The following is a 68,916-nucleotide window of genomic DNA, read 5'->3' on the forward strand; positions in this document are numbered from 1 at the left end:
CTGCTGAGCTTGGAGCCACAAAGCATCCTGCCTTTAGCTGGACTGTCAGGTTCCCCTGTGGGGTTTTTCCCTTCCTCTATGGGATGAGCATTTGTGGCTTCCCCTGGGAGTTCACCTTCATGGCCTCATACAATCACAGCTCTGGGCCAGAAGGCTCCTCCAGTCCAACCCCCTGCACTCAGCAGGGACATCCTCCACTGGATCAGGTTGCCCAGAGCCCTGTCCAGCCTCACCTTGGATATCTCCAGGGATGGAGCCTCAACAACCCCCTGGGAAACCTGTTCCACTGCTCCAGCAGCCTCCTGCTGCAGAACTTGTTCCTCACATCCAATCTCAATCTGCTCTGCTCTGGTCTGAAGCCATTGCCCCTGGGCCTGTCCCTGCAGGCCTTTGCAAACAGTCTCTCTCCAGCCTCCCTGTAGCCCCCTTCAGGTACTGGCAGGCTGCTATTAGGTCTCCCTGGAGCCTTTTCTTCTCCAGGCTGAACACCCCCAGCTCCCTCAGCCTGGCCTCATAGCAGAGCTGCTCCAACCCCCTGAGCATATTTGTGGCCTCCTCTGGAGCTCTCCAGCAGGTGCAGGTCCTTCCTATATTGAGGGCTCCAGAGCTGGATGTCCTGTGGGCACAGGGAGAGCAGGCAGAGGTTTGGCTGCTTGCTCACTGGGGTCAGTGCAGTGGATGAGCCCCAGAGGCTGGTGTTGATCCCTTCTCTACATTGGTCTATAGAGAAATGAGGGTGGGACATGAGTAGCCTGTGGTGTCTCTCCTGCAGCTACTGGGGCCTTCTGCAGGACATGAGAGGGCTGGGGCTGTTCAGCCTGGAGAGGAGAAGGCTCCAGGGAGACCTCAGAGCAGCCTGCCAGGACCTGAAGGGCTCCAGGAGAGCTGGGGAGGGACTCTGGACAAGGGCTGGGAGTGCCAGGATGAGGAACAATGGCTTTGAGCTGGGAGAGAGGAGACTGAGAGTGGAGAGGAGGAAGAAATTGTTGGCAGTGAGGGTGGGGAGAGCCTGGCACAGGCTGCCCAGGGAGGCTGTGGCTGTGCCCTGCCTGGAGGGGTTCCAGGCCAGGTTCAAGGCAGGGGGATGATCTATGGTGTGTGTCCTTTCCTCAGCCCAGTGCTCAGCTGCTCACTACAGTGAGCACAGCTGCCATGGGACAGCTGAAGTGATCCACCCCAGGGTGCTCTCAAGCCTGGGACCACCATGCCTCCAGCCCTCCTTCCAAGCAAGCACCTGTGTCCCCTGCAGCACACTGCAAAGCCATGGGACAGCTCCTTTGGCTCCAGAGGGTTCCATTTGTACCAAGCTACAGAGGGGCTAAGCAGGGCTCCCTCCTTGCTAGTCCTGAGCTGGTTATGACCACCTGGCCTGGGCCTTTGGTCCATACAGCCCTGGGCAAGTCCAGTGGAAGACTGAAGAACATCCCAGACTTGGCTGGGAGCAGGGACATGAAGGGAGCTGGAAACATGCAGAGGGAGGAGTTGCAGCAGAGCCTTTTGCTGTAGGCTGTAGCCACTTGCAGCTTGTAGCAGCACCTCAGCCCCACTCTTGGCCTCCAGTTGTGGTGTCTGTGACCTGAAAGCTGCTGCAATGCAGTTTTCAGAGAATCAGATCACCCTGGAGGCCTCTGCAGGGCTCAGCACTGGTCCACAGTGGCAGCTGGGAGCATGACAGTGGAGATGGAACTCCCTCACAGCACAGCCCCAGTCCAGGCTGTGCTCTGCAGTCCCAGTCCAGCTCCCAGCACTGCTGAGCATGGCTGGCATCCAGTGCTGGGCTCCCCAGCTCCAGAGGGACAGGGAACTGCTGGAGAGAGTCCAGGGCAGGCTGCAGAGCTGCTGAGGGGCCTGGAGCAGCTCTGGGAGCAGCAAAGGCTGAGAGCCCTGGGGCTGAGAGCCTGCAGAAGAGCAGCCCCAGAGGGCAGCTGAGCAATGCTCAGCAAGAGCTAAAGGAGCTGTGGGGGGCAAGAGGCTGGGGCCAGGCTCTGCACAGTGGTGCCCAGGGCCAGCACAAGGGGCAGTGGGCACGGAGTGGCAGCCAGGAGGTTGGGTCTGAGCAGGAGGAGAAAGTTGTTTGTTGTGAGGCTGCTGGAGGCCTGGAGCAGGCTGCCCAGAGAGGTTGTGGAGTCTCCTGGAGTGGAGAGCTTCCAACCCCCCCTGGGCACTGTGCTGCTGGGCAAGCTGCTGTGGGTGCCCTGCTGGAGCAGGAGGTTGAGCTCCAGAGCTCCCTTCCAGCCCCACTGCAGTGGGATTGTGGGATTCCAGTGTCAGAGACACCAAGAGCTACTCTGTCCCACCCCTGAGCACAAAGGATGTCCATGTGTGGCACAGGGCCAGCCACAGTGTCTCTGAGACTCCTCATGGCTGTGGTGGAGAAAGTGATGGCTCCAGAGTGAGGAGGTGTGGAGCAGGTGTGGAGCAGGTGTGGAGCTAGAACAGAGAGCAGAGGAGCTCCCTTGCAGTCCTTCCCCCTCCCTCTGGCCTCCATGCACTGCAGGCACTTGCTGCAGCCTGTTCTCTGCCCTCCAGGGCACTTTGATGTCATCATGAAGCCTGTGGATGGTTATGATTAAAAGCTCCCACTGGCAGCTCTGGCAGCTGAAGCAGTGACAGTGCCCTGCACAGGATGCACTCTGAAGCTGAGATGGTGCAGGGGGAGACACCAGGGCATGGCTGATGTCTCTGCAGCAGGTGTGCAGTGCCAACTGTGCCAACAGTGAAGGGCAAGAGAGGGAGATGCCTGGGCAAACACTGCCCACGGTGCTGCTGGCTCCACAGCTGCTCTTCTGCCTCTCCTGGCTTTGTGGTTTCTCAGGCAGCCAAAGGTAGAGATGCTCCAGGTTGTCAAACCATAGAATCTCAGCATGGCTTGGGCTGGAAGGGACCCTAAAGACCATCCAGTCCCAACCCCCTGCCCTGGGCAGGGACACCTCCCACCAGCCCAGGCTGCTCAAGGCCTCATCCAGCCTGGCCCTGAACACCTCCAGGCAGGGCACAGCCACAGCCTCCCTGGGCAGCCTGTGCCAGGCTCTCCCCACCCTCACTGCCAACAATTTCTTCCTCCTCTCCACTCTCAGTCTCCTCTCTCCCAGCTCCAAGCCATTGTTCCTCATCCTGGCACTCCCAGCCCTTGTCCAGAGTCCCTCCCCAGCTCTCCTGGAGCCCTTCAGGTCCTGGAAGGCTGCTCTGAGGTCTCCCTGGAGCCTTCTCTTCTGCAGGCTGAACAGCCCTGACTGGGAGGCTGCTGCCCTGTCCCAGGGGATGGAGAGCTGCCAAACAGAGAGGAACCTGGGGGTGCTGATTGACAGCCACCTAAACATGAGCCAGCAATGTGCCCAGGGAGCCAAGAAGGCCAATGGCATCCTGGCCTGCATCAGGAACAGTGTGGCCAGCAGGAGCAGGGAAGTCATCCAGCCCTGTGGCCAGCACTGGTTAGGCCACACCTTGAGTCCTGTGTCCAGTTCTGGGCTCCTCAGCTCAAAAAGGACATTGAGAGACTTGAAGGTGTCCAGAGAAGGGCAACAAAGCTGGGGAGGGGTCTGGAGCACAGCCCTGTGAGGAGAGGCTGAGGGAGCTGGGGTTGCTTAGCCTGGAGAGGAGGAGGCTCAGGGGAGACCTTCTTGCTCTCTGCAGCTCCCTGCAGGGAGGTTGTAGCCAGGTGGGGGTTGGTCTCTTCTCCCAGGCAGCCAGCACCAGAACAAGAGGACACAGTCTCAAGCTGTGCCAGGGGAGGTTTAGGCTGGAGGTGAGGAGAAAGTTCTTCCCAGAGAGAGTTGTTGGCCATTGGAATGTGCTGCCCAGGGAGGTGGTGGAGTCCCCATCCCTGGAGGTGTTCAAGAGGAGATTGGATGTGGCACTTGGTGCCATGGTCTGGTCATGAGGTCTGTGGTGACAGCTTGGACTCCATGATCCTCGAGGTCTTTTCCAACCTTGGTGAGACTGTGAGACCGTGAGACCATGAGATGCAACCCAGTGAGCAGTCCCTAGGCCTCACCAGCTGCCAGTGCCTGGTGCAGTGGGCAGGAGGTGCAGTGAGTGTGCCAGCAGCACCCTGGGAGTACAGTGTGCAGCGAGGCACTCAGAGGGCAGAGCTGGCAGGGGCTGTGCTTGGGGTGGGCATGGCACCCTTCAGCCTCAATCTCCCTTCCTCAAGCTCAAAGCCATTGCCCTCTGTCCTGTCACCAGATGTGTCCTCATTCAGTGCTCAGCCACAGCTCCAGGGCTAGAGGGACAGCACAGGGCAGGGGTCAGCTCCACAGGCTGGCTCAGGTCAGTCCCTTGCTGCAGCAGGAACACAGCCCATGGGCACAAGTCTCCTGCCAGCAGTCTGGGACCTTTCCCAAAGTCCTGCTGGGTCATTCTGTGGCCTTTCCCACTCACTGAATGCTTCCTCTGCCAGCTCAAGCTGGCAAGGACACTGCCCTGGGCAGCAGGACTGTCCCAGGCCAGCAAGCTGGCCCTGCCTGCTGCTGCTCTCCTCTTGGAGAGCCTTCCCCACCCCGTCAGAGCCTTTGTCACCGCGGGGTTTGTTCCTTTCCCTGCCTCTGGCAGCCCGTGGAGAGGCACAGCTCCAGTGTGTGCTCATTTCCCATCTCAGACCCCTGCCATATTTCCCTTCCTCTGGAAGGTTTTGTTTATTGCCTTTCTCATTTGTACCAAAGATCAGCTGCAAGCACTGTGCCACCAGGGCAGGCTCCAGCAGCGCCCAGAGCCAAGCACAGCCAAGTCACCTTCTGCAAGGGAGGCCAACACTTGCTGCAGGACTGTGGGGAGCCAGCTGCTGGCAGGGGGTTCAGGTGGCCCCAGCAGAGCCTGTGGGGAGCAGCCCATGGCAGCCAGAGCTGCCTGCTGGCCACGGACCCACAGGGCAGGAGTCAGAGGGGGGCTTGAGGAGAGCTGCTGGGGAGGCAGTGACCCCAGAGGGAGGGCAGGCTGCAGGGAGGCAGAGAGCAGCCAGGCAGTGCAGAGCCATGGGAGCAGGGAGAGGAGAGCCAGGGCAGGCACAGAGGCTGCTCCAACCAGCACTGAGCCAGAAACTCTCTGAGCTGAGAGAGCTCAGCCAGGGCCTGGTTATGGAGCTGGAGAGCCTGGCAGGACACAGCACAGCCTCCCTGGGGGGACAGTGCAGAGGCTCAGGCACAGGGCTCAGGCACAGGTCTCAGGCACAGGGCTCAGGCACAGGGCTCAAGTCCAGGGCTCAAGCACAGGACTCAGGCACAGCTCTCAGGCACAGGGCTCAAGCAGAGGGCTCAGGCACAGCTCTCAGGCACAGGTCTCAAGCACAGGTCTCAGGCACAAGATTCAGGCACAGGTCTGAGGCACAGGGCTCAGGCACACAGCTCAGGCACAGGGCTCAAGGACAGGGCTCAAGCATAGGTCTCAGGCACAGGTCTGAGGCACAGGGTCTGAAGCACAGTTTCTCAGCCACACATTGCCAAGCAATCACCTGAATGGAGGCTGTTGCCAGGTGGGAGCTGGTCTCTTCTCCCAGGCAACCAGCACCACTGGTGTGCAGGCTGAAGCTTAGGCTCAAGGTGAGGAGAAATTTCTTCCCAGAAAGGGCAATTAGCCCCTGGAATGTGCTGCTCTGGGTGGTGGTGGAGTCCCTGTCCCTGGAGTTGTTCAGGAAAGGCTTGGATGTGGCACTTGGAGCCATGGTTTAGCTGTCTGGGGGTGCTAGGTGTTAGGTACTAGGTTGCACTTGATGATCTCTGAGGGCTTTCCCAATCTGGTTGGTTCTATGATGCTATGAATCACAGAATGTTATGTGTTAGAAAGGACCTCAAAGCTCATCCAGCTCCAGCCCCCTGCCATGGGCAGGGACACCTCCCACCAGCAGAGGCTGCTCAAGGCCTCATCCAGCCTGGGCTTGAACTCCTCCAGGCAGGGCACAGCCACAGCCTCCCTGGGCAGCCTGTGCCAGTCCCTCCCCAGCCTCACTGCCAAAAATCTCTTCCTCGTCTCCAGTCAGATTCAGTTCTGAGAAGAGAGCAAGCAGCAGGAAGCAAGGCTGGGGGCTGCCTTTTGAGCCTTTTCAGCATAGTTTATGCTGCCCTGCTTATTCTAAGACGTTTCAGTGTATTTTGAGCTGACTTTATACAGAAGGAGAGTGTCCCAGAGCCCCAGGGAGGTGTTTTCTCCAGCTCAGAACTGTTTGCCTGTGCTGTCCAGGGCAGCTCTAGTGGTGTTGTTAAGGGGCCGGGAAATAGCCCTGGCCAGAGGAGCAGGGCTCAGAGCTGGTGCCAGGCTGCACAGGAGCTGCACCCCTCGGTGCTGCTCATCCCAAGGCAGGTGCAGAAACAGCCACAGCTGACAAAGCTCAGACTGCTTGGAGCAGAGGGCAGGTTGTGTGGTGAGGGCTTGTGTCCCCTGTGCAGGGCTGCTGCATGCTGGTGTCCAAGGCTGTGGCTGACTGTGCAGCTTTGTGCTGTGCTTCAGCTTCTAACCCAACTTAGTGTGGCCAGCAGGAGCAGGGCAGGGATTGTCCCCCTGTGCTGGGCACTGACTGCACCTCGAGTCTGGGGTTCAGCTTTGGGCCTCTCACTCCAAGAAGGACATTGAGGGCTGGGGCAGCACCAGAGAAGAGCAACAGAGCTGGGGAAGGGTCTGGAGAAGAGGGCTGGGGAGGAGCAGCTGAGGGAGCTGGGGGTGTTGAGCCTGGAGCAGAGGAGGCTGAGGGAGACCTCCTTGCTCTCTGCAGCTCCCTGAGAGGAGGCTGGAGCCGGGGGGGGGGGGTTGGGCACTGCTCCCTAGGCTCAGGGGATAGAAGGAGAGGAACTGGCCTGAAATTGTGCCAGGGGAGGCTGAGGTTGGAGAGGAGGAAAAGTTTGTTTGCTACCAGAGTGGTCAGGGAGTGGCAGAGGCTGCCCAGGGAGGTGGTGGAGTCCCCATGCCTGGAGGTGTTCCAGCAAGCTGTGGCCATGGCTCCTGGGGCCATGGTTTGGTGCCCATGGTGGGGCTGGGTTGGTGTTGGACTGGCTGAGCTCAGAGGCCTGTCCAACAAAACAATTCTGTGATTCTCTGATTCTTCATCCACTTCACAGCCCGTTCTGTGGCTGCAGAGAGCAGGGTTACAGCTTCAGCATTCTTGGTGTTTGCATCTCTCTCAGCATGGAAGGAGGCTGTGGAGAGCAGAGCAGCCTGCCTTGAGAGGCAAGGGAGCAGCACAGGGCTCTGGGGAAGTGCTGTTCTGCACAGGGCTTCTGTCCTGTGGTTGTGGAGTCATAGAACAGTTGGAGTTGGAAAAGATCTCCAAAGCTCCCCCAGTCCACCCCCTGCAGCCAGCAGGGACAGCCCCAGCCAGAGCAGGCTGCTCACAGCCCCACACAACCTGCCCTGCACTGCTGCCAGCCATGGGGCAGCTCCCAGCTCTCTGGGCAGCCTGGGCCAGGCTCTCCCCACCCTCAGCACCAAACATTTCTCCTTCTCTCCACTCTCAAGCTCCCTCTCTGAATTCCAAACCATTCCCCCTTGTGCTGGCACCACAGGCCCTGCTCCAAAGTCTGTCCCCAGCTCTCTGCTCAGCCCTTGAAGCATCTCTGAGGTCTCCCTGGAGCCTTCTCTTCTCCAGGCTGAACAGCCCCAACTCTCCCAGCCTGTGCCCATAGGGAGGCTCTCCAGCCCTTTGCTTCCCCTGGCCCTGCTCCAGCAGGTCCTTGTCTGTCTGGGGTTGGGGGTCCCACAGCTGGACACAGCACTAGTCAGTGCTAGACCTCTCCACCTGAGTCCATCACACCAGGTCTGGTTTCCATCCTGGGTGCTTTAGGGAGCAGAGCATCTCACCTCTCTCCAGCTCACACACAGGCACAGAAATTCCTGCCTGGCCCTGGGGAATGCCAGGGGAGCCAAGAGCTCTGTGGCATTTGGTCAGATGGGTGCCAGCCCCTGGGAGAGCTCTAAGAGCTTCACAGGGTCACCAGCCTGAGACATGCTGTTCTCAGGGCCCTGGATGTTTCCTGGAGACTGTTGGTGCTCTGGGGCTGCTCAGGCAGCTGGCAGGGGGCACAGCCCTGGATTGTGCACAGCTGTCAGCTCAGGGATCCTGCACAGCACAGGCCCCCTCCAGCTGCCCCCAGGCTGGTTGTTTAGCAAAGGTTTGGAGCTGTTTCCTCTTGGAAGGGCAACACTGAGCTGCTGTTTCTGTGAGGATCACAAGGTCTTGCAGTAGCAGCAGGCAGGCAGGGAGCAGGCAGCTTTGCCTGTGCCAGAGAGTTCATCACTCAGAAAGGCCTCCACGGGCTCAGCCCAGCCCCCATCCCTGCTGCAGGCTCTGACAGCCATGTTCACACATCCCATAAGCATGGGCAGCCTGTTAGCAGTGGAAGGAGACAGCACTGGTGGCAGTTCCGCAGCACTGCACGCAGCAGAGGGGGTTGGCAGCCCCTGCTGGTTGTCAGAGCCCATCAGGTGAGTTGTCCTCCAGGGAAACAGCTCCTGCACAGAGAGAGACTCCTGCTGCATCACTGTGCCAACCCCCAGGATGGGATGGGACAGGATGGGATGGAATGGAATGGAGTAGACTAGACTAGACTAGACTAGACTAGACTAGACTAGACTACACTAGAATAGAATAGAATAGAATAGAATAGAATAGAATAGAATAGAATAGAATAGAATAGAATAGAATAGAATAGAATAGAATTAACCAGGTTGCAAAAGACCTCTGAGATCATCAACTGCAACCTCTCACCCAGCACCATCTGATCAACTCAACCATGGCACCAAGGGCCTCATCCAGGCTCTTCCTAAACACCTCCAGGGATGGGGACTCCACCACCTCCCTGGGCAGCACATCCCCAGGGCCAATCTCTCTTACTGGGAAGAACTTTCTCCTTACCTCCAGCCTAAACCTCCCCTGGCACAGCTTGAGACTGTGTCCTCTTGTTCTGGTACTGGCTGCCTGGGAGAAGAGACCAACCCCCACCTGGCTACAACCTCCCTGCAGGGAGTTGGAGAGAGCAAGAAGGTCTCCCCTGAGCCTCCTCTTCTCCAGGCTAAGCAACCCCAGCTCCCTCAGCCTCTCCTCACAGGGCTGTGCTCCAGACCCCTCCCCAGCTTTGTTGCCCTTCTCTGGACACCTTCCAGCATCTCAATGTCCTTCTCAAGCTGAGGAGCCCAGAACTGGACACAGGACTCAAGGTGAGGCCTAACCAGTGCTGGGCACAGGGCAGGATGACTTCCCTGCTCCTGCTGGCCACACTGTTCCTGATGCAGGCCAGGATGCCCTTGGCCTTCTTGGCCCCCTGGGCACACTGCTGGCTCATGTTTAGGTGGCTGTCAATCAGCACTCCCAGGTCCCTCTCTGCCTGGCTGCTCTCAGCCACTCTGACCCCAGCCTGTAGCACTGCCTGGGGTTGCTGTGGCCAATGTGCAGAACCTGGCACTTGGATGTGTTCAATCTCCTGCCCTTGGCCTCTGCCCATCTGCCCAGCCTGTCCAGGTCCCTCTGCAGAGCTCTCCTGACCTCTAACAGCTCAACTCCTGCCCCCAGCTTGCTGTCATCTGCAAACTTACTGCTGATGGACTCAATGCCCTCATCCAGATCATCAATAAAGATATTGAACAGGATGGGGCCCAGCACTGATCCCTGGGGCACACCACTGGTGCCTGGCTGCCAGCTGGCTGTGGCACCATTCACCACCACTCTCTGGGCTCAGCCTCCAGCCAGTTCCTCACCCAGCTCAGAGCTGCTGTCCAAGGCAGGGGCTGACAGCTTGGCCAGGAGTTTGCTGTGGGGGATGGTGGCAAAGGCCTTGCTGCAGTCCAGGCAGACTCCATCCACAGCCTGCCCCACATCCACCAGGCAGTCCCCTGGGCATGAAGGAGATCAGGTTGGTCAGGCAGGACCTGCCCTGCCTGAATCCCTGCTGGCTGGGCCTGAGCCCTTGGCCACGCTGTAAGTGCTGTGTGATTGCACTCAGGATGATCTGTTCCATCACCTTGCCTGGCACTGAGGTCAGGCTGCCAGGCCTGGAATTCCCTGGCTCCTCCAACCTGCTCTGCTTGTGGATGGGCATCACCTTGGCAGCTTCCAGTCCTCTGGGACCTCTCTGGTGAGCCAGGGCTGGTGGTGAATGATGGAGTGCAGCTTTTCAGCTCACCTGCCAGCTCTCTCAGCACCCTAGGATGGATCCCACCCGGTCCCATGGACTTGTGGGGATCCAAGCAGCTAAGGAGGTCTCTAACTACCTCCTCCTGGATCACAGGGGACCTATCCTCCTCCCTGCCTCCATCTGCCAGCTCTGGAGGCCACTTGTCCTGCAGACAACCTGTCCTGCTATGGAAAATTGTGGCAAAGAAGGTGTTAAGCACCTCTGCCTTTTCCTCACCTTTAGTTACCAGGTTCCCCTCCATGGCCACCAAGGAGTGGAGGTTGTCCTTGCCCTCCTCTTGCCATTCACAGATTTGCAGCAGGATTGTTTGCTGTCCTTCCCAGCAGAGCCAGGCTGAGTTCTCAATGTGCTTTTGCCTCTCTAGTGTTTTTCCTGCATGACCTAGCAACATCCTTACACATTCCATGGGTCACCTCTCCTTCCTGCCAAAGATGATACCTCCTCTTTTTGCTCTGAATTCACTCAGAAGCTCATTGCCCATCCAGGCTGTCTGCCCCAGGGCTCATCTCTGGCACATTGGCACAGCCTGCTCTGAGCCTTCAAGAGCTCTTCCTTGAAGCAGCTGCAGCCCTCCTGCACCCCTAGGTTTTTAAGGGCTGTTTCCCAAGGAGCCTTCTGAGTTAGTTCCTTGAGTAATCTGAGGTCTGCCCTCCAGAAGTCCAGAGTGGAGGTTTTGTTGCTGCCCCTCTTAGCTTGGCTGCATGTTGAACACTCAATTATCTCCTGGTCACTGCACCCCAGACAGCCTCCAACCACCACATCACCCACCAGCCCTTCCCTGTTGGTGAAGAGGAGGTCAAGCATAGCCTTACCCCTGGTAGGCTCTCGCAGCCCCTGGGATTAGAAGCTGTCCTCCATGCATTCTAAGAACCTCCTAGACTGTCTCCTCTCTGCTGTGCTGAGATCCCAGCAGATGTCAGGCAGGTTGAAGTCGCCCATGAGAACAAGGTCCAGAGATCTTGAGACAGCCTTAAGCTGCCTATAGAATGCTTCCTCAACATCTTCCTCCTAGTTGGGTGGTCTGTAACAGACTCCAACCAGGGTGTCTGCCCTGCTGGTCTTCCCTCTAATTCTTATCCACAAGCATTCAACCCGATCGTCCCTAATCTCCATCTCAATGGCATCTAGTGCCTCCCTGATGTACAGGGCCACCCCTCCACCCCTTCTTCCTTGCCTGTCTCTCCTGAAGAGCTTGTAACTGTCAATTGCAGCGCTCCAGTCGTGTGAGTCGTCCCACCACGTCTCTGTGATGGCAACTACATCATAACTTTCCTGCTGCAGCAAGGCTTCCAGCTCCTCTTGTTTGTTGCCCATGCTTCGTGCTTTAGTGTACATGCACTGCAGCTGGGCTGCTGGTTTCACCCCTGGCTCCAGCTTACCACCCCCAGACTCCTGCCTGGGGGGACTGGTTTCAGCCCCTTCCCCCTTCCAATCTAGTTGAAAGCCCTGTCACTGGCCCTGGCAGCCCTGCAGAATCACAGAATCACAGCATGGTACCACAGGGGCTGGAAGGGACCAGTCCAACCCCCTGCCAGCAGGGAGCACTTGCAGCCCAGAGAGCCAAGCAGAGCCTGGGCTGCAGCAAGAGAAGTGTGGCCAGCAGGGCCAGGGAGGGGATTCTGCCCCTCTGCTCCACTCTGCTGAGACCACAGCTGCAGCTCTGGGGCTAGCTCTGGAGCCTCTGTGCCAGGAAGGATCTGGAGGTGCAACCCCAGCTCCCTCAGCCTCTCCTCACAGGGCTGTGCTCCAGACCCCTCCCCAGCTTTCTTGCCCTTCTCTGGACACCTTCCAGCATCTTAACATCTTTCCTAACCTGAGGAGCCCAGAACTGGACACAGGACTCAAGGTGTGGCCCAGAGAAGGGCTGGAGCTGCTCTGCTGTGAGCACAGCCTGAGGGAGTTGGGGTTGTGCAGGCTGGAGAGGAGAAAGCTCCCAGGAGACCTCATTGTGGCCTTCCAGGATCTGCAGGGGGCTCCAAGAAAGCTGGGGAGGGACTTTTGAGGGTGTCAGGGAGGGATAGGACTGGGGTGGATGGAGCAAAACTAGAAGTGGGGAGATTCAGCTTGGCTGTTAGGAAGAAGTTGTTCCCCATGAGGGTGGTGAGGGCCTGGCCCAGGCTGCCCAGGGAGGTGGTGGAAGCCTCCTGCCTGGAGGTGTTTGCAGCCAGGCTGGATGTGGCTGTGAGCAACCTGCTGTGGTGTGAGGTGTCCCTGCCCATGGCAGGGGGTTGGGACTGGCTGAGCCTTGAGGTCCCTTCCAACCCTGACAGCTCTGTGGTTTTGGAATGAGCTACTCTCCAAATTAGCTTCTGGGTGCCCACAGAAACAAAGCCATCAGAGAGGCCCCACCAGCCTGTCTGCTCATAGGGCAGCACAAGGGAGTCCTTCTCCAGGGGAGGGTCCTTGGGTGCCCACAGAGTGGCCATGGACAGGGATGCATGAGCAGAGGAATCAGTTCCTGGGGAAGCTGTCCCAGCCTGATCACTCCCAGTGAACTTTAAGATCCACTCTGGAAACACACAATTTGCCCATTGGGTTTTCTCCCAGCTATGTTCAGCCTCTTCAGAGGGGTGCCAGAGAGGTGGCTCTGGGGAGGCTTTGGTGTTATCACCTATTTCCTGCTGTCTTGCACCATTTGAAGCTTCATGCTATGAAAAATGAAGGAGCAATCACTTCAGCAGAGCTTCAGGGGCTGGGGCCAGAACTCAGATGTTCCCCTGAGAGCAGCTCCTATCTCTCATCCTGCTCCCCAGGCTGAAGGCCGGGAGCTGTCCTGGGTGGGGATGGTTGCCACTTCCCACCACTGGGCTTTTCACTGCCATCCCAGCCCACACAGCCTGCGGGCAGCTTGGAGCAGATATCAGCGCTGGGAACTTGGAGCTGGGAAGGAGATGTTATCCTACAAGCCCTGAGGGGGTGAGCAGTTGGCAAACCCTGCTGAGTGTGGGGACCACACTCTGGCCAGAGACTGGGTGAGTTTGCCTCCAGGGAAGATGTCACAGCCTCGGGTGTGCACAGCTCTGCTCACCACGGGGGCAAGCCCCAGGGGCTGGGCAGTGGCCCCACGGAGGGGCTGCAGCAGAAGCTGCATGCAGTGGCTCCTCAGTGCAGGGGCACCCGGGCTTGGGGCAGGTTCCCTTGGCCTGCTTTCCCTTCCTGGGGAAGTCCCCTGGCTGGCTTCCCGAGCGCTGCTCCTGAGCTGCAGCTCGCTGCGTGGAGGTTGCAGTGGGGAGCAGGTCACTTCTCCAGGGCATGGGAGGAATGCACAGATCTGTGGGAAACAGCCTGCAGGCCCCAGGCCGCGCTGCTGCCCTCAGTGTCAGCACAGGATGGGGCTCTCTGTGTCCCCGAGGAGGCATGAGGGCAATTGTCCCACAGGGACATTGTCTGGGAGGCAAACAAGGAGATCATGGCAGAGGTGCATTCCCTGGCAGCCCAGGATGGGCTCAGAGGAGAAAAGGTCTCTTCCTGCTCCAGGTCCAAGGGGCAGAGCTGTCTGGGACTAGGGGGAATGGAACAAGTCTAGAAGTGGGGAGATTGAGATTGGCTGTGGGGAAGTTGCTGCCCAGGAGGGTGGTGAGAGCCTGGCACAGGTTGCCCAGGGAGGTGGTGGAAGCCTCCTGCCTGGAGGTGTTTGCAGCCAGGCTGGATGTGGCTGTGAGCAACCTGCTGTGGTGTGAGGTGTCCCTGCCCATGGCAGGGGGTTGGGACTGGCTGATCCTTGAGGTCCCTTCCAGCCCTGACAGCTCTGTGGTTCTATGACTCTGCCTTGCCAAAGGAGCCATGGCTCTAAGGAGGACCAGGCAGGAGCCCTGCAGGTTTTGATCAGCATTTGCCCACGGGAATGCAGAGCTGCTGGTGCTGCCTGGGGGCTGTAAACATCACCTAACACACACACAGAGTCCAGCCCCAGTGAGAGGGTTTTATCAGCAACATTCCTGCAAGCAGGAGCCCAGCAGCACAAACACAGCACAACAGCCACGTGAAGAATGTGATAAGGCTGCACTGCAGCTCTGAACATCTCCCTCCTGGTTTTTCTCTTTGAGTATTTAAAGGTTTATGGTGGCTCAGGATTGCCCAAGAGGCACAGCACCGCCCTGGGTTTCCACTGCAACCTCCAGCAGAGGCAAGAGGGCAGCAGGGTAGGATGCAGATGGATCTGGTGTCTGAGGTGGTGTGAGCTGTGCTCCTTCCCATCCTGCTGAATGCAAGGGGTGGCAAGGGAGAGGAAGATGAGAAGGTAGGAAGTGAAGGTTGGGTCCATACTGGGCAGCTGTGGCCACCAAAGCTACACCACAGTGAGCTAAGCAGGAGGCAGCCCTGTGGAGGTGTCATTGACTAAGACAGTTCCAAAGAGCAGCAGAAAAGAGCTTGCAGCTGGCAGGAGGTGGTGACCCTCCCCCTGTGCAGCAGCCAGCAGCCTGCATGTGGATGTCTTAAGCCTGCAGAGGTGCCTCAGGTCCAGCTGCCATCGGGTCTGCATCTCCTCTGCCAGGCCAGCAGGAGTATCTCAGATGGTGCTGCTCAGAGTCATGGAGCCATAGAATGGTTTGGGTTGGCAAAGCCCTTGAGGAGCAGCCAGTCAGCCTTCACCTAGTGCTGTCAAGCCTTGTGCTCGACCAGGGCTGCTCAGCACAGCTCTGCCTCGCTGAAACCCCTCCAGGGATGGGGATTCAGCCACCTGCCTGGGCAGCCTGGGCCAGGCTTTGAGACCCTTTCAGGGAAGAGCTTTCTTGTGATGTCCAACCTAACCCTCCCCTGCTGCAACTGGAGGCCATTTCCTCTTCTCCTGTCACCTGAAACTAGGGGAAAGAGACCAACCCCGACCTGAGTGCAGCCTCCTTTCAGGGAGCTTCAGGGAGGTCTGGAGGTTCTTCCCCAGCTTTGTTGTCCTTCTCTGGGTACACTGCAGCCCCTCAAGGTCCTTCTCGGTGCGAGGGCCCAAAAGGGAGCCCAGGATTTGAGATATGGACTCAGCAGTGCAGGAGGCCAAGCCCCAGGGCAGGAGATGGATTCCTGGAAGTGCCACCCCCTCAAGTCACCCAAAATCAGCCCAGAGGGAGCAGGACCAGCTCTGTGTGGCCAGCATGGCAGTTTGTCCAGCCAGAGCCCTTCTCCCAGCAACAGACTCCTTGGGCCTGTGAAAGAGCCTCCTGTGGCCCCAGCTGCAGCCTCCTGGCCTCACGGTCTTGAACCTCATGGCTTCAAGGTCTTGAGGTTCACCTACACCCCAACATGAAGCCTGCTCGGATTGGCCTCACGGTCTTTAGAGCCCCCTCTGCCATGCAGTCTGGCAGGAAGGATGCCCAGGCTGATCCTGCAGAGGGGTTGACCACGGCTGCCCCTGCAGAGCAGCGCAAGCAGGTTGCTGTGCTGCTGGCTGTGGTGGAGCCGGAGGTGCCAGAGGAGCAGGAGGTGGCACTGGTGCAGGCAAGGGCTGGAGGTGTCCTGCATGGCAGAGAGGGAGCTGCAGGCTGCTGTGCTGCAGTGTGAGGCGCTGGGGAGGCTGCTGTGGGCAGCCCTTGCAGGGCAGCGTGTGTGAGGGGCAGGTTGGGTGTGGGGGTGTGGGGAGGCCGTGGGGGCAGTGGGCTTGGGGTGTGGGGCTCAGGCTGGCAGCAGTGGGGCCGGGCCCGGTGGCTGTGGGCGTTCTAGGGGGCGCTGTGGTGTAGGCTCTGTGTTCCAGGGGGCGCTGTGGTGCAGGGTATGTGTTCTAGGGGGCACTATGGCACAGGGTATGTGTTCTAGGGGGCGCTGTGGCACAGGCTGTTCATTCTAGGGGGCACTATGGCACAGGGTATGTGTTCTAGAGGGCGCTGTGGCACAGGCTGTGGGTTCTAGGGGGCGCTGTGGTGCAGAGTTTGTGTTCTAGGGGGCGCTGTGGCACAGGCTGTGGGTTGTAGGGGGCGCTGTGGCATTGGCCATGCGGCACAACTGCAGTGGCCTAAGCTGAAGCCAGGGGAGGCTGCAGGGCACAAGGTGCCAGGGTCAGACACCCCTGAGCCTATTTTGTCCCTGAGCCCTCTCTGTTGTTTGGTTAAAGAAATAAGAACCTCTGGGGCAGAATTTTCTTCTCCAGCCTGAATATTCCAGGCACATCTTGAGGCCATTTCCTCTCTTCGTATCACTGTTCCTTGGCAGAAGATACCAGCACCTGCCTGGCTCCAGCCTCCTCTCAGGGAGCTGTAGAGAGCAATGAGGTCTCCCTCAGCCTCCTCTGCTCCAGGCTGAAAACTCTGCAGCTCCCTCAGCTGCTGCTCCCCAGCCCTCTTCTCCAGACCCTTCCCCAGCTCTGTTGCCCTTCTCTGGCTCTGCTCCAGCTCCTCAGTGTCCTTCTGGGAGTGAGGGCCCCAAAACTGAGCCCAGTGCCCAAGGTCCCACTGCTCAGCAGTGCTGTGCAGAGGGAGACACTCCCCCCAGGTCCTGCTGGCCACACCATTGGCCAGGCTGCTGGTGGCCTTCTTGCCCACCTGGGCACATTCTGGCTTTTGTTCAGCTGCTGTCAATCAGCACCCCCAGGTCTTTCTCTGCCAGGCAGTTTGCAGCCACTCTGCATGAAGCCTGGAGAGATCATGGGGTTGCTGTGACCCCAGTGCAGGACCCAGCACGAGGCCTTATTGAACCTTTTGTAGTTGGCCTTGGGCCATAAAGTCAATGCCTGGAGCCCTGCATGCTTCATGGGACATCTCCTGCTGTCCCTTTCTTTATGAGTTGCTGTGCTGCATATGGTGACAGGTGCACAGCCTCACAGGTTGGAAGAGACCTCAGAGATCATCGAGTCCAGGCTGTCCCCACAGACCTCATGACCAGACCATGGCACCAAGTGCCAAGTGTCAGGAAGGCTGTGGTTGGGGTTGGCTCCCTGACCAGACTGAATAAAGCTGCTCTCAGCAGACTCTGGATTTATCCACAAGCCAAAGCCCTTGGGGAAGAGACACAGCAGAGCCCCAGCAGGGCCTGGCTGGGTGGGCAAGCATGGCCAGGGGGAAGTGGATCTGCTCCTCACACTCTGAAGGAGAAGCAAGGAGCCCTGCAGACCACACACCTGCCCTGGAGGCCCTGCAGGGTCCTGGGAGGAAGCAGCCCTGAGCTGCCATGACAGCCCAGCCTCAGGAGCTGGGTAATGCTGAGCAAAGAGCAATGGGGCATGGCCTGTGCTGTGCCCAGCCTGGCAGACAGGGCATCATCTGTGCTGTGCCCAGCCTGGCAGTCAGGCATGGCCTGTGCTGTGCCCAGCCTGGCAGACAGGGCATCATCTGTGCTGTGCCCAGCCTGGCAGTCAGGCATGGCCTGTGCTGTGCCCAGCCTGGCAGACAGGGCATCATCTGTGCTGTGCCCAGCCTGGCACACAGGGCATGCTCTATGCTGTGCCCAGTCTGGCAGTCAGGCATGGCCTGTGCTGTGCCCAGCCTGGCACACAGGGCATGCTCTATGCTGTGCCCAGTCTGGCAGTCAGGCATGGCCTGTGCTGTGCCCAGCCTGGCACACAGGGCATGCTCTATGCTGTGCCCAGTCTGGCAGTCAGGCATGGCCTGTGCTGTGCCCAGCCTGGCACACAGGGCATGCTCTATGCTGTGCCCAGTCTGGCAGTCAGGCATGGCCTGTGCTGTGCCCAGCCTGGCAGTCAGGCATGGTCTGTGCTGTGCCCAGCCTGGCACACAGGGCATGCTCTATGCTGTGCCCAGGCTGGCAGTCAGGCATGGCCTGTGCTGTGCCCAGCCTGGCAGTCAGGCATGGTCTGTGCTGTGCCCAGCCTGGCAGTCAGGGCATGGCCTGTGCTGTGCCCAGCCTGGTAGACAGGGCATGCTCTATGCTGTGCCCAGTCTGGCAGTCAGGCATGGCCTGTGCTGTGCCCAGCCTGGCACACAGGGCACGCTCTATGCTGTGCCCAGGCTGGCAGTCAGGGCATGCTCTGTGCTGTGCCCAGCCTGGCAGCTGGGTGCTGGCAGCAGGGTGGGTGGGAGCTGAGGCTCAGGCTGCTCAAGCTGTGTGAGTGCCACCAGCTCAGCTGAGGCCAGGGCACAAGGTGTGACTTTCTGAGCCCCCCCCAAACTGCAGCGGGAGCCCAGGGGCAGGGGGCAGCGGTGCTGGGCACCCTGTGCTGCCCTGCTGTGCCCTGCAGGCTGGGGCAGGCAGCGGCCCAGAGGGCTCTGCGCGGCTGGAGGCGTTGCAGATGCTCCGAGAGCAGGGAGCTTGCTCCCAGCGCCTGCGAGAAGCCTTCCTGCGGGGCTCTGGCCTCTGCTGGTGGTCCCCAGCCCGGCACAGGGGGTCTGGCTCAGGCTCTGCCTTTCCCCACAGCATTAATAATCCTCATCCATCAGCTGGGTTGCAGCCCGACCTCACCGCCCCCCGCTCCTTCCCCACAGGCTCAGCCTGCAGCTCAGCCAAGCCTCCAGGCTGCAGCAGCTGCGGCTTGCTGCGTCCTCCTCCCGGCACCCCCTGCTCCCGCTGCAGGCCCGGGGGAAAGGCACCTTTCCTAGCAGCCCTCTGCACACCCAGGGCACGTCCCAGGCCCAGCAGGGATTCAGTGGAGAGCTGGGGGCGGGCACTGCCCGGGCCAGGCAGAGCTGCAGCCCAGCAGGCAGCAGATGGAGGTGTGCTAGATCAGCACTGGCAGAGGCTGCCCAGCGAGGTGGTGGAGTCCTCATGCCTGGAGGTGTTCCAGAAGAGTGTGGCCAGGGCACTTGGGGCCATGGTTTGGGGGCCAGGGCACTTGGGGCTGTGGTGTGGTGGCCAGGGCACTTGGGGCTGTGGTTTGGGGGCCATGGTTTGGTGGCCAGGGCACTTGGGGCCATGGTTTGGGGGCCAGGGCACTTGGGGCTGTGGTTTGGTGGCCAGGGCACTTGGGGCTGTGGTTTGGGGGCCAAGGCACTTGGGGCTGTGGTTTGGGGGCCAGGGCACTTGGGGCTGTGGTTTGGGGGCCAAGGCACTTGGGGCTGTGGTTTGGGGGCCATGCTGTGGTTGGGTTGCTGTTTGGATGTCTCCAAGCAAAACAATTCTGTGGTTCTGTGACTGGGGTGGGATCAGCACTGGGTTTGCTCAGAGCCCAGGCAGCAGGGCTGAGCATGGACACAGTCTAGCCCAGGTGATGCACGTGGGGACAGCTCAGTGTCCCACCTGCAAAGTGGTACAGTGACACAAGCCCCTTTGGGACCTCCTCCAGGGACACCACACATGGAATCTTCCAGCAACAGCACACAGTGCCAGGGGTGACAGACAGGCACAAGCAACTCTGCAGGTGACACCAAGCTGGGTGGTGCTGCTGCCACTCTGGAGGGAAGGATCCATCCAGAGGGACCTGGGCAGGCTGCAGGGCTGGGCCCAAGCCAACCTCATGAGGTTCAGGAAGGCCAAGGGCAAGGTCCTGCAGCTGGGGCAGGGCAATTCCAAGCACAGATCCCGGCTGGGTGAGGAGTGGCTGAGAGCAGCCTGCAGGAGAAGGCTTTGGGGGGGTCAGGGGGTGACAAACTCCCCAGGAGCCAGCACTGGTCCCTGGCAGCCCAGAGCCAGCTGAGTGCTGAGCTGCAGCCAGAGCAGGGAGAGCAGCAGCACAGGGAGGGGATTCTGCCCCTCTGCTCTGCTCTGCTCAGCCCCCACCTGCAGCACTGCCTCCAGCTCTGGGCCTCCAGCACAAGAAGGACCTGGAGCTGCTGGAGAGGCTCCAGAGGAGGCCACCAAGGTGAGCAGAGGCTGCAGAGCCTCCCCTGTGGGGCCAGGCTGGGAGAGTTGGGGCTGTGCTGCCTGCAGAAGAGAAGGCTCCAGGGAGACCTCAGAGCAGCCTCCCAGGACCTGAAGGGCTCCAGGAGAGCTGGGGAGGGACTCTGGACAAGGGCTGGGAGTGCCAGGATGAGGAACAATGGCTTTGAGCTGGGAGAGAGGAGGCTGAGAGTGGAGAGGAGGAAGAAATTGTTGGCAGTGAGGGTGGGGAGAGCCTGGCACAGGCTGCCCAGGGAGGCTGTGGCTGTGCCCTGCCTGGAGGTGTTCCAGGCCAGGCTGGATGAGGCCTTGAGCAGCCTGTGCTGGTGGGAGGTGTCCCTGCCCAGGGCAGGGGCTGGAGTGGACGATCTTCCAGCCCAAGTTATTCCATGAATCTATGAACTGATGAGGTCCAGGGGCTGGAGACTGAGGTGGAGCAGAGAGCTGCTGGTAGAGGGCAGGCAGAGGGGTGTGGGGCAGTGCTGGCCCTGGGAGCAGGGAGCAGCTGGGCTGGGGGGGGATGCTCTGCTCCTCCTGCCTTATACAGTAAATTGGTAACTTTTTTGGTATTAAATCAGATTTTATCACTGCAGCAATCTTGCACTTTTCTATTCTTGCTCTCCACAAATGACCTTTTTTAGCTCTCCTCAGCTGCTTCCTGATGGGACTCATTAGGAGCTGGTGCTGATTCCTGCAGGCATTCACTTTCACTTAGCATCTGGAGAGGTTGTGTTTTGGACACTGCTTTGCCGAAACCTTCCTTGCAGCTTGCTTCTGCTGTGCTCACTATCAGCAGCTCCTCCTGGGGCATGTGCCTGCATCCCACAAATGCATCTGCTGTCAGCTGGCTCCTTCCCTCCCTGCTGCTGTGAGCAAGGGAAGCAAAGAATCACAGAATCACAGAACCAACAAGGTTGGAAAAGACCTCAGGGACCACCAAGTCCATCCTAGCACCTAACACCCAACACCTCCTGACAGCTAAACCATGGCACCAAGTGCCACATCCAATCCCCTCTTGAACACCTCCAGGGATGGGGACTCCACCACCTCCCTGGGCAGCACATCCCAGTGGCCAATCTCTCTTGCTGGGAAGAACTTTCTCCTCACCTCCAGCCTAAACCTCCCCTGGCACAGCTTGAGACTGTGTCCTCTTGTTCTGGTGCTGGGGGCCTGGGAGAGGAGACCAACCCCCACCTGGCTACAACCTCCATGCAGGGAGTTGCAGAGAGCAAGAAGGTCTCCCCTGAGCCTCCTCTTCTCCAGGCTAAGCAACCCCAGCTCCCTCAGCCTCTCCTCACAGGGCTGTGCTCCAGACCCCTCCCCAGCTTTCTTGCCCTTCTCTGGACACCTTCAAGTCTCTCAATGTCCTTCTTGAGCTGAGGAGCCCAGAACTGGACACAGGACTCAAGGTGTGGCCTGAGCAGTGCTGAGCACAGGGCACAATGACTTCCCTGCTCCTGCTGGCCACACTCTTCCTAATGCAGGCCAGGATGCCCTTGGCCTTCTTGCCCACCTGGGCACACTGCTGGCTCATGTTCATCTCCTTGCCCAGATGCCTGCAGAAGCACAGTCTGCAGAATTCCCTGAGGGTTTTCCTGAGCTCTTTTGGCCATAAACCTACAAGTGGCAAACAAAAGCTGTGTGTGGGGAGGTGGAATTCTGCTTGAGCTCTCCCATGTGTGCCAATCACAAATTGGACTCCCAGTGAGAGGCTTTTGCAGCAGCAATTTGCTTTGCAGGGTGCAGGGACACATCCTGCTCCAGCTGCTGCTTGCTGGCTGCACCATGGACTTCACAGCCTGCTCGGTGCTGTGGGCAATCTTTGCTGCTGCTCAGCTTCCTCAGCTAACCAGGCCCCTGTGCCCAGGAAGACTCTCATTTGTAGATCTGGTCTGCAGTCCTGAGAGCTCAAGAGCTCTCTCCTGTGGATGCCCCATGTCTGCTTTCCATAACCCCCTGGCTGTGCAAACCTTTGGTGCATGTGGGTGCAGATCCTTCCTGCAAAGCACCCAAGGGTGCAGCCCCAGCAGGCAGGGGGAATAGAATCAAGCAGGCAAGCTGCTCCTGAAGTCTTCTCTGCAATGTGCTGATCACAGGAGAGAGATGGAGTAGTGAATGTTCCATGGCCTGATAGTGAGGCCACGTGTGGAGTCCTGGGTCCTGTCTCCCAGTTCAAGGGAGACAGAGAACTGCTGGAGAGAGTCCAGGGGCCTGGAGGGTGCTGTGGGGCCTGGAGCAGCTCTGGGAACAGCAAAGGCTGAGAGCCCTGGGGCTGAGAGCCTGCAGAAGAGCAGCCCCAGAGGGCAGCTGAGGAATCTGTAGGGGGCAAGAGGCTGGGGCCAGGCTCTGCTGAGTGCTGCCCAGGGCCAGCACAAGGGGCAGTGGGCACAGAGTGGCAGCCAGGAGGTTGGATCTCAGCAGGAGGAGAAAGTTGTTTGTTGTGAGGGTGCTGGAGCCTGGAGCAGGCTGCCCAGAGAGGTTGTGGAGTCTCCTGGTGTGGGAAGCTTCCAACCCCCCCTGGGCACTGTGCTGCTGGGCAAGCTGCTGTGGGTGCCCTGCTGGAGCAGGGGCTTGGACTGGGTGATCTCTGGAGGTCCTTTCCATCTCTACCATGCTGGGATTCTGGGATTGTTTCACAAATGCCAGCCTTTGATCACTGTCCCCAGGGTTCATTGGGGACTTCCTCTTTACCTGCTCCTCTTCTCTTCCAGAGGTCACTTTCGTTGCCATCTCCATCTGATCCTCCTAATTGGATCTGGACCAGTCCCTTCAGGCTCTGTGATGAATGGTGTGATCAAACAGGATCACTTGGACCACAAAAGTGCACCCAGTGGAAATGAAGAAGAAAAGGCACCCAAGGAGAAGGCTGCCAGCGGAGTGAGAGGCGGCAGCAGGCTCCAGCCACCAGCCTTTGCCGAGCGGAAGAACGGTGAGTGCCTCACCCAGCGGGGCCAGGGGGGCAGGAGAGGGGCCAGGGGGGCAGGAGAGGGGCCAGATCAGTGCTGGCTCTGCACTGCTGCCTTGGTGGCTCAGCATTGGCTCTGTGTGTGTGTGTGTGTGGTGCATTCCAGGGTGTTTCTGATGTCAGCAGATGCAACGGAAGTGGCTCCTCATCGATGTATTTGTGGGGCAGTTGAAGGTTACTCTGTGCTTTGCCACCCAGGGGTTTGGCATCATCTGGGCTGAAACAATGCATCTGGAGGTCTTAGGAAGAGCCTGGTGGGCTGCCCCTGGTGCTGGGGTCTGCTGGGGAGTGTGGGCCATGTGGAATTGTCAGTGGATGTCCTGCTCTCACGGAGCTCTGGGTGCCTCACAGCACCTTGGCTGCAGCAAAAGTGCTGCAGGGCAGCATAACAGAGAGCAGAATTTGGGCCAAGTCTCTGCAGTTTTCAGCAAAATCCCTCTGGGCAACACAGAGAGAGCAGAATTTGGGGCAGGTGTCTGTAAGGGTCATTTGAGAAGCCCTGGAATGGGTTGTGCAGGGAGGTGGTTGAGGCCGCAGCCCTGGAGGTGTTTAAGCCCAGGCTGGATGAGGCTCTGGGCAGGCTGATCTAGTGTGGGGTGTCCCTGCCCATGGCAGGGGGGTTGGAATGAGATGATCCTTGTGGTCCCTTCCAACCCTGACTGATACTATGATACTATGATACTATGATACTGTGATACTGTGATACTATGATACTATGATACTATGATACTGTGATACTATGATACTATGATTTGCTGGGTCCAGCAGGGAGAGCTGGTGGCAGACAGTGCAGGATCTGTTGGTAGGAAGCTGATGGCCAGAGCAGCTCACATTTGGCCTGCACAAGGGGCTGGAGGAGTTGTTTGCCATTTCTTTCAGGCAACTGGATAATGTATGAAAGGAGGAAAATTCCTTCTGCGCTCTCTGAGGCGCTCAGCATCCAGCCCTGGGGGCCTGGGGCGCGGTGGAAGCGCAGCCCGGAGGCGCTGCCTTGGCTTCGCCTCTTCCATTGTTTGCATTATTGTCCAGGACCAATTTTTCTCAATCACTATAAATCAGAAATAATCCAAATGATGTCACCACGGGTGTCAGGCTGCAGGAGCACAGCAGAGAACCAGCCCTGCACTGAGCCCGCAGCCAGGCTAGCTCACAGCAGCCAGGGCACTCCTCTTCTGCTGCCCCAGGATCAAAGCGGCCCTGGGATCCCATCCTGCTGACCACGGGGAGGGCAGGGTGGCTTTGGGAACAGACTGTTTGGTGGCTTGGACCAAAATCCCATTGTGTGTGTAGCTTTCACACCCTGAACTGCTGCATCCATTCTGAAACGTGGGTTTTGTTCTGAGGAGGCAAGGACAGAGGCATCTGCAGGTGCTCACAGGTCAAAGCTGCCTCCCAGCAGAGCTGTGGACACCAAGCCCTGCAGCACCGCCAGCAGCTGCCTCTCTCAGGAGCTCCTGCCCCTCTGGGGCTGCTGGCCTGCTGGGACATGGCTCCAGCTCTGCAGCCCCTCTGCACTCTGCAGAGTCTGTAGGCCAGAAGAGACCCCAGAGCCTGGGCATCCCTCCAGCCCTTTGCTCTCCTCCTTCTCTCTTGCTTCCACACACACAGAGAGCGCAGGGACTCCGCTCTTCCTGCCCCCCAGCCTGGGAACAGCTGCCTGCCTTCCTCTCACATCATCTGGCAGGCTCACCAAGTGTCACACACGTTATGTGCCACCCGGGCCTGCCTTTGATGTCACATTCCCTGGTGTGACAGCTCCTGCAGGGCTGGTGGAGCAGCCTCACCAGTGCCCAGAGAACGCACTGGGAGGAGACATCCCATAGCTCTGCACAGCAGTGCACAGCAGTCACCCTCCCCTGAAGCAATCTGTCCCAGTCCCACTCAGGGCCCTTTGTTGGGTTGTCATGGCAGGGACCTTCTACCCTGAACCCCTGCTGAAGGGTGGAGGCTCAGCAGTTGGGATTGCTGGGGGGTAAAACCACAAGGTCAGGGTGTGCTCAAACCCACCCCCTGGAAGGGCACCCACACAGCTGTGCTCAGCACCCCCACACAGCTGTGCCCAGCACCCCCACACAGATATGCCCAGCACCCCCACACAGCTGTGCCCAGCACCCCCACACAGGTGTGTGCAGCACCCCCACACAGCTGTGCCCAGCACCCCCACACAGGTGTGTGCAGCACCCCCACACAGCTGTGCTCAGCACCCCCACACAGCTGTGCCCAGCACCCCCCACACAGGTGTGTGCAGCACCCCCACACAGCTGTGCCCAGCACCCCCACACAGGTGTGTGCAGCACCCCCACACAGCTGTGCTCAGCACCCCCACACAGCTGTGCCCAGCACCCCCACACAGCTTTGTGCAGCACCCCCACACAGCTGTGCTCAGCACCCCCACACAGCTGTGCTCAGCACCCCCACCTCATCCTTCACCTCACAAACAAGGGGAGCCAAGGACCCAGCACCCAAGATGATGCCTGCATTAATTGTGGCCTTCCAAGAAAGCTGGGGAGGGACTTTTGAGGGTGTCAGGGAGGGATAGGACTGGGGAGCAAAACTAGAAGTGGGGAGATTGAGATTGGCTGTGAGGAAGAAGTTGTTGCCCATGAGGGTGGTGAGAGCCTGGCCCAGGCTGCCCAGGGAGGTGGTGGAAGCCTCCTGCCTGGAGGTGTTTGCAGCCAGGCTGGAGGTGGCTGTGAGCAACCTGCTGTGGTGTGAGGTGTCCCTGCCCATGGCAGGGGGTTAGGACTGGCTGAGCCTTGAGCTCCCTTCCAGCCCTGACAGTTCTATGATTCTATTCTATGATTCTATGCCAGTGAAGGAGACAATTCCTGGAGGTGACTTGGGTGAAAGGCATGAAACTCACACTTACTGCCTTTAGGGATCTGCCAGGACAGGGAAGGAGAAGGTGTGGGACCCCTCTCCTCCTCCTCCTGGCCTGTTGCATCCCATCTTCTGACCAGTAGGTCAAGAGAGGTTCTTCTCCCTCTCTGCTCTGCACTGGTGAGGCCACATCTGGAATCTTGTGTCCAGTTCTGGGCCCCTCGGTTCAAAAACACAGTGAGCTGCCTGAGAGACCAGCACAGAGCCAGGAGGATGATCATGGCAGTGGAACATCTCCTGTATGAGGAGAGCCTGAGGGAGCTGAGGGCTCTTTAGCTTGGAGAAGAGGAGCCTGAGGGTGACCTCACCAATGTTGATAAAGCTGTGCAGGGTGAGTGCCCAGAGGCTGGAGCCAGGCTCTGCTGGGGGATGCCCAATGCCAGCACAAGGGGCAGTGGTGGAAGCTGAGGCAGAGGAAGCTCCATGGAAACAGGAGGAAAAGATTTTTCCCTGTGAGGGTGCCAGAGCCCTGGAGCAGGCTGCCCAGGGGGTTGTGGAGTCTCCTTCCCTGGAGAGATTCAAAACCCTCCTGGATGTGTTCCTGTGTGACCTGCTCTAGGTGACCCTGCTCTGGCAGGGGGTTGGGCTGGATGAGCTTTGGAGGTCCCTTCCAGCCCCTGAAATTCTGTGACTCTGTGACTCTGTGATCTCCTGAGGGTGCAGAGCCTGCAGTCCTCAGCCAGGCAGGAGCTGGCCCCTACTCCATGCCCTTGCCAGCTGCAGGCTGCCGAGCTGGGTGGCTCAGCAGGCACCAGACAGACACCTGCCTGCCTAGTGCACAGCTCTCAGAGAGGCCTGGCTGCTGCCTGAGCCTGACCTTTGAGGCTGCAGGCTGCACTTGACTTAACTGTGATTGCATGAAAACACTCCAGCTAGGACTCTATTCCCTGGGAAGAGGCTTCCTAACTCCAGTATTAGTCGGCAGGGCCGAGGGGATTTCATCCCCCTTTGTACAAATAAATCACCTTGGAGCCAGCAGAAAGCTCCAGCAGCAGGACCTGCACAAACCCAGGCCTGGATGCACACAGCCAGGAGATGGAGACTGCTGCTGGAAACTGGCGCAGCCTGCCCGGCTCTGCCCCAGGCTCTGCCCCAGGCCCTGCCCCAGGCTCTGCCCCAGGCCCTGCCCCGCTCCCACCCCGGGGGTGGCACACTGCCAGATGCCACACACCCTCACTGTGCCCAGGCCCACAGCCCAGGGGCTCTGTGTGCTCCTCACCTCTGCCCTGCGCTGGCCTGACCCGGGCAGAGCTGGGAAGTGCAGTCCCAGAAGAGCCCAGGGCACACAAGGACATGGCTCTCCCTGAACTCACTTTAGAGATGAGCTCTGCCTAGATCCCCATCCCAGGGCTGTGTGGGCACCCTGGTGGGCACAGGATCCATTGGCTCTTCTGTCTTGCCAGGCAGTCTGAGCTCAGTGAGGTGACTTCATCCTCTCAGCCAAAGCTCTACCCAACACATTCCTCCCCTCCATGCAGTGAGGCTGTGAGTCACAAGGACAATGAGTGGCATCTTGTGTTCAGTTTGTGTTCAGATTTGGGGCCCTCACTCCAAGAAGGAGGCTGCAGTGAGCTGGGGCTTGGGCTCTGCTCCCTAGGCTCAGGGGATAGAAGGAGAGGAACTGGCCTGAAATTGTGCCAGGGGAGGCTGAGGTTGGAGAGGAGGAGAAATTTCTTTGCTGCAGGAGCGGTCAGGGAGTGGCAGAGGCTGCCCAGGGAGGTGGTGGAGTCCCCATGCCTGAGGTGTTTCAGCAAGCTGTGGCCATGGCTGCTGGGGCCATGGTCTGGTGGCCATGGGCTGATGGTTGGACTCAGTGATCTTTGAGGGCTCTTTGAACTGAACCAATTCTGTGGTTCTGTGGTACTATGAAACCCTCTCAGATGCTGACCCCAGGGACAGTGGTTACATGACTCTGCCAGGGATGATGCTGTTCAGCTGGTAGCAGCTTTCACCCCCTCCTGCCCCATCCTGTCTCCCCCTGTGCCATCATGCTGCACCCCTGTGCTTTATCTGTGGTCACCATCCCATGGGAACACCTTTACAGCATTTTGCCATCTCCTCTGGCATGCCTCAGGGCTGCTTTTGCCCTGCTCAGTCTCTGTCTGGCTGAAGCTGGTGGTTTCTAGCCACTTAGGGATATAAACAGCACAGGAGGTTCCACCTCAACATGAGGAGGAACTTCTTCACTGTGAGGGGCACAGGGCACTGGAACAGGCTGCCCAGAGAGGTTCTGGAGTCTCCTTCTCTGGAGCCTTTCAAGACCCATCTGGATGTGTTCCTGTGTGACCTGTGCTGGATTCTATGCTCCTGCACTTGCAGGGGGGTTGGACTTGATGATCTCTGGAGGTTCTTTCCAACCCCTAACATCCTGTGAGCCTGTGTAATCCAAAGCAGCATGGCCAGAGATGGAGAGAGGAGATCCTGCCCCTCTGATCTGCTTTGCTGAGACCTCACTTGCAGTGTTGTGTCCACCTATGGGATCCCAACACAAAAGAGACCTGGAGCTGCTGGAGAGGCTCCAGAGGAGGCCATGAAGATGTTCAGAGGGCTGCAGAACCTCCCCTGTGGGGCCAGGCTGGGAGAGCTGGGGCTGTACAGCCTGCAGAAGAGAAGGCTCCAGGGAGACCTCAGAGCAGCCTTCCAGGACCTGAAGGGCTCCAGGAGAGCTGGGGAGGGACTCTGGACAAGGGCTGGGAGTGCCAGGATGGGGAACAATGGCTTTGAGCTGGGAGAGAGGAGACTGAGAGTGGAGAGGAGGAAGAAATTGTTGGGAGTGAGGCTGGGGAGAGCCTGGCACAGGCTGCCCAGGGAGGCTGTGGATTCCCTCTCCCTGGACACATTCCAGGTCAGGCTTGGTGGGGCCTTGAGCATCCTGCCTTAATTGCAGGTGTCCCTGCTGACTGCAGGGGCTTGGACTAGAGGACCTTTAAAGGTTCTTTCCAACCTGATGCATTCTGTGTTTCTATGGCTCTGTGATTGAAGGCATTTGTCACCAGGTTTGGAGACAGATGACACTTCTGCTCCTCAGGCATTTGCCAGAGGCCACTGACCAGCTACCCCAGGTAGGAGAGACAGAGAGTTCCTCTGGTGCCTACTCTGGTGCCAGCAGGATGTTTCCTAGCTGCTCATAATGTTTCCACCTAGGCTTCCCACTGCTGCTTTTGGACAATGAGGTGGTTAAGCTGCTGTGTTTATTTGTGCAGTGGAACAGGACCTTCTGCCCAGCAGCTCCTGGAGCCCCCCTGCCACACAGGGGAGGATTTTCCAGCACCCATCTGGTTTGTGTTTAATGTAATGTGCAGAAAGGTTGCACATTTTCTGGGCCCGTGCTCATAAGCAGCAGATTGTACAAGAGTTTATTACACGAATGGAGCTTTATATTGCTGAGCTTTGTTCAGCTGCCAGGTGGGGGGAGGGGGGGAGGGGGAAAGGCAACGTGCTTCATGGAGCCTATCAAGGAAAATTAGGCAGCATTAAGCCCTGCTCAAACCATCAGCCATTGGTGAGCTGGTAATCAGATCCAGAAAGGCTACAGAAGGGCCACGAGGATGAGCAGAGGGCTGGAGCTGCTCTGCTGTGAGGACAGGCTGAGAGAGGTGGGGCTGTGCAGGCTGGAGAGGAGAAGGCTCCAGGGAGACCTTCTTGTGGCCTTCCAGTATCCAAAGGGGGCTCCAAGAAAGCTGGGGAGGGACTTTTTAAGGTATCAGGTAGGGATAGGACTGGGGGGAATGGATCCAAGCTGGAGGAGGGGTTTAGATTAGATCTTAGGAAGAACTTATTCCCCATGAGGGTGGTGAGACACTGGCACAGGTTGCACAGGGGAATGGTGGAAGCTTCATGGTGAGCTGGAAAGACCCAGGATGAAGTGAAAGCTCCCCCCTGCAGTCCTGGAGAACACACACAGTGAGCTCTGACCACAGGACATCCAGCTCTGCTCCCATCCCATCCAGCAGAACTGACCACCACATCAAACATCACATTAAAACATTACACCCAAAGGGTACAGAAAACCTTCAATCCAGCACAATCCAACCACAAGTTCCCAGCTCACAGCCAGCTCAGCTTGGCCAGCTCCAGACACCAAGGTGCAGCATCATCTGGAGACCTTATTGTAGCCTTCCAGGATCTGCAGGGGGCTCCAAGAAAGCTGGGGAGGGACTTTGGAGGGTGTCAGGGAGGGATAGGACTGGGGGGGATGAAGCAAAACTAGAAGCAGGGAGATTCAGATTGGCTGTGAGGAAGAAGTTCTTCCCCAGGAGGGTGGTGAGAGCCTGGCACAGGCTGCCCAGGGAGGTGGTGGAAGCCTCCTGCCTGGAAGTGTTTGCAGCCAGGCTGGATGTGGCTGTGAGCAACCTGCTGTGGTGTGAGGTGTCCCTGCCCATGGCAGGGGGGTTGGGACTGGCTGAGCCTTGAGGTCCCTGCCAGCCCTGACAATTCTGTGACTTTCTTGCTCTTGGTGTTTCTGAATCAATAACTACTCTGAGGGACATGGAAGTGAAACAAAGAGAGAGAGAGAAAGAGATGTGTGACCTAGAAGTCATCACAGTGACCAGGCCAGAAGAGGCAAGAGAGCAACAGGTCCGGGGAGAAACCCCCTCCTGGCTCCACTCAGCCCTTGCAAGGAGCATGTGGTTTGGGTTAAGCCTATATTGGAATGGTTATTAAATTACTATCTAGTCCCAAGCAAAACCTAGCCCTTGTCCCACACAGACAGGTAAGAGGTGTATCCACAGGCAGATTTTCCAGATGGCTCCTGATCCAACTCAAACAAAGGCTGCCAGGGCTGTATTGAACCCAGGTGAGAGCTAATCCCAGCCAAGTGCCAGCCCTCGGCGCGGCTCTAGTGCCCCTGCAATCGGCGTGCAGGGAGCAGAGGAATGGCAGGAATGCCGCGATACCGGAGGTATTTTTAGAGCTGTGAGTGAGTGCTGAGCCTGGAGCCCTGCAGTGCTAAAGATAGCCGCGGGGAAGGCTCTCCGGGATCGATGGCAGGAGCCCCGGCTGCCGGCTGAGGCCATCGAGCGCTGCGATAGCAGCACCTGCGCTGGCAGCCCTTCAGGCCAAGTCATTCACAGCAGATGTGTCACACAGCAACATTTCCATAACACAGCTCGCAGTTGCCTCTCACCACACACATCACTCCTCCCTGGAGGCACCTAGAGGTTCACTTCTTTCCTAACGTCTATGGTTTCCTTCTCCAAGGCAGCTGAGGGAGCTCACTTGTCTGCAATGCCTCAAGCCCCTCGGAAGCTTTGGGTCCGGCTGAGCAATCAAAGTGGTGGTGGTGGTGGCACAAGATGAAGCACCTGCCTCAGCCCCAGCCACCTGTGGCCCTACTCCGCTCCCTGCTGACCATATGAGGTTCAGATACCACTTTAACAGGAGTTCATCACTGCTGCTTGGGGTTTCACGATGCTTTGAGCACCAAGAGGCTGGGCAGGACCTTTCCTTGCTGAGTGAAATGTCTGCAGGGGTTATTTTAAGGATAAAGCCATGGCAAACATTTCCTGACACCTCATGATCAGTGTTGCTCTTGGCTCCTGGCCCTCACTAGCTGCAGATGCAGGATAAAGACACTGGCTGGTCAAGAGGGGGTTGTGCTGCACAACTGTTTTCTTCCAGCCTTTACCACCCTGGGATGCATTTAGCAGAGATGGATCCCCCTGGAGAGAGCTCCTCTCACACATCGACCTCTGTGTGCTGCAGCCTTCTGCCTGCAAGCCTGCAAGCCCCTCAAGTCTCCTTTTCCCAAGTGTCAACCCTCAAGTTCACCTCCCAGCACAGGAGCCCCTGGATGGGCCACGCTCCCCAGGCAGGGTCTCTCTCTTTGCTGGGTAGGGAGATCACTTGCAGGGGGAGGATGGTGGCTAGGAGACAGAGCAGTTCCCCTCTCCTCCTGTCCTTCACCAGCCCTGCTCTCAGTCCCATGGTGCTCCTGCCCAACTGCTGGGGCTGTGCCTAAGCTCTGTGCACAGCTCTGTGCAACCACCACCATCCTCCTCTCCCAGTGGGGCATCTGAATCGCTCTCATTTCTTCTTCATGGAACTTTTGAGCTGTTTCTAAGAGCAATTTCAATCTCATTGTGACTCAAAGCTGTTGCTTTGCTTCCCACTTCAGAAACTGAATTGAAACAGGATCATTTGCCATGATCCTTCTTCAGTGTGGCCAGCAGGTACAGAGATATTCTCCTCCTCTTCCCTGCCCTTGGGAGGACACATCTGGAGGACTGGGTCCAGTGCTGGGCTCCCCAGTTCAAGTGAGACAGGGAACTGCTGGAGAGAATCCAGCAGGGGCTCCAAAGCTGCTGAGGGGCCTGGAGCAGCTCTGTGAGGAGCAAAGGCTGAGAGCCCTGGGGCTGAGAGCCTGCAGAAGAGCAGCCCCAGAGGGGATCTGATGTTTGCTGGGTAAAAACCTGTCTGGCAGCCTGGCCCCAAAGAGTGGTGGGGAATGGAGTTCACTCTAGCTGGCACATGGTTGCAAGTGGTGTTCCCCTGGGCTCAGCTCTGGGGCCTTTAAAGTCTTTATTGATGATCTGGATGAGGGAGTATAGAGCACCACCAGTGAGTTTGCAGATGACACCAAGCTGGGTGGCAGTGTTGATCTGCTGCAGGGCAGGAAGGCTCTGCAGAGGGATTTGGCCAGGCTGGAGCCATGGCTGAGCTCAGTGGGATAAGGCTTAACCAATCCCAAAGCTGGGTCCTGCCCTTGGGGCACAGCAACCCCATGGATGCTCCAGGCTTGGGGCAGAGGGCCTGGAAAGTGCCAGCAGAGAAGGACCTGGGGGTGCTGGGGGACAGCAGCTGGAGATGAGCCAGCAGTGCCCAGGGGGGCAAGAAGGGCAGCAGCAGCCTGGCCTGGAGCAGCAATGCTGTAGGCAGCAGGAGCAGGGCAGGGATGGTGCCCCTGGGCTGGGCACTGGGGAGGCCACAGCTTGAGTGCTGGGTTCAGTTTTGGGCCTCTCACTCCAAGAAGAACATTGAGGGCTGGAGAAGGGCAACAAAGCTGGGAAAGGGTCTGGTGAAGAGGGGAAGCCTGGAGCAGAGGAGGCTGAGGGAGACCTCATTGCTCTCTACAGCTCCCTGAGAGGAGGTTGGAGCCAGGTAGATGTTGCTGTCCTCTCCCTAGTCGCAGTTTATAGAAGGAGAGGAAATGGCCTGAAATTGTGCCAGGGGAGGCTTAGGTTGGAGAGGAGGAGAAATTTCTTTGCTGCAGGACTGGTCAGGGACTGGCAGAGGCTGCCCAGAGAGATGGTGGAGTCCCCACCCCTGAAGGTGTTCCAGCAAGGTGTGGCCATGGCACATGATTGGGCCATGGTTTGGTGGCCATGGTGGTGCTGGGTTGATGTTGGACTGGGTGATCTTGCAGGGCTTTTCCACCCCTAACAATTCTGTGATTCTATGAACTGACCACAAGGAGGAAGTTGCTTGGTGTGAGGGTGCTGGAGGCCTGGAGCAGGATGCCCAGAGACAATGTAGAATCTCCTCATCTGGAGAGCTTCCAACCCAACCTGGCCATTGTGATCCTGGGCAAGCTGCTGTGGGTGCCCTGCTTTAGTAGGGAGGTTGGATTGGTTGAGCTCCAGAGGTCCCTTCTGACCTCCCCTCTGCTGGAAACCTGTGAAAAGAGAATTACACATTTATGCAGGAACACCTGAGAAAGTTCCTCTGTGCCTTGTGTCATGCTCAGCTGCCTCACTGCTCTCAGCTGGTGAGCAGCAAGCCTGAAGAAGTCACTTAAGGCTACCATAAGAGACAGAGTGTGCTACACACTCATTGCAGTCATTGCAGCAAAGAGAGCCTTGCTCCACCTCAGCAAGCTTTAAGTGATAACTCTGCTGACACTGGTGCCCTTAAACCTGTGAGTCTGCAGCACTGAGAGGGGAAGAGGTGAAGATTTGTGGCAGCTTCAGCAGGAGCTCACCACGGTGCGAAGGCAGAGAACCACTGGAGAGGTGCTCACAACCGGTGCCTTTTGCCCTCGGACGGAACAGGCAGACTGGAACAAAAGATGTTTCCAGTTAAGGCTCCATCTGTGTTAGATTTGTCCATTCACAAAGAGGAAACATATTTTCCCTCTGAATGACTTTAGAAATGAGGAGCAGGAGGGGCAGCCGGCGTGGCCATGCCAGTGGCATGCAGCCCTGCGTGGCTGAGCACCGCTGCACCTCCCGTCCCTGCACGGCTGAGCACCGCCGCACCTCCCCGGCCCTGCGAGGCTGAGCACTGCCGCACCTCCCTGTCCCTGCGAGGCTGAGCACCACCACTCCTCCCCAGACCTGCGAGGCTGAGCACCTCCCTGGCCCTCTGCAGCTGAGCACCACTGCACCTCCCGTCCCTGCATGGCTGAGCACCGCCGCACCTCCCTGGCCCTCCGTAGCTGAGCACCGCCGCACCTCCCTGGCCCTGCATGGCTGAGCACCACCGAACCTCCCTGGCCCTCCGTGGCTGAGCACCGCTGCACCTCCCTGGCCCTCTGCGGCTGAGCACCGCTGCACCTCCCCAGCCCTGCACAGCTGAGCACCGCTGCACATCCCCGGCCCTGCACGGCTGAGCACCACCGAACCTCCCCAGCATTGCGCGGCTGAGCGCCGCTGCACCTCCCCGGCCCTGTGTGGCTGAGCACCACCGCAGCTCCCCGGCATTGCACAGCTGAGCACCACCGCACCTCCCCAGCCCTGTGTGGCTGAGCACCACCTCACCTCCCTGGCCCTGCATGGCTGAGCACCATGGCAGCTTCCTGGCCCTGTGTGGCTGAGTACCGCCACACCTCCCTGGCCCTACGTGGCTGAGCACTGCCGCACCTCCTCGTTCCTGCATGGCTGAGCACCGCTGCACCTCCCCAACCCTGCGTGGCTGGCACCTCCCCAGCCCAGCACGGCTGAGTGTCTCTGCACCTCCCCGGCCCTGCGCAGGAGCCACAGCTCCACGCAGCACGCCAGGCACCCTCCACGCTGCAGCATGACCTCCTCCACTGACAAACTTTGTGTAGATGGTCATCACTAGCCCAGGGGCCTGCAAGAAAGCCCTGATGGGACTTTTGACTTGTAGTGGTAAGACAAGAGGGAATGGACTGAAGCTTGAGGAGGGTAGATTGAGACTGGAGGTGAGGAAGACTGAGAGAGTTGGGGCTGTTCAATCTGGAGGCTCCCAGAAGACCTAATTGTGGCCTTCCAGTATCTGAAGGGGGCTACAAGAAAGCTGGAGAGGGACTTTTGAGGGTGTCAGGGAGGGATAGGACTGGGGGGGATGGAGCAGAACTAGAAATGGGGAGATTCAGATTGGATGTTAGGAGGAAGTTCTTCCCCATGAGGATGGTGACACATTGGAACAGGTTGCCCAGGGAGGTGGTGAAAGCCTCATGCCTGGAGGTGTTCCAGATCAGGCTGGGTGAGGCCTTGAGCCACCTGTGGTGGTGGGAGGGAACCCTGCCTATGGCAGGGGGTTGGAACTGTATGGCCTTTAAGTTCCCTGCCAAGCCAAACCATTGTATGAATCTATGAAATGTATGGGAGGCACAAGTGGACTCAGCCCTGAAGCTCTCCATGTGGACCAGGACTCAGTGCTTCCTCAGGCAGCTGGGACAGCACTGCCTCAGGCTGCCAGGCTCCTCAAGGAGCCACATCCACCCTCAGGGGTGAGCTGCTGATATCTGGCCTGAACTGAGGCCGACCTCCACCCAGGGTTTAATGGTCAGCAGCAGTTTTTCAGTAGCTCTCTCAGAAGGGAGGTTGGAGTGGAGATGATGCCCTGGGGCTGGAAGGAGGCATTGCAGGCCCCCATGGCTGAAAGCACAGCCCAGGGCACAGCTTGGGCAGGGCCTGTGCAGGCTGAGCCACAGAACAGTGTCACAGTGAGTGGCACTGGGACCTGTGTTTGCTGCTTTCCTGAACTCTCTGTGCTTCTCTTGCACCAGCTTGCATTGAACGTGGCTGAGGGAGCTGGGGTGGTTCATCCTGGAGAAGAGAAGACTCAAGGGGCACTTTGTCACTCTCTACAACTACCTAAATGGAAGTTGTAATCAGTTGGGGGTCAGGCTCTTCTCCTTCTCCCAGGGAACTAGTGACAGGACAAGAGAGCATGGTGTTAAGCTGTGCCAGGGGAGGGTTAGGTTAGATATGAGGAAGCACCTCCTCACAGAGAGGTTGATTAGGCACTGGGATGTGCTGCCCAGGGAGGTGGTGTGGTCACCATCACAGCAGGTCTTTAAGAAAAGATTGAACGTGGCACTTGGTGTGGTGTTAGGTCATAGGCTGGACTTGAGGATCTCAGATGTCTTTTCCAGCCTCACTAATTCTGTGATTCTGTGACTGGGTGACCACGTGGGGAGCAGCAGGGACAGCAGTGGCCGAGGTGCACAGCCTGGCCCAAGGCTAACCAACAGTGAGGAGCAGCCCTGTGGGAGCTCTGCTCGGAGCTGGACGTGGGGCTGGCCAGATCCAGATCCTCCCTTCCTCTGCCTTTCCTCTCACGGCATCACCACAGCTCTGCCTGCTCAGCTGCTCCCATCCTGGGCAGTTGCTATCAAGAGCCAACCAGCAAAAGCTGCCGAGGCAGAGGCAGAAGCAGCAGCAGCAGCAGCAGCAGCAGCAGAGGCAGTGGCAATGGCAGCAGCGGCAGTGGCAATGGCAGCAGCAGAGGCAGCAGTGGCAGCGGCAGTGGCAGCGGCAGTGGCAATGGCAGCGGCAGTGGCAGCGGCAGTGACAGTGGCAGCGGCAATGGCAGTGGCAGCGGCAGTGGCAGCGGCAGTGGCAGTGGCAGCGGCAGTGGCAGCGGCAGAGGCAGTGGCAGCGGCAATGGCAGTGGCAGCGGCAATGGCAGTGGCAGCGGCAGTGGCAGCGGCAGTGGCAGTGGCAGCGGCAGTGGCAGTGGCAGAGGCAGTGGCAGCGGCAATGGCAGTGGCAGCGGCAGTGGCAGTGGCAGAGGCAGTGGCAGCGGCAATGGCAGCGGCAGCGGCAGTGGCAGCGGCAATGGCAGTGGCAGCGGCAGTGGCAGCGGCAGAGGCAGTGGCAGCGGCAATGGCAGTGGCAGTGGCAGTGGCAGTGGCAGCGGCAGTGGCAGAGGCAGTGGCAGCGGCAGAGGCAGTGGCAGCGGCAATGGCAGTGGCAGCGGCAGTGGCAGTGGCAGAGGCAGTGGCAGCGGCAATGGCAGCGGCAGAGGCAGTGGCAGTGGCAGCGGCAGCAGTGGCAGTGGCAGTGGCAGAGGCAGTGGCAGCGGCAGAGGCAGTGGCAGCGGCAGCAGTGGCAGTGGCAGTGGCAGAGGCAGTGGCAGCGGCAGAGGCAGTTGCAGCGGCAATGGCAGTGGCAGCGGCAGTGGCAGCGGCAGTGGCAGTGGCAGTGGCAGAGGCAGTGGCAGCGGCAATGGCAGCGGCAGCGGCAGTGGCAGCGGCAGAGGCAGTGGCAGCGGCAATGGCAGTGGCAGTGGCAGCGGCAGTGGCAGCGGCAGAGGCAGTGGCAGCGGCAATGGCAGCGGCAGAGGCAGTGGCAGCGGCAGTGGCAGCGGCAGTGGCAGCGGCAGCAGTGGCAGTGGCAGTGGCAGAGGCAGTGGCAGCGGCAGAGGCAGTTGCAGCGGCAATGGCAGTGGCAGCGGCAGTGGCAGCGGCAGTGGCAGTGGCAGAGGCAGTGGCAGCGGCAATGGCAGCGGCAGCGGCAGTGGCAGCGGCAATGGCAGTGGCAGCGGCAGTGGCAGCGGCAGAGGCAGTGGCAGCGGCAGAGGCAGTGGCAGCGGCAATGGCAGTGGCAGCGGCAGAGGCAGTGGCAGCGGCAATGGCAGTGGCAGCGGCAGCAGCGGCAGTGGCAGTGGCAGCGGCAGAGGCAGTGGCAGCGGCAATGGCAGCGGCAATGGCAGTGGCAGCGGCAGTGGCAGCGGCAGTGGCAGCGGCAGCAGTGGCAGTGGCAGTGGCAGAGGCAGTTGCAGCGGCAATGGCAGTGGCAGCGGCAATGGCAGTGGCAGTGGCAGTGGCAGAGGCAGTGGCAGCGGCAATGGCAGCGGCAATGGCAGTGGCAGCGGCAGTGGCAGCGGCAGTGGCAGTGGCAGAGGCAGTGGCAGCGGCAATGGCAGCGGCAGCGGCAGTGGCAGCGGCAATGGCAGTGGCAGCGGCAGTGGCAGCGGCAGAGGCAGTGGCAGCGGCAATGGCAGTGGCAGTGGCAGAGGCAGTGGCAGCGGCAGAGGCAGTGGCAGCGGCAATGGCAGTGGCAGCGGCAGTGGCAGCGGCAGTGGCAGCGGCAGAGGCAGTGGCAGCGGCAATGGCAGCGGCAATGGCAGTGGCAGCGGCAGTGGCAGCGGCAGTGGCAGCGGCAGCGGCAGCAGTGGCAGTGGCAGAGGCAGTGGCAGCGGCAATGGCAGCGGCAATGGCAGCGGCAGCGGCAGTGGCAGCAGCAGTGGCAGTGGCAGTGGCAGCGGCAGCTGTCCTGCGGAGCCCGCACTTGTTTTCTTAAAAACAACGACAGAGATGTGACCCAGGGGCAAAATGAGCTCAGGAGGGCCCAACCCTGGCACCTTCTGTCCCATGGACACCCTTGCTGCACTGGTGGCTCTGCTGAGGCCACACCTTGGGCACTGGGCTCAGTTTTTGGCTCCTCATGTCAAGAAGGACATTGGGAGGCTGAAGCAGGGCCAGAGAAGGGCAACAGAGCTGGGGAAGGGTCTGGAGAACAGGGCTGGGGAGGAGCAGCTGAGGGAGCTGGGGGTGTTCAGTGTGGAGCAGAGAAGGCTGAGGGACACTTCATTGCTCTCTGCAGCTCCCTGAGAAGAGGCTGGAGCCAGGCAGGTGCTGGTCTCTTCTGCCAAGGAACAGTGATAGGAAGAGAGGAAATGGCCTCAAGTTGTGCCTGGGAGGTTCAGGTTGGAGATAGAAGAAAATTCCGCCCCAGAGGTTCTTATTTCTTTAACCAAACAACAGAGGTGTGGCCCAGGGATGAAATGGGCTCAGAGGGGGGGTGGGGGGTGGGGGGTGTTGACCCTGGCACCTTGTGCCCTGCAGCCTCCCCTGGCTTCAGCTTAGGCCACTGCAGTTGTGCTGCATGGCCAATGCCACAGCGCCCCCTAGAACACATACCCTGTGCCACAGCGCCCCCTGGAATGCAGAGCCTACACCACAGCGCCCCCTAGAACACATACCCTGCACCACAGCCCCCCTAGAATGAACAGCCTGTGCCACAGCGCCCCCTAGAACCCACAGCCTGTGCCACAGCGCCCCCTAGAACACATACCCTGCACCACAGCGCCCCCTGGAACACAGAGCCTACACCACAGCGCCCCCTAGAACGCCCACAGCCACCTGAGCCCCACACCCCAAGCCCGCTGCCCCCACGGCCTCCCCACACCCCCACACCCAACCTGCCCCTCACACACGCTGCCCTGCAAGGGCTGCCCACAGCAGCCTCCCCAGCGCCTCACACTGCAGCACAGCAGCCTGCAGCTCCCTCTCTGCCATGCAGGACACCTCCAGCCCTTGCCTGCACCAGTGCCACCTCCTGCTCTTCTGGCACCTCCGGCTCCACCACAGCCAGCAGCACAGCAACCTGCTTGTGCTGCTCTGCAGGGGCAGCCGTGGTCAACCCCTCTGCAGGATCAGCCTGGGCATCCTTCCTGCCAGACTGCATGGCAGAGGGGGCTCTAAAGACCATGAGGCCAATCCGAGCAGGCTTCATGTTGGGGTGTAGGTGAACCTCAAGACCTTGAAGCCATGAGGTTCAAGACCGTGAGGCCAGGAGGCTGCAGCTGGGGCCACAGGAGGCTCTTTCACAGGCCCAAGGAGTCTGTTGCTGGGAGAAGGGCTCTGGCTGGACAAACTGCCATGCTGGCCACACAGAGCTGGTCCTGCTCCCTCTGGGCTGATTTTGGGTGACTTGAGGGGGTGGCACTTCCAGGAATCCATCTCCTGCCCAGCACTGCATCATCTTCTGGTAACCTCTGGCACACTGCTTGTGCAGGTGCTGAGTCCTGTGACTGCCACCTAGCAGTTCGCAGGGTGGTGTTTGGAGCTAAGCTCCATGGATGGGGAGTGCAGCTCCACGGATGGGAAGTGCAGCTCCATGGATGGGGAGTGCAGCTCCACGGATGGGGAGTGCAGCTCCATGGATGGGAAGTGCAGCTCCATGGATGGGGAGTGCAGCTCCACGGATGGGGAGTGCAGCTCCATGGATGGGAAGTGCAGCTCCATGGATGGGGAGTGCAGCTCCACGGATGGGGAGTGCAGCTCCATGGATGGGGAGTGCAGCTCCACGGATGGGGAGTGCAGCTCCACGGATGGGAAGTGCAGCTCCATGGATGGGTTGTTCGACCCAGCTCATGTATTTTAAAACAAGAAGAGAGGAAATTCCCAGCTGTGTCTGTGTTGTGTGTGCATCTGGGGCCAAACCAGGCCTCTTCCTGGCTTGGCTGTAGACAATGCCACAGGGAGAAGGCTGCTGCTTGCCGGGCTGCTGAGCAGCAGCAAAATCTCTCCATAGCTACTGCTCTGCACACCCATTGTTTCTCCCAGAAGATACAGGCAGTCTCTGCTGCCCTGTCCTTGTTCCCCCATCCCCCTAAATCCTGCTGCTCAAGGGCAGGCTGTGCTGGAAGACAGGAAGTGGGGACAGAAGAGGCCGGTGTGGGCTTGCTTCAGGTGGGCTTGCTTCAGTGGGGTTGTTGAGCCTGGAGAAGAGGAGGCTCAGGGGAGACCTTGTTCCTGTCTACAGCTCCCTGAAGGGAGGTTGTAGCCAGGTGGGGGGTGGTCTCTTCTCCCAGGCACCCAGCACCAGAACAAGAGGACACAGTCTCAAGCTGTGCCAGGGGAGGGTTAGGCTGGAGGTGAGAAAGAAGTTCTTCACAGAGATTGCCCCTTGGGATGTGCTGCCCAGGGAGGGAGTGGTGTCAGTGTCCCTGGAGGTCTTTAAGCAAAGCCTGGCTGAGGCACTTGGTGCCATGGTCTGTTTGATTAGTTAGGGATGTGTGATCTGTTGGACTTGATGATCTTGGAGGTCTCTTCCAGCCTGGTTGATTCAGTGATGACTTTTCTGGGTGTGTGGGATTGGGGTAGGATCTGAACACCCTTCCTATACTCCTTGACAGACCTCCATTCCCAGCACAGCCTCCCACAGGACTCTCTCTGAGTCCTCCCACAGGAGAGGAACATTTTGACAGTTGGGGTCTGGGGAACCTCCTGAGTCTGCTGTGGATTTCCTCATGCCCATCTGTGTTGTGTTGCTGGTACTTTGTTTCCCTGGGTGATGTTTCTGACTTTCACAGCAAGTGAAATTCCACAGTGTCAGCCTTTGCCAGGCTCCAGGCTGGAATGTGTGCTCATGGACCCTGCAGCACCGCTTGGCTTCTACATCTCCTGGACTAGGGCTCATGAACCTCTCTCCATGCTGGGTGGGGCAGCAGGTGGTTTTCTTGCCCCAGTCCTGCTTTGTGCTTGTTCTATCTGGGTGAGGGACAGTTCCCTGCAATGGGGAACTGCCTCTCCAGGCTGTTAGCTCCCAGAGAGCTGCTCAGCTCTCTATGCCTCTTGTCCATCACACTGCCTGGACAGCTACTGGGCTTCCCAGGTGCAGACATGCATGAGGGGATGTACTAAAGGGACAGGGAAGGAGGGAGGCTAATAAAAGCAGCCTGCCCAGGGAGGTAGTGGAGTCACCCTCCCAGGAGGGGCTGGCACTTGGGGACAGGGTCTAGTGGTCATCGAGGTGTTGGGTAGAAGGTTGAATGTGATGATCTTGGAGGTCTTTTCCAACTTTGATGATTCTATGAATCCTCCCTGAGATCTAAACTGCTTTGCCCAGCTGGGCTTACTGACCATGGCTGGGCAGGGCAGGGCACAGGAGCCTTTCACAGGCTGATGATCTTTGTCTCATGTCTGAATCAGCCAAACACAGATCTTGTAGCTAACTATCATCATGGCCAAGGCTGCAAGTCCACCCTGATCAGGCAGCAGGAGCTGCTGTGAGCTGTCCCATAGTGGCTGTGTTCACTGTCCCCATTCTCCTGGTGCTGCAGGGCTGACTGTGGTGCTTCCTACAGTGGTTAAAGCATCTGGAGGTCAGCAGCACCTACAGGGGCTGGAGGAGCACCTGCAGGGGCTGGAGCTGGAGCTGCAGCTGGAGCTGGATTTGAGGGGCATGGCACACTCTGCTGTTAGCAGGGCACATGAAACACGAATCAGCTCGGGGTGATGAGCTCCAGTTTGTTCCTTTTATGGGTGCTTCTCCCAAACCCACAGTCCTACAATGCTCATTCCAGATGTGAAGTGCTCCTCTGGCCAGCCAGCATGCAGGACAATAGACATTGTCCTCAGTGGTACACGGTTTAGCCAAGGATGTGAACTAGTCAGGATGCAAAAGGCTGTGGAAATGAGAAAGTAAACATGGAGCAGCTCTGCTCACACTGGAGCACAGCATCCAGCTACCCAGGGAAGTTAGTTAGAGAGGAGGAGAAAAAAAGAAGGGCCAGGACATGCAGGCACTGCCAGCTAAGAGCTGGGCTCAGGAGGCTGGGCTCAGGAGGCTGGCCAAAGCTTTAATGCCCATAAACACCAAGCACTGAGCCTCTGTGTCTGCGAGGAGACGAGGAGCAAAGCCCTGGAAGACCACAGAGTAAGCCTGGAACAGGCTGCAGGCGGTTCCCAACTGGAGGAGCTCTGCCCAAGCAGCAGGACCTCTGCGCTGCCAGGGCTGCTGTCCCCTGCGGCGCTGCGCAGCCATGGTCTGCTGCACGGCGACAGGCACGGGGGCCCAGGTGGCCGTGGATTTGTTACAGTGCTGGTGTCCAAGTGGGTTAGAGGAGAGCCCAGCGTGGAGCCAGGAGCAGCACCGCACGTCCTGTACTCAGCACTGCCTCTGCAGAGGGCCAGAGCTGCGCTGGGAGGGGGCAGGGCTGCTAGCAAAGATGTTGGGGAAACAAGAGGAGTCCTAATGTGAACATAAACATGGCAGGTCCCTCCTGGGGGCTGCATGGACTCCAGCAACAGCATTGGCCCGCCACAGAGCTTGCCAGAGAGCCTGGAAGGTGCTTTCAAGCATGCTGCAACCTCCTCCTGGGGTTCTTGGGGGTTCAGAATCAGGACCAGCTGTCTGCAAGTGAGGCCCCTTTGGAAGCAGAGGAGAGTGGTGCCAAGAGACTCCTTTTGGACTAAGAGTGCCTCCAGTCCTGCTGAGAAGTTCCAACAGGCAGGTACAGGCCAGAGGGGTTCTGAAGCATCTCAAGATGCAGTGGTCAAGGCCAGCTGAGCGCCCGTGCCAGGCTGGCATGAGGGGGTGAAGGTGATGGCGACTGGAGGCTTCTTAGGCACAATCCTGCAAACATCTGCCTGCTGTACTGCTCAAGAGAGGAACCTCCAAGAGTGAGCATTAGTTGGCTTCCAGGATTTGCAAAGGCAGCCTGGCTGCTCAAAGGCTTGACAGCAGGTTAACCCTCCTGCTCTGCAGTATCTGCTGGACAGGAAGGGCTGTGGGCATGATTCGAGAGAGTTGTGCAGGTCACCTCAGTCCCTACTGACCCTCTGTGCCTCATGTAGCATCCTGGCCTGGAACAGCAGGAAGAGGGAGATTCCAACCCCCCCTGGCCATTGTGGTCCTGGACAAGCTGCTGTGGGTGCCCTGCTTTAGCAGAGGGCTTGGGTTGGATGATCTCCAGCAGTCCCTTTCCAACCCCCATGGGATGCTGGGATTTGATTCTGTCAGGGTTTTGCTCTGTGCTCATGGTAAGACTCCACTCTCCTTGGTCACTTTGTAGGGATGAAAGCTCTGCCTGGGCACTCCAGCACACTTTGAAGTCAGGCAGAGCTGTCTGGAAGTGTCTTTCTTTGCTACAGAACAGGAAAACATTATCCTTCTGGCAGGCCTCTGGGAGAACATTAAAAATAGCTGAGGGAATCTGTAAAATGCACTGATGGAAGAAGACTTTTGTGTCTTACTTCATTAATGAAGGAACTCCAGTGCTGGGCTTGTAATGTGCTGCTGCTGTCAATCAGTGCAGAATGGTTTGGGGGAGATGCAATCCTCTTGTTCAGAGAGATGTTTGCAGGGTGAAGGTAGACAGAAACATTTCTGACCAGCACTTTGCTCCAACCCAAGAATCCATTTGCATCTGAGAACTTTGCTCCTGCTTAAATGAAGCAGCTCCTGGGCCTGGGGTGGGGATAGGCTTTGCTGGTTTGTTTTCCTGCTCCTTGCCCAGCACAGGGGAGAACCTGTTGGCAGAGAAAGGCTGGGAGCTGAATCCTGTGCTGACCCCCCCAGAGCAAGCCACAGAGCTCACTGGGGGAAGAGTCAGAGCAGGACAGGGCTCCTGCCAAGCCAGCAGACCCAGGGATGGAGCAAACCTAGAAGTGGGGAGACTCAGATTGGATGTTAGGAAGTTGTTCCCCATGAGGGTGGTGAGAGCCTGGCACAGGCTGCCCAGGGAGGTGGTGGAAGCCTCCTGCCTGGAGGTTTTTGCAGCCAGGCTGGATGTGGCTCTGAGCAACCTGATGTAGTGTGGGGGGTCCCTGCCCATGACAGGGGGGTTGGAACTGGCTGAGCCTTGAGGTCCCTTCCAGCCCTGACAATTCTGTGATTCTATGACCAGCATCCAGGATGTGGCCTGCCTGTGAGGAGCAGGATTCCTGTCCCCTTTCCAGCCTCCAATTGTTTGTTAATAAACCCTGGGGTCTGTGGCTACCCTGGCTGAATGCAGCAGGAATGCAGCTGAGGAGCACAGCAGTGGTCCTGGCTGGGTCAGGACAGAGGTTTCTGCAGCTCAGCCTCCTGCCTGCAGCACCAGCAGCCAAACCAGGCCAGTTGCACAGTAGCAGCTCTCCCACCCAGCAATTAGCAGCAGAGGGCTTTGCTCAGCCAGGAGAAAGGCTGCAGATTCAGTGGCCTCAGTGGATGTTGCTCTCAGGGGTTTGCCTAACTGCTTTCTGAAGCCCTGTACAAGGTGATTTGCTGCTTCCACTGTGACCTACCCAGGGATGTAAATCATGGCCCTGCTGCAGCAACCAGAGCAGCATTCCTCCTGCTGCCTCCAGGCTCTCCAGAGACAGACAGCTCTCATCTTCTGTTGTTTACAAAGCTGTGGGCTGTGCTTGGAGGCTAGAAACAGAGTTCCTACACAGGCTGAGTGCCTGAGGTGTTCGTGGTTGGCTCTCACAGGCTTTCACAGTTCCTTGCCTTTAAGCACCTCCGCAGGGTGAGGAGTGGCTTAGGCTGCAGGAGCACAGCTGAGCCGAGGCAGAGGGGTCCCCTTGGACAAGCAGCAGTGCTCAGCTGTTAAAGCTGAGAGCATCCATCTGGGAGGGAGTGATAGGAGCCACCCCAGGGCTGTGGGGAGCCTGGAGCTGAGCGTGGCACACCCCCTCTAACCCACACAGCCTTGTGGGTGTGCAAGGTACATCTGGAGGGAACCTCTCCTGCCCAAAGCCTAGATCAGCTTTCCCTCAGTCTCTCCTGACAGAGGTTTGTTCACCTTGTCCTTAAAGACCTTCTTTTATGGAAATTCCATCTCTTTTCCAAGCCATTCACTCCAACTCCTTCCTGAAGTGCAAGCCAATAACTCCCAGTCCTACCCAATATGGATATGGGGAATAAAATCCTCTGCTTGAGTAAAATGCTCTGTTCCTTCCATGCTGCACTTCACCTGACTGAAAAACTCAGCAGGGTCCTCCTCAGCCCATTTTCTCCAGAAGCACTCTCAGCCTTTGTGTCTGCCCTTGGCTGCCTCATGTGCTGGACTTCTGGTGTCCATGTGCTTTGGGCTCTCTTCTGGCCTCTCTCATCTTTCCCACTGTGAGCACAGCAGAGCACAGTGCTCAGGCTGGGGGCATGCCCCATGTGGAGAGGAGCAGGAGGGTTCAGCACTTGGGTTTGTAGCCTGCACTGTACCAGCCCAGGGCTCACAGAATCACTGAGCACATCAGGTTGGAAGGGACCCTCAGAGGTCATCTTGTGCAACCCCCCCTGCAGTGAGCAGGGGCATCTCCAGCTACAGCAGGCTGCTCATTCAAGTTTGACTTTGAATGTCTCCACAGATGGGCTCTCCACCACCTCCCTGAGCAACCTGTTGCAGTGCCTCACCACCCCCACTGTGCAGAACTTCCTCCTGATGGCCAACCCAATCCTGCCCTGCTCTGGGGTTGAACCCCTCGCCCTGTCACCACAGGCCCCTCTGAACACTCCTTCCCTCTCCTGCAGCCCCCTTCAGGTACTGGAAGGCTGCTCTAAGGTCTTCCCAGAGCCTTCTCTTCTCCAGGCTGAACAGTCCCAACTGTCTCAGGCTCAGCCCCAACTCTCTCACACTTGCATAGCAACACCAACAGTCCTGACCTGGCTCATGACCCAGCTGTGCTTCCACAGAGAGCTACAGAGCCCTTTCCTCTCCACATGGCCCAGCTGAAGAGGCCATTCTCTCTGGGTTTGTCCCTACAGGTCTCCTCACATCACAGCATCACAGAATCATAGAGTCAGTCAGGGTTGGAAGGGACAGTGTATTAGAGCTTGGAAGGGAGCTCCAGAGCTCATCCAGTCCAATCCCCTGCCAGAGCAGCATCACCCAGGGCAGGCTGCACAGGAATGCATCCAGGTGGGGTTGGAAAGGCTCCAGAGAAGGAGACTCCACAACCCCCCTGGGCAGCCTGCTCCAGGGCTCTGCCACCCTCACTGGAAAGAAGTTTCTCCTCATGTTGAGCTGAATCCTTCTCTGTTCAAGTTTGTCTCCATTGCTCCTTGGTTTATTGCTGTGCACCACCCAAAAGAGCTTGGCCCCCTCCCCTTGACCCCCACCCCTCAGCTATTGATAGACATTGATCAGATCACAGTCTCACAGTATCACCAAGGTTGGAAGAGACCTCAAAGATCATCAGGTCCAACCTGTCACCACAGACCTCATGACCAGACCATGGCACCAAGTGCCACATCCATCCCCTCTTGAACCCCTCCAGGGATGGGGACTCCACCACCTCCCTGGGCAGCACATCCCAATGACCAACAACTCTCTCCGTGAAGAACTTTCTCCTCACCTCCAGCCTAAACTTCCCCTGGTGCAGCTTGAGACTGTGTCCTCTTGTTCTGGTGCTGGTTGCCTGGGAGAAGAGACCAACCCCTTCCTGGCTACAACCTCCTTTCAGGTAGTTGGAGAGAGCAATGAGGTCTCCCCTGAGCCTCCTCTTCTCCAGGCTAAGCAACCCCAGCTCCCTCAGCCTCTCCTCACAGGGCTGTGCTCAAGGCCTCTCCCCAGCTTTGTTGCCCTCAGATCCCTCTCAGACTTCTCCTCTCCAGACTAAACAGCCCCAGGGCTCTCAGTCTCTCTTCACAGGGCAGATGCTCAAGTCCCTAAGCATCCTCCTGGCTCTCCCTTGGACTCTCCAGCAGGTCTCTGTCTCTCTGGAACTGGGGAGCCCAGAACCTCCTACATTCTACTTACTCTTCCTGCTTGCTGCACGTCTCTGCCCCTCCCAGCTTCCTCTCTTTTGACACAAAATCATTGTCTGCTCCACTGTGTGGCAGGACAGGTGGAAGCAAAGGGCACTCTGTGGCATTTAGTGACCCCCTGGGACCTCCCTGAGCATTCTGCACCACCCTGAGCAGCTCCATGCAGCCCAGGTTTTCCCAGCCAGCTCTTGGGGTTGCTGTGTCAGACAGTGTCAGCAGCCTTGCTCAGTGGAAGGTAGGGGATATGTGCTGCTTCTTCCCTACCCCTGGGTGTCACAGAGGGGTTGGGTCTGCCACATTCACTCTGCCTGCTTTCTATTTCATTCCCCTGATCTCATTCAGTATTTGCTTGTTGGCTCAGTTGGTCACCCCAGGGCTTCTCTGGCAATGGGGACTGAACTGGCTGATCCATCATCTCACAGGATCACAGCATCAGAGGATGTTAGGGGCTGGAAGGGACCTCTGGAGATCTTCCAGTCCAAGCCCCCTGCCAGAGCAGGAGCATAGAATCCAGCACAGCTCACACAGAACACATCCAGACAGGGCTGGGAAGGCTCCAGAGCAGGAGACTCCACAACCTCTCTGGGCAGCCTGCTCCAGGCCTCTGGGAGCCTCCCAGTGCAGAAGTTCCTCCTGGTGTTGAGGTGGAACCTCCTGTGCTGCAGTTTCCATCCCTTGCCCCTTGTCTTGTCCCAGGGCACAGTGAGCAGAGGCTGTCCCTGTCCCTTCCTTCCTGACCCCCAGCCCTCAGATATTGATAGACATTGATCAGATCCCTCTCAGGCTCCTCCTCTCCAGACTGAACAGCCCCAGGGCTCTCAGCCTCTCCTCCCCAGGCAGTGCTGCAGTCCCTTCAGCATCCTTGGAGCCTCCCTTGGACTCTCTCCAGCAGATCCCTGTCCCTCCTGAAAATTTCCCCTTTTCCAACCCAGATACTCTGATTAGCTTTCCTGAAAGCCATGAAGAGTGTTGGCTAAGCCTTGTGTCTTTAGCTTGCCAGCACCTCTAGCAACATCACAACAGATGTCACTTCTCCCAATTAGAGAGTGGAAGGCAAAATGAAGTTCATCTATGCCTTGACTGACCACTTCCAAGACATCCTCTGGTGGTTCAGATTGGATGCTCCAGGGCATGGTTTAGGTTGAAGGTTAGGAACAATTTCTTTGCTGCAGCAATGGTCAGGGAGTGGCAGAGGCTGCCCAGGGAGGTGGTGGAGTCCCCATGCCTGGAGGTGTTCCAACAAGCTGTGGCCATGGCTCCTGGGGCCATGGTTTGGTGCCCATGGTGGGGCTGGGTGGACAGCTGGACTCAGTGATCTTTGAGGTCTCTTCTAATCTTAGTGGTTCTCTGATTCTCTGGCTCATATTGAAGTGGCCATGTGAAGTCCACCTGAGATGCACAGCAAGCAAATGCACCTCCCCAGGCAGGTAAGGCCACGGGCACACCAGTGGAAGGCAGCAGGAGGCACCTGAGTGGGGGCAGCTTAAGCAGGAGGAAGGGTTTGATTGCACATCCCCATGGCTCTGCAAGGTCCCTCTGCCCCTCAGGGGAATCCAGGTGACATGGGGCAAAGAGCAAGACTGGGTGACAGTGTCAGGAGAAGAGAAGGAGCAGATACCCAAAGCATCTCTCAAAAGAGCAGGAGCATCACTTCCTACCCCAGGAAATCTGACCCAGAAGCATGGTCCTGGTTTGCTGTTCTTCCCAGCTCAGCACAGCTTTCTTCTCTGACACTGGGTTACAGCTTGGCAAGCCTCAGAAGCCCCTGTTCAGACTGTCCTGGATAGACTACAGTCCTTGGGAGAGATCAAGGCAGAGGAAAATAGCAGCTAGCACAGCTCCTTCCTGGCTGTCAGACCCCCAGCAGTGCAGAACCGGAGGGATTCCCTTCAGGCTGTGAGCAGCACCACCTCAGCCACTGAGCACCCTCCCAGGGCTCCTGGTTTGCTTCACCTTCAGCCTCAGGCATCTGTCCTGAGGGAGGGGAGAGGCAGAGCCAGGAGGTGGCACAGGCAGTGTAGGATGGAAAGCTGACATCAGCCAGAACAAGCTGTGAGCCCACACTGATCTGTGTGAGCCCAGACTGAATGGTTGGTGTGAGCCCACACTGATCTGTGTGAGCCCACACTGAATGGTTGGTGTGAGCCCAGACTGATCTGTGTGAGCCCAGACTGATCTGTGTGAGCCCACACTGAATGGTTGGTGTGAGCCCACACTGATCTATGTGAGCCCACACTGAATGGTTGGTGTGAGCCCAGACTGAATGGTTGGTGTGAGCCCACACTGATCTATGTGAGCCCACACTGAATGGTTGGTGTGAGCCCAGACTGAATGGTTGGTGTGAGCCCACACTGATCTGTGTGAGCCCAGACTGAATGGTTGGTGTGAGCCCAGACTGATCTGTGTGAGCCCTGACTGAATGGGTGGTGTGAGCCCAGACTGATCTGTGTGAGCCCAGACTGAATGGTTGGTGTGAGCCCACACTGATCTATGTGAGCCCACACTGAATGGTTGGTGTGAGCCCAGACTGAATGGTTGGTGTGAGCCCACACTGATCTGTGTGAGCCCACACTGATCTGTGTGAGCCCTGACTGAATGGGTGGTGTGAGCCCAGACTGATCTGTGTGAGCCCACACTGATCTGTGTGAGCCCTGACTGAATGGGTGGTGTGAGCCCAGACTGATCTGTGTGAGCCCACACTGAATGGTTTGTGTGAGCCCAGACTGATCTGTGTGAGCCCAGACTGAATGATTGATGTGAGCCCAGACTGAATGGTTTGTGTGAGCCCAGACTGATCTGTGTGAGCCCAGACTGAATGGTTTGTGTGAGCCCACACTGGTTTGTGTGAGCCCAGACTGATCTGTGTGAGCCCAGACTGAATGGTTGGTGTGAGCCCACACTGATCTATGTGAGCCCACACTGAATGGTTGGTGTGAGCCCAGACTGAATGGTTGGTGTGAGCCCACACTGATCTATGTGAGCCCACACTGAATGATTGGTGTGAGCCCAGACTGAATGGTTGGTGTGAGCCCACACTGATCTATGTGAGCCCACACTGAATGGTTGGTGTGAGCCCAGACTGAATGGTTGGTGTGAGCCCACACTGATCTGTGTGAGCCCAGACTGAATGGTTGGTGTGAGCCCAGACTGATCTGTGTGAGCCCAGACTGAATGGTTGGTGTGAGCCCACACTGATCTATGTGAGCCCACACTGAATGGTTGGTGTGAGCCCAGACTGAATGGTTGGTGTGAGCCCACACTGATCTGTGTGAGCCCAGACTGATCTGTGTGAGCCCACACTGATCTGTGTGAGCCCTGACTGAATGGGTGGTGTGAGCCCAGACTGATCTGTGTGAGCCCACACTGATCTGTGTGAGCCCTGACTGAATAGGTGGTGTGAGCCCAGACTGATCTGTGTGAGCCCACACTGAATGGTTTGTGTGAGCCCAGACTGATCTGTGTGAGCCCAGACTGAATGGTTTGTGTGAGCCCACACTGGTTTGTGTGAGCCCAGACTGATCTGTGTGAGCCCAGACTGAATGGTTGGTGTGAGCCCACACTGATCTGTGTGAGCCCAGACTGAATGGGTGGTGTGAGCCCAGACTGATCTGTGTGAGCACAGACTGAATGGTTTGTGTGAGCCCAGACTGATCTGTGTGAGCCCAGACTGATCTGTGTGAGCCCACACTGGTTTGTGTGAGCCCAGACTGAATAGGTGGTGTGAGCCCACACTGATCTGTGTGAGCCCAGACTGATCTGTGTGACCCCACACTGAATGGTTGGTGTGAGCCCACACTGGTTTGTGTGAGCCCAGACTCAGTGGTTTGTGTGTGCCCACACTGAATGATATGTGAGATTCCACAGCGATGTTGTGACCCCACCTTGCTCTCAGCAGGCAGGCAGCCATGGTGCAGGCAGGGAGCTGTGGTGCAGGCAGGGAGCAGTGGTGCAAGGCAGGGAGCAGTGGTGCAGGCAGGGAGCAGTGGTGCAAGGCAGGGAGCAGTGGTGCAGGCAGGTGCAGCAGTGGCTGTGTGTGCAGGACAGGCAGCAGTGGTGCAGGCAGGCAGCAGCAGTGGCTGTGTGTGCAGGGCAGGCAGCAGTGGTGCAGGCAGGCAGCAGCAGTGGTGCAGGCAGGTGCAGCAGTGGCTGTGTGTGCAGGGCAGGCAACAGTGGTTCAGGCAGGCAGCAGTGGTGCAGGCAGGTGCAGTTGTGGCTGTGTGTGCAGGGCAGGCAGCAGTGATGCAGGTAGGGGCAGCAGTGGCTGTGTATGCAGGGCAGGCTGCAGTGATGCAGGCAGGCAGCAGGAGTGGTGCAGGCAGGTGCAGTTGTGGCTGTGTGTGCAGGGCAGGCAGCAGTGGTGCAGGCAGCAGCAGTGGTGCAGGCAGGTGCAGCAGTGGCTGTGTGTGCAGGGGAGGCTGCAGTGGTGCAGGCAGGCAGCAGCAGTGGTGCAGGCAGGTGCAGCTGTGGCTGTGTGTGCAGGGCAGGCCCTTTCCACATCTAGGCTAACTCGGCAGAGCTGCCCCAGAGCGTTGCAGCCTCTTGCCGTTTGTGTCTGTGAAAAGTAGAACTAAAGAGGAGAAATCTGCAGTTTGATCTGGAATTGAGGCAGAGAAAGCCAAAGCCTCCAGCTTGCCTCTTTTGCCTTTCCAGCACTTCACAGCTCATTGTGTACACAGCAAGCACATGCCAGGTTACCCTGCTCAGGCCACATCTTGTTTTCAGCTCTTAATTGCTTTCTGCCCTTGTTTTGTTTCCATGAGTTTCCCTCTCACCAAGTGGGGAGTGCTGCCCTGGCAATAATCTCTCCTGCATCTCCCTCTCCCAGATGCTGCTCAGCCACTCACCTCTGTTCTGTTTCCTCCCCTCACCACCCATGAGGAGCTCACAGCCTGCAAGCTTTCCCTCTCCCTTTGCCCAGAAGGAAAGCAGGCAAGCAGCACCAGAACAAGAGGACACAGTCTCAAGCTGTGCCAGGGGAGGTTTAGACTGGAGGTGAGGAGAAAGTTCTTCCCAGCAAGAGAGATTGGCCCTTGGGATGTGCTGCCCAGGGAGGTGGTGGAGTCCCCATCCCTGGAGGTGTTCACAGAAGGCTTGGCTGTGGCCCTTGGAGCCATGGTTTAGCTGTCAGGAGGTGTTGGGTGTTAGGTACTAGGTTGGACCTGATGATCTCTGAGGGCTTTCCCAACCTGGCTGATTCTGTGATTCTGTGAAACCCAAACTGCAGCTGGGGTGAACCTGTGGTCAGTTCACTGCTGCTTTGATGATCACTGGGTCACCCCAGCTACAGTTTGGGGTTCCTTATGGACACAGCCATTCCAGTTCCACCTCCCCACATCCCTGCAATAGCAAACTCTGTGACTGCAGGAGACATCCATCCCACCCAGCCACCCTGAGCAGAGGCACCCAGAGCACAGAGCTGGAGAGTCACCAGCAAGGGAAGAGAGGTCCAGAGAGGGATGCTGTGAAGAACTGGCTTGAGGGCTGCACCCCAAGGGTGGCTGTCAGTGGTCCATGGCCAAGTGGAGTCCCTCAGGGATCATTGCTGGGACCAGGCTTGGTTAACATCTCTGTTGGTGCCAGGGACAGTGGCACTGAGCTCCCCCAGCACCAAGCTGTGTGGTGCTGCTGACAGCTGGAGGGAAGGATCCATCCAGAGGCACCTGGGCAGGCTGCAGAGCTGGGCCCAGGACAACCTCAGGAGGTTCAACAAGAGCAAGGGCAAGGTCCTGCAGCTGGGGCAGGGCAATCCCAGGCACTGATCCAGGCTGGGCAGGGACTGGCTGCAGAGCAGCCCTGGAGAAAAGGCCTTGGGGGTGCTGGGGGAGGAGAAGCTCAGCAGGAGCCAGCAGGGAGCACTTGCAGCCCAGAGAGCCAAGCAGAGCCTGGGCTGCAACAAGAGAAGTGTGGCCAGCAGGGCCAGGGAGGGGATTCTGCCCCTCTGCTCCACTCTGCTGAGACCACAGCTGCAGCTCTGGGGCCAGCTCTGGAGCCTCTGTGCCAGGAAGGATCTGGAGGGGCTGGAAGGTGTCCAGAGAAGGGCCAGGAGGAGGAGCAGAGGGCTGGAGCTGCTCTGCTGTGAGCACAGCCTGAGGGAGTTGGGGTTGTGCAGGCTGGAGAGGAGAAGGCTCCCAGGAGACCTCATTGTGGCCTTCCAGGATCTGCAGGGGGCTGCAAGAGAGCTGGGGAGGGACTTCTGAGGGTGTCAGTGAGGGACAGGACTGGGGGGGATGGAGCACAACTAGAAGTGGGGAGACTGAGATTGGCTGTGAGGAAGAAGTTGTTGCCCATGAGGGTGGTGAGAGCCTGGCACAGGCTGCCCAGGGAGGTGTTTGCAGCCAGGCTGGATGTGGCTGTGAGCAACCTGCTGTGGTGTGAGTTGTCCCTGCCCATGGCAGGGGGTTGGGACTGGCTGAGCCTTGAGGTCCCTTCCAGCCCTGACAATTCTGTGATCTTCAGCTGGAGTAAATCATAGAATCACAGAACAGGGTTGGAAGGGACCTTAAAGCAACCCCCAGGCCTCTTCCACCAAGCTTCACCTCAGCTGTCTCTTCACACCCTGGCCTCTCCCAGCATCCCTCCCGTGCTCATCCTCAGCTCTTTGTTTGATTTGGAATCTTCTGAGTTTTTAGGACTTCATTTTCCTAGCTGCTGTCATTGGGAAGTGTCCTCTCCCAGGGCTGTCCTAGCAGCCCTCAGGGGGCCATCTCCCCTTCTCTCTGTTGCCACCCTCAGCAAGCCATCAGTCCTTCCTCACTTTTCCCACCAGTGGGTTGCCTTTTCCAGTTTCCTTCTACTGCCCCACACCTACCTTACCAAACTCACAGAGCTGTGTGGGTTGGAAAAGCCACAGACCAGTGTCCAACCAGCAGCCCACCACCACCATGGCCACTAACCCACAGCCCAAAGAGCCATGGGCCCAGGTTTCTGGCCCTGAGTTCAGCCCCCCCAGCTGCTCTGCAGCCAGCTTAGGGCTGCCTGCTCTCTTGGCTGCATCTTGGTCTCCCTGCAGAGAGAAAAAAAAGGCCAGAAGGAGCAAATCTCTCTCCAGCTCTGAAATCTGGCAGTGAGGCAAACAGGCTTTATCTTCAAGACCTTGCAGATTTATTCAGCCTTGCCAGAGAAGAAGCCTTTCCCTGCACTTTTCACCTTCTCCAGACACTGACTTTCACTTGCTCTGGGCCTTGCTGGGACTTTCTCTGCCAGGTTTCTTTCATTAATAAAGTTCTCTGTGCTCAGCAGCAAAGCAAAGCAAAGCAAAGCAGCAAAGCAGCCCTTAGGTGATCACCAGGGAAATGCAGCTGTGTTTGGGATGTGCTGGAGCTTCTGCCCTCCAGGTCCTCCAAGGTCAGAGGGAAAGGCCCAGGGCTTGTTGCCCTCCAAGTGTTTGCAGAGCATTGCTGGAAGAGCAGGGCTGACAGGCTGATTGCTTTGGTCATTTCCCCTCCTTGGTACAAGGAATCTCACAGGCCCCCAGCTGCTCGCACAGCCACAGCCACTGTGGGCCAGCTGGGACTCTGGAGGAGGGTGCAGGAAGAAGAAAGTCCCTGAACAAGGACTCAGCTGTGGCCCTGAGAATCCCCTCAGCCCCATGGGAGCATGCACACACCAGCTCTGCTCTGGCCAGATTTATTCCACAGCTCACTTCTGTTTCACCCTCCCAGCCAAGCTGGGGAAGGGTCTGGAGAACAGGGCTGGGGAGGAGCAGCTGAGGGACCTGGGGGTGTCCAGTGTGGAGAAGAGGAGGCTGAGGAAGGCCTCATTGCTCTGTACAGCTCCCAGAGAGGAGGTGCACTGAAGTGGGGGTTGGTCTCATCTGCCATATAGCAGGTGCTGAATGAGAGGAGATGGCCTGAAAATGTTCCAGGGGAGGGTCAGGTTGGAGATGAGGTAAAATTTTTCTGCTGCCAGAGTGGTCAGGGAGTGGCAGAGGCTGCCCAGGGAGGTGGTGGAGTCCCCATGCCTGGAGGTGTTCCACCAAGCTGTGGCCATGGCGCATGGGGCCATGGGTTGTTGGCCATGGTGGTGTTGGAGAATGGTTGCAGACACTCCAAGAGCCCTTTCCCAATCAAAACAATTCTGTGATTCATTACCTCTGTCCCTCAGGATTGTCTCTCCCACAACCACCCAGGGACATCCCAGAACCCAGCTGAGGGGTAAATCAGCTGCAGTCAGGGCACCTCTGCACCAGCTGCAGTCAGGGCACCTCTGCACCAGCTGCAGTCAGGGCACCTCTGCACCAGCTGCAGTCAGGGCACCTCTGTACCAGCTGCAGTCAGGGCACCTCTGCACCAGCTGCAGTCAGGGCACCTCTACCCCAGCTGCAGTCAGGGCACCTCTGCACCAGCTGCAGTCAGGGCACCTCTACACCAGCTGCAGTCAGTGCATCTCTGCAACAGCTGCAGTCAGGGCACCTCTACATCATCTGCAGTCAGGGCACCTCTACACCAGCTGCAGTCAACCTCTGCACCAGCTGCAGTCAGTGCACCTCTGCACCAGCTGCAGTCAGTGCACCTCTACATCAGCTGCAGTCAGTGCATCTCTGCACCAGCTGCAGTCAGGGCACCTCTGCACCAGCTGCAGTCAGTACAAGTCTGCACCAGCTGCAGTCAGGGCACCTCTACACCAGCTGCAGTCAGGGCACCTCTACACCAGCTGCAGTCAGGGCACCTCTGCACCAGCTGCAGTCAGGGCACCTCTACCCCAGCTGCAGTCAGTGCACCTCTACATCAGCTGCAGTCAGGGCACCTCTGCACCAGCTGCAGTCAGGGCACCTCTACACCAGCTGCAGTCAGGGCACATCTGCAGCAGCTGCAGTCAGGGCACCTCTGCAGCAGCTGCAGTCAGGGCACCTCTGCACCAGCTGCAGTCAGGGCACCTCTACACCAGCTGCAGTCAATGCACCTCTGCACCAGCTGCAGTCAGGGCAAGTCTACACCAGCTGCAGTCAGTGCATCTCTGCACCGACTGCAGTCAGGGCACCTCTGCACCAGCTGCAGTCAGTGCAACTCTACACCAGCTGCAGTCAGTGCACCTCTGCACCAGCTGCAGTCAGGGCAAGTCTACACCAGCTGCAGTCAGTGCATCTCTGCACCCGCTGCAGTCAGGGCACCTCTGCACCAGCTGCAGTCAGGGCACCTCTGCAGCAGCTGCAGTCAGGGCACCTCTGCAGCAGCTGCAGTCAGGGCACCTCTGCACCAGCTGCAGTCAGGGCACCTCTGCACCAGCTGCAGTCAGGGCACCTCTACACCAGTTGCAGTCAGTGCATCTCTGCACCAGCTGCAGTCAGGGCACCTCTACACCAGTTGCAGTCAGTGCACCTCTGCACCAGCTGCAGTCAGGGCACCTCTACATCAGCTGCAGTCAGTGCATCTCTGCACCAGCTGCAGACAGGGCACCTCTACACCAGCTGCAGTCAGGGCACCTCTACACCAGCTGCAGTCAGTGCACCTCTACACCAGCTGCAGTCAGGGCACCTCTACACCAGTTGCAGTCAGGGCACCTCTGCACCAGCTGCAGTCAGGGCACCTCTACACCAGCTGCAGTCAGGGCACCTCTGCACCAGCTGCAGTCAGGGCACCTCTGCACCAGCTGCAGTCAGTGCACCTCTACACCAGCTGCAGTCAGGGCACCTCTACACCAGTTGCAGTCAGTGCACCTCTGCACCAGCTGCAGTCAGGGCACCTCTACAACAGCTGCAGTCAGTGCATCTCTGCACCAGCTGCAGTCAGGGCACCTCTACACCAGCTGCAGTCAGGGCACCTCTACACCAGCTGCAGTCAGTGCACCTCTACATCAGCTGCAGTCAGGGCACCTCTGCACCAGCTGCAGTCAGGGCAAGTCTACACTAGCTGCAGTCAGGGCACCTCTACACCAGCTGCAGTCAACCTCTGCACCAGCTGCAGTCAGTGCACCTCTGCACCAGCTGCAGTCAGTGCACCTCTACATCATCTGCAGTCAGTGCATCTCTGCACCAGCTGCAGTCAGTGCACCTCTGCACCAGCTGCAGTCAGTGCACCTCTGCACCAGCTGCAGTCAGTGCACCTCTACATCATCTGCAGTCAGTGCATCTCTGCACCAGCTGCAGTCAGTGCACCTCTGCACCAGCTGCAGTCAGGGCACCTCTACACCAGCTGCAGTCAGGGCACCTCTACCCCAGCTGCAGTCAGGGCACCTCTGCACCAGCTGCAGTCAGGGCACCTCTACCCCAGCTGCAGTCAGTGCACCTCTACATCAGCTGCAGTCAGGGCACCTCTGCACCAGCTGCAGTCAGGGCACCTCTACATCAGCTGCAGTCAGTGCACCTCTACAGCAGCTGCAGTCAGGGCACCTCTGCACCAGCTGCAGTCAGGGCACCTCTACACCAGCTGCAGTCAGGGCACCTCTACCCCAGCTGCAGTCAGGGCACCTCTGCACCAGCTGCAGTCAGGGCACCTCTACCCCAGCTGCAGTCAGTGCACCTCTACATCAGCTGCAGTCAGGGCACCTCTGCACCAGCTGCAGTCAGGGCACCTCTACCCCAGCTGCAGTCAGGGCACCTCTACACCAGCTGCAGTCAGGGCACCTCTGTACCAGCTGCAGTCAGGGCAAGTCTACACCAGCTGCAGTCAGTGCACCTCTGCACCAGCTGCAGTCAGTGCACCTCTACACCAGCTGCAGTCAGGGCACCTCTACATCAGCTGCAGTCAGGGCACCTCTGCACCAGCTGCAGTCAGGGCACCTCTACCCCAGCTGCAGTCAGGGCACCTCTACACCAGCTGCAGTCAGGGCACCTCTGTACCAGCTGCAGTCAGGGCAAGTCTACACCAGCTGCAGTCAGTGCATCTCTGCAACAGCTGCAGTCAGGGCACCTCTGCAGCAGCTGCAGTCAGGGCACCTCTGCACCATCTGCAGTCAGGGCACCTCTGCAGCAGCTGCAGTCAGTGCACCTCTACACCAGCTGCAGTCAGGGCACCTCTACATCAGCTGCAGTCAGGGCACCTCTGCACCAGCTGCAGTCAGGGCACCTCTACACCAGCTGCAGTCAGGGCAAGTCTACACCAGCTGCAGTCAGTGCACCTCTGCACCAGCTGCAGTCAGGGCAAGTCTACACCAGCTGCAGTCAGTGCATCTCTGCACCAGCTGCAGTCAGGGCACCTCTACCCCAGCTGCAGTCAGTGCACCTCTGCACCAGCTGCAGTCAGGGCACCTCTGCACCAGCTGCAGTCAGGGCACCTCTGCAGCAGCTGCAGTCAGGGCACCTCTGCACCAGCTGCAGTCAGGGCACCTCTACACCAGCTGCAGTCAATGCATCTCTGCACCAGCTGCAGTCAGGGCACCTCTGCAGCAGCTGCAGTCAGGGCACCTCTGCACCAGCTGCAGTCAGGGCACCTCTACACCAGCTGCAGTCAATGCATCTCTGCACCAGCTGCAGTCAGGGCAAGTCTACACCAGCTGCAGTCAGTGCATCTCTGCACCCGCTGCAGTCAGTGCATCTCTGCACCAGCTGCAGTCAGGGCACCTCTACCCCAGCTGCAGTCAGTGCACCTCTGCACCAGCTGCAGTCAGGGCACCTCTGCAGCAGCTGCAGTCAGGGCACCTCTGCAGCAGCTGCAGTCAGGGCACCTCTGCACCAGCTGCAGTCAGGGCACCTCTACACCAGCTGCAGTCAATGCATCTCTGCACCAGCTGCAGTCAGGGCAAGTCTACACCAGCTGCAGTCAGTGCATCTCTGCAGCAGCTGCAGTCAGGGCACCTCTACACCAGCTGCAGTCAGGGCACCTCTGCAGGAGCTGCAGTCAGGGCACCTCTGCAGCAGCTGCAGTCAGGGCACCTCTACACCAGCTGCAGTCAGGGCACCTCTACATCAGCTGCAGTCAGGGCACCTCTGCACCAGCTGCAGTCAGGGCAAGTCTACACTAGCTGCAGTCAGTGCATCTCTGCACCAGCTGCAGTCAGGGCACCTCTGCACCAGCTGCAGTCAGGGCACCTCTACACCAGTTGCAGTCAGTGCATCTCTGCACCAGCTGCAGTCAGGGCACCTCTACACCAGTTGCAGTCAGTGCACCTCTGCACCAGCTGCAGTCAGGGCACCTCTACACCAGCTGCAGTCAGTGCATCTCTGCACCAGCTGCAGTCAGGGCACCTCTACACCAGTTGCAGTCAGTGCATCTCTGCACCAGCTGCAGTCAGGGCACCTCTGCACCAGCTGCAGTCAGGGCACCTCTGCACCAGCTGCAGTCAGGGCACCTCTACACCAGTTGCAGTCAGTGCATCTCTGCACCAGCTGCAGTCAGGGCACCTCTGCACCAGCTGCAGTCAGGGCACCTCTACACCAGTTGCAGTCAGGGCACCTCTGCACCAGCTGCAGTCAGGGCACCTCTACACCAGCTGCAGTCAGGGCACCTCTGCACCAGCTGCAGTCAGGGCAAGTCTACACCAGCTGCAGTCAGTGCACCTCTACACCACCTGCAGTCAGGGCACCTCTACACCAGTTGCAGTCAGTGCACCTCTGCACCAGCTGCAGTCAGGGCAAGTCTACACCAGCTGCAGTCAGGGCACCTCTACACCAGCTGCAGTCAGGGCACCTCTGCACCAGCTGCAGTCAGGGCACCTCTACACCAGCTGCAGTCAGTGCATCTCTGCACCAGCTGCAGTCAGGGCACCTCTACACCAGCTGCAGTCAGGGCACCTCTACACCAGCTGCAGTCAGTGCACCTCTATATCAGCTGCAGTCAGGGCACCTCTGCACCAGCTGCAGTCAGGGCAAGTCTACACCAGCTGCAGTCAGTGCATCTCTGCACCAGCTGCAGTCAGGGCACCTCTACACCAGCTGCAGTCAGGGCACCTCTACACCAGCTGCAGTCAGTGCATCTCTGCACCAGCTGCAGTCAGGGCACCTCTGCACCAGCTGCAGTCAGGGCACCTCTACACCAGCTGCAGTCAGGGCACCTCTGCAGCAGCTGCAGTCAGGGCACCTCTGCACCAGCTGCAGTCAGTGCACCTCTGCACCAGCTGCAGTCAGGGCACCACTGCACCAGCTGCAGTCAGGGCACCTCTACACCAGCTGCAGTCAGTGCACCTCTACACCAGCTGCAGTCAGGGCACCTCTACACCAGTTGCAGTCAGTGCACCTCTGCACCAGCTGCAGTCAGGGCACCTCTACACCAGCTGCAGTCAGGGCACCTCTGCAGCAGCTGCAGTCAGGGCACCTCTGCACCAGCTGCAGTCAGTGCATCTCTGCACCAGCTGCAGTCAGTGCACCTCTGCACCAGCTGCAGTCAGGGCACCACTGCACCAGCTGCAGTCAGGGCAACTCTACACCAGCTGCAGTCAGTGCACCTCTACATCAGCTGCAGTCAGGGCACCTCTACACCAGCTGCAGTCAGGGCACCTCTGCACCACCTGCAGTCAGGGCACCTCTGCACCAGCTGCGGTGAGGGCACCTCTGCACCACCTGCAGTCAGGGCACCTCTTCACCTGCTGCTCTGTGCCCTGCCACTCTTCTTCCCAGAGCAGAGTCTCCCTGGGTGTTTGATGCATTCTGGAGGAAGTGTTGCCATGGAGGAAGTTCTCTCCTCAGCTCCCTACGACCAGCCTGCTGTCTTCCCACACTCATCTCACACACAAGCTGTTCAAAACATGCCCAGACAAGGCCCTTTGGGACATGGGTTAGTGGCCATGGTGGTGTTGGGCTTCCAGTTGGAGTCAGTGCTCTTAGAGGGCTTTTCCAGGTCAGCAGTTCCATGAGTCTGTCATCTCCTGGGCTCAGCACTGCTTATTTTGGCTGACAAAGTTTCACACTGCTCTAGGGGAGGTAAGGTCTCCCCAGGCTTAGAGAGGGTGCATGAGGAAGGGATTCCTTGGTGAGACACTCTGCTGAGACCACAGCTGCAGCTCTGGGTCCAGCTCTGGAGCCTCTGTGCCAGGAAGGATCTGGAGGTGCTGGAAGGTGTCCAGAGAAGGGCCAGGAGGAGGAGCAGAGGGCTGGAGCTGCTCTGCTGTGAGCACAGCCTGAGGGAGTTGGGGTTGTGCAGGCTGGAGAGGAGAAGGCTCCCAAGAGACCTCATTGTGGCCTTCCAGGATCTGCAGGGGGCTCCAAGAAAGCTGGGGAGGGACTTTGGAGGGTGTCAGGGAGGGATAGAACAGGGGGGGATGGAGCAAAACTAGAAGTGGGGAGCTTGAGATTGGCTGTGAGGCAGAAGTTGCTGCCCATGAGGGTGGTGAGAGCCTGGCACAGGTTGCCCAGGGAGGTGGTGGAAGCCTCCTGCCTGGAGGTGTTTGCAGCCAGGCTGGATGTGGCTGTGAGCAATCTGCTGTGGTGTGAGGTGTCCCTGCCCATGGCAGGGGGGTTGGGACTGGCTGAGCTTTGAGGTCCCTGCCAGCCCTGACAGCTCTGTGGTTCTGTGATTCCATGGTGGAGGACTGGAATGCTTCCATGGCTCCTCTCTGGGAGAACAGGGAGAAGGCTCCACCAGCCCCACCAGAACCCCAAGTGTACTGCTGCACTGGAGGGCAAAGATTTCACTGAATTCTTTGTGTTCCTTCCCCTTCTCCACCCCCAATTGCTTGGACTTGGCACCATCAGTTCCCTTTTTGGCCACAGACTTATCATCTGCCCCTTGCCCCAGGGAAGTCTCAGGTGCCAGGTGGATTTCAATCCTCCAGGAGTGCTCCAGCTGTGGAGGAGGGCAGGGCAGGGCAGGGCAGGGCAGGGCAGGGCAGGGCAGGGCAGGGCAGGGCAGGGCAGGAGGGCCTCTGCTTTCTGCAGGATGTCATCTTGGTGTCCTGCTTTGGTAAAACAGCCCTGGCTGGGCAGCAGGCCAAGGCTGTGCTTTGCCACATCCTGCCTCCAGCCCTCGGGGCAGGGGGAGCCCTGGGGGGATAGAATCATAGAATCATAGAACATTAGAGGTTGGAAGGGACCTCCAGAGATCACTGAGTCCAACCCCCCTTCCAGCACAGGATAAGGGAAGGAGAGGAGCCTATGAGGGAGAGATGGGACACAGCTGGGCTCTGGAGCACACAGGGACAGCCAGGGGGTGGCAGATAGAAAGAGATTGTGGACTCAGCCAGCAAGGGAGGCACTGAAGGTTGCTGGACTGAGGGTGAGAAGTCTGTGTGTCTGCAAGGACACTGGGAGCAGCTGACTGGGGTTTGGTCTCAAACTCCTAGTGCATGGTTGGAGATCCAAGCTTTGCTGCACCAAACACAGCTCCAAAGTTCATGAGCTCCCTTCCGGGAAGTTGTGGTCCCTAAACATCAGAGACCAAACAGGGCACCAGCCACGGGAGGCCCTAAAGGAAGGCGGCAAGGCCATGAGGACAGTGATGACATTATTGCCACATCATGTGGAGCAGAACCATGGCAGGATGTCCTGCATGGATACAGCCACCTCAGAACACCGACCAGCAGATCCTCAGGGGTGCCAGCAGCAGCCAGGCTCCAGCATGCAATGGGAGCAGCCTCAAAGTGCCACCCACGTTAAAGTCTGACCAGAGATGGTCTCTGCAGGTACAGAACTACTGCAGGGCTCCTTTTCAGGGCAGGGCAGCACCTCAGAGATGTTTTCTCGCAGCACAGGGCTCCTCTGGCCACATGAGGAAGGGCTGCCAAGGACCAGAAGCTTGAGAAGCTGGTGACAGAATTATTGTGGATAACCTTTGCTCCTGGATGGAGCATTCCCAGCTGCCCTGGAGGTGGGGCAGGGAGCCAGGGGGCTGTGCCTGTGCCTCACTGCTGCTGTGGATTCATGGTGTGTAGGGCAGAGCAGGGGGGCAGGGAGGGAGGCAGGCTGCAGGTTGGGCTGTTGTGCCAGGCTGAGGGTGCAGCAGGGCTCCTGCCCAGCCATGCTGCTCTGAGACCTTGAAGACCATTTGCCCAGCGTGGGCAGGCTGTGGCAGGGCTCTGGGATTGTTGTCCTTTGGGAAAGAAGAGAAAAGAAAAAGGCCACCCACGTTCCTGCAAAGAGATCTTTTGGTCCTGGCTCCCAAGGAGGAGAGGTAGTGGCAGCCTGAGCTCCCGAGCACCTGGGGGTCCACTTTGGTGCACAGAGACCAAAGTCCCCACAGCTCAGTATAGGTCTAAAGGCTGCCAAGATCTAGATGAGAGCAAGGCCATCTGAGCCCTTTGCAGTGCCTGAAGCAGTGCAGGGGACACAGCTGCCCTGCAGCAGACATGCTGGAAGCCCTGGGCTGCCCTGGCAGCTGCCCGGCCACTCAGACACCCAAATAACCTCTGGGGTTCCTTGTAAATGAGCAAAACCTGCAGCGTTTCCAGCAAGCATTTGGATGCCTGTGAATCAGCATTTTCCTATCAAATGGTTTCAGCAGAAAATTCCCTGTGAGATCCAGGCCTGATAAGGGCTGCAGGCTTGGCCACAGCCCAGGCAGTGCTGAGCCATGGGGCAGAGCTGAGAGCAGTCCCCTGGGGCCTGACCTTACTGCAGGGGCACTGCCTGGCCTGGGCATCTCAGCTGCTATTTATAGCCAGGAGCAGCAAGTGCTGTGCAGAGAGGCTCCAGCAGCCCCTCCAGGCAGTGAGCTGCAGCTGGGTGTGCAAGAGCTGCTGGCAAGGACAGTGTCCAGTGGAAAAGACACTTCACAGCAACTGCAATGGAAACCAACTCCCTTTGGAGAGAAATCATCCCAGTGGGGGCTCTGCTCCTGCAAGTGCTGCCACACAGAGCCCTGGGCTGAGTCACAGCACCACAGATTGCATCAGGTTGGAAGGGACCCTCCAAGGACATCTTCTCCAAGCCCCTGCAGGCAGCAGGGACAGCTCCAGCCACAGCAGGATGCCCAGCGACACAGCCAGGCTGAGCTTGAATGGCTCCAGGGCTGGAGCCTCCAGCACCTCCCTGGGCAGCCTGTGCCAGTGTCTCCCCAGCCTCCCTGTGCAGAACTTCCTCCTGAGCTCCAACCTACCTCTGCCCTGCTCCAGTTCCAAACCATTGCCCCTGGGCCTATCCCCACAGCCCTTCTGAGCAGTCCCTTCCCAGCTCTCCTGGAGGTCCCCTTCAGATGTTGAAATGCTGCTCTAAGGTCTACCTGGAGCCCTCTCCTCTCCAAGATGAACAACCTCAAGTGCCTTAGCCTGTGCCTATAGGGGAGATTCCCCAGCTCCCCCCAGCTCTGCTGGCCAGGGCTGGAAGCCCTCTGCTGGGAGCCAGCCTGAGAGAGTTGGCCTTGGGCAGCCTGCAGAGGAGAAGGCTCCAGGGAGACCTTCTGGTGGCCTTGCAGTGCTTCAAGGGCTGAGCAGAGAGCTGGGGACAGACTTTGGAGCAGGGCCTGTGGTGCCAGCACAAGGGGGAATGGTTTGGAACTCAGAGAGGGAGCTTGAGAGTGGAGAGAAGGAGAAATGTTTGGTGCTGAGGGTGGGGAGAGCCTGGCCCAGGCTGCCCAGAGAGCTGGGAGCTGCCCCATGGCTGGCAGCAGTGCAGGGCAGGTTGTGTGGGGCTGTGAGCAGCCTGCTCTGGCTGGGGCTGTCCCTGCTGGCTGCAGGGTTGGACTGGAGGAGCTGTGAAGATCTCTTCCAACACAAACCAGTCTGGGATTCTATGAGACAGTGAAGTTAAATTACTCCCTCTCAGAACCATCTGCAGAGGTTTCCTCTGAGTGTCCCACAGCTTCTGAGCTCCCTGAAGTTGCCTTTACTGGTCCAACATGCAGGAGCTGCCAGAAAGGTCCTGCAGGGCTGAGGACAACACAGGCTGTGTGAGGGCACTCGGTGGCTGCAGAGTGCCCCAGAGAAGAAGCCAACCCCAGCTCTAAATGAGATATCCAGGTCTTGTTCCCATCAAGCAGCCAGGGTTGGTGTTCCCAGATCTCCCATTGATTACCTGCTCCAGACAGCAGAAGTCACTTGCTGCTGCTGCTCCTGCTTCTCTCCTGCAAAACGAGATCGTGTCCCTGGCCCTGCTGCTCCCAGCTCATGCTGACAGAATGCTGCTGCCTTGCTGTACAAGAAGACAAAGCAATGGAACTGGGGGGTGGCTTCTGCTCAGGTCACCATCAGGCAGCTGTTCAGCAGCCTCTCTGGATGGGGGCACACTTCAGCCCAAGCTAACATCTGGCTTGGGCTTGGGCTGAGGGGAGGACAGAGCAGGAGGCCATCTGCTGCTTCTGCTGAGTTACCTGCTTGGAGCTATGGCTCTTGGTAGCTCTTCCATGCAGCAGAGCACAGCCCTGTAGCAAGGCTTGTCCTAAAGATTTCAGCTCCATGGGGAGAGAGATCCTGAGGTCAGTTACTGTCCAAAAGCAGTTCAGAAATGTCCCTAGGAAATGGTCTGAGCTGGTGGGGGTTGAAGGAAGAACTTCCTCTTAGTGTGCAGTGAAAATGTCTGAAGATAGAATCACAGAATCTCTTCAGCTGGAAAAGCTTTCTGAGAGCATTTGAGTGCAACCAGCAACCCAGCCCCACCATGGGCACCAACCCATGGCCCCAGGAGCCATGGCCACAGCTTGCTGGAACACCTCCAGCCATGGGGACTCCACCACCGCCCTGGGCAGCCTCTGCCACTCCCTGACCACTCTGGCAGCAAATAAATTTCTCCTCCTCTCCAACCTCAGCCTCCCCTGGCACAATTTCAGGCCAGTTCCTCTCCTATCACTTGATAGATGGGAGCAGAGCCCAAGCCCCACCTGGCTCCAGCCTCCTCTCAGGGAGCTGCAGAGAGCAATGAGGTCTCCCTCAGCCTCCTCTGCTCCACACTGGACACCTCCAGCTCCCTCAGCTGCCCCTCCCCAGCCCTCTTCTCCAGACCCTTCCCCAGCCTCAGCTTCTCCTGGCACACTGGAGAGCAGCTCTGGGTGATCCACAGGCACAAGCAGGCAGTGTGGGAGCTCATGGGAAGGTTGGGCTCCATCACTTCCAACACTCTCCTGCAAAGCTGCATTTTAGCCTCCCCCCAGCACTCAGAAGTCCAACCCCACTGCTGTGAGGTTGTGTATAATTGTGTCCCAGAAAAGAATAGGATGGGATTAGATGTCCTTGAAAGAAAATTCTGCTTATCAACAAAGGGAGAGCCAAGCCTTCACTCCAGCTCTGAGTGCCAGGGGCAGCTCAGCAGCAGATTTATAGCTGGGGGTTGGGGCAGTGCTGTGACAGGGTGGATGTGGCTGTGGATGGGGCACAGAGTTGTTTGCAGATGTGCACTGCCAGTCCCCTCTGCTGAGGGGAAGGACTCCTCCTGACAGCAGAACTTGTGTTCCCAGCAAGGACTGCTCCAGGTCTCCCTTCAGCAGTGGACAGCTGTGGCAATTGAACAAACTCTCACCCTTTAATTGGAGCTTCTGCCCAGGGAGAGCAGCAGCAAGATGTTGGAAAGCAAGCCAATACGATTCTTGCCATTCAAGAAGACTTTTGGTCAATATCTAGAAACAACCTTGAAAGAGAGGGGTGCTGGCCCAGGGCCTGCTGAGAGCCTTCAGCAAACACAGGAGTCAGATGGGAGAAGGAGAATGGAAACCATTTCATATTCCTCCCCTGTGGGGCCAGGCTGGGAGAGCAGGGGCTGTTCAGTCTGCAGAAGAGAAGGCTCCAGGGAGACCTCAGAGCAGCCTTCCAGGACCTGAAGGGCTCCAGGAGAGCTGGGGAGGGACTCTGGACAAGGGCTGGGAGTGCCAGGATGAGGAACAATGGCTTTGAGCTGGGAGAGGGGAGACTGAGAGTGGAGAGAAGGAAGAAAATCTTTTGAATGAGGGTGGGGAGAGCCTGGCACAGGCTGCCCAGGGAGGCTGTGGCTGTCCCCTGCCTGGAGGTGTTCAAGGCCTTGAGCAGCCTGTGCTGGTGGGAGGTGTCCCTGCCCAGGGCAGGGGCTGGAGCTGGATGAGCTCTGAGGTCCCTTCCAACCCAAACCATTACAGGATTCTATGATTCCAAGCACTGAGCAGAAGCTTCCAACTAAGGAATTGTGCACTGAGGAGCAGTGGCTTCTGCTTTCACCTAATTGCCCTTCTTGGCCACTGCATTGGACATCCATGGCAGCCTGGCAAGTCACCTGGAAGAGGCATTCCACTTGGGAAGAATGGCTATGGGCCCCTGTGAAGCACAGCAGTGCACAAGTGCTGTGGACCTCAGACACCAGAGAAGGTCCAAGAGCCTTGGTTGATAGCTGATCTCTTATTGCAAAGCCTTCAGTTCCCAACAGCTCTTGCATCCCTTGAGAAACACAGCACAGTGCAGACCCTCTCATTTTCCCCTTCCCCTGTTGCACCTGAAAGGGAAATTCTGCTCTCAAGTGTCCTCACCATGCCCTTGGGAGGTGTTGCTGACCACTGCAAATGCAGAGGTTGGCTGGGATCAGCTGTGGGGTGAACAGCAGAACCAAACCCTGCTGTGTGCATGGGTGAGTGGAGATACCAGGGACAGGCAGCTGCAGCTAAGGGCTTGGAAGAGGCTTTTGGGCAGTGCTAGGCCACGTGCAGGAAGAAACGAGGGGCAGAGGGAGATGTGCACCTGCAGCACAGGAGGCCAAGGGCAGCCTGGGCTGCAGCCAAAGCAGTGTGGCCAGAGCTGGAGAGAGAGGATCCTGCCCCTCTGCTCTGCTCTGGGGAGACCTCACCTGCAGGGATGTGTCCAGATATGGAGCCCCCAAGACAAGAGAGACCTGGAGCTGCTGGAGAGGCTCCAGAGGAGGGCACACAGATGATCAGAGGGCTGCAGAACCTCTGCTATGGGGACAGGCTGGGAGAGTTGGGGCTGTGCAGCCTGAAGAAGAGAAGTTCCAGGGAGACCTCAGAGCAGCCTTGCAGTGCCTGAAGGGGACCTCCAGGAGAGCTGGGGAGGGACTGTTCAGAAGGGCTGTGGGGAGAGGACCAGGGGCAGTGGTTTGGAACTGGAGCAGGGCAGAGTTAGGTTGGAACTCAGGAGGAAGTTCTGCACAGGGAGGCTGGGGAGACACTGGCACAGGCTGCCCAGGGAGGTGCTGGAGGCTCCAGCCCTGGAGACATTCAAGATCAGCCTGGCTGTGTCCCTGGGCAGCCTGCCGTGGCTGGAGCTGTCCCTGCTGCCTGCAGGGGTTGGAGAAGATGCTCTTGGAGGGTCCCTTCCAACCCAAGCTGTGGTGCTGTGGCATGGGTGCCCACTTGTGATTCAGGCACTTCTGTGGCTGCTGTTCTCTGCATGACCAAGCCAGCTCCTTGCTGCCAGTGAAGGAGCAGCTCCCCTTAGTGACAGTGATGCAGCAGCACTGCCAAGGGCTCTTGGTGCCACCTACACCATAGGCATTTGGGTCAGGATGAGTAGCACCTAAGGCTTGTGACAGGAAGGGGTGGTCAGAGCTGGGCTGGCAGGACCAGTGTCTGCTCATCCTCCTGTGACTGAGAGCCAGAAGTTCCTGCCCCCAGCAATGCAGAGGGAGACTGTTGGAAATACTTCTGCAGTGATGCTGGAACAAGCAACTTCCCCTGCCCCTTGTGCAGCCTTGGGAGCTCTGCAGTGACTCTTTGGCTTTTTAATTAGCTCTGGTATTTCTGCTGCTGTTTCTCACTTCTTCCCAGCATTTGTTCTCTCAGAAATGACTTCCTCATTCTCCACTTGATAGGCTCCATAACTCCTGAGAGATGTCAGCCTTCTGCAGCCCTCTCTCCCCACCCCACGGAGCCAGTGGTGGGCCCAAGCTATCTGATTGTAGCAAAACATGGCAAGAGGCTGGCCCCAGGATCTGCTGACCATATATAGGCTTGAATAGCCTTTGGAGAGATGCTGGTGGATATCTCTGATCAGCACAGGGCAATCAGAAATCATCATGCAACAGCCATCCCAGCAGTCCTCTGTCAGGCACTCTAGAATCATGGACTCAGGGAATGGCTCAGGTTGGAAGGGACCTCAGAGATCATCTACTCCAGACCCCCTGCCATGGGCAGGGACACTTCCCTCTAGCCCAGGATGCTCAAGGCCT

At 58.3% G+C, this 68,916-nt stretch overlaps 1 protein-coding gene across 1 annotated transcript; it reads left to right on the plus strand.

Moving 5' to 3' along the window:
• The first annotated feature begins 15,347 nt into the window (after positions 1 to 15,347).
• LOC137447832 (putative per-hexamer repeat protein 5) lies at positions 15,348 to 38,104 on the plus strand. The gene is made up of 3 exons (XM_068151747.1): positions 15,348 to 15,542; positions 22,608 to 22,734; positions 36,147 to 38,104. Exons 1-3 carry the CDS (start codon positions 15,348 to 15,350, stop codon positions 38,102 to 38,104), a joined length of 2,280 nt encoding a protein of 759 aa, XP_068007848.1.
• The last annotated feature ends 30,812 nt before the right edge of the window (positions 38,105 to 68,916 follow it).

This window comes from Melanerpes formicivorus, unplaced genomic scaffold (assembly GCF_026170545.1).
Source record: "Melanerpes formicivorus ecotype bairdi unplaced genomic scaffold, bMelFor1.0.p_v2 SCAF_21, whole genome shotgun sequence".
Classification (NCBI taxonomy): domain Eukaryota; kingdom Metazoa; phylum Chordata; class Aves; order Piciformes; family Picidae; genus Melanerpes; species Melanerpes formicivorus.

Excerpts from the sequence above, each read along its gene's own strand:
- LOC137447832 (XM_068151747.1), top strand. The coding sequence starts at position 15,348 with ATGAAGCCTGCTCGGATTGGCCTCACGGTCTTTAGAGCCCCCTCTGCC. Across the intron at positions 15,543-22,607 it reads AGGAGGTGGCACTGGTGCAG|GATCACTTGGACCACAAAAG; the intron begins GCAAGGGCTGGA and ends GTGATCAAACAG. Across the intron at positions 22,735-36,146 it reads CTTTGCCGAGCGGAAGAACG|CTGCTCCCATCCTGGGCAGT; the intron begins GTGAGTGCCTCA and ends CTGCCTGCTCAG.